Source organism: Panicum virgatum, chromosome 8N, assembly GCF_016808335.1.
Source record: "Panicum virgatum strain AP13 chromosome 8N, P.virgatum_v5, whole genome shotgun sequence".
Lineage (NCBI taxonomy): Eukaryota > Viridiplantae > Streptophyta > Magnoliopsida > Poales > Poaceae > Panicum > Panicum virgatum.
The window spans coordinates 7280986-7353074 of record NC_053152.1 but is presented as its reverse complement, the minus strand read 5'-3'; the positions used below and the strand labels follow the sequence as shown (position 1 = coordinate 7353074).

Genomic DNA, 72089 nt, shown 5'->3' with positions numbered 1-72089 from the left:
GCCCTGCGAGCGCGAGCTGGCAGCCACTCCAGCAACAGAAAACTACACAAGACAGGTTCAGCCAAATACAACAAGATGCAGCCTTGTACTTTCTTGCCCTTGATGGCTTGCTGGATTGCTGCTTGTTGCTGACTGAGAGCAAAATATTTCTTGAGCCCCTAATGACTGCTGCTTCTTGTTGATCGAGAGCCCTGACATGCAAAAGGATAGTTCATATTGCAAATATTAAATCCATGTAAAAGTTAAAGGTAGGCGTAAGTGCCGACGTAGTGATTACAAAGCAGAATAGATCTATGTACATATTTATGAACACTTGGACAATCATAATCAAAGCAGAACAAGAGCCTCATCACAGATAATATACTAGACAAAGTGACATGGAAAAATATCGTGGAGAGTATGTTGACTCGAAAACCCGCCCATAGGATCTCCGCGTTGACGCACTAGTTCATGTTATGTTATGATTTATTTAATTCAAATTTAATCATGCAATTACCTAATACTTCAACGCAGCTATGGAGAGAGATCTTACAAAACTGCTGCTATGGAAAACGTGGGTAGTCCACAATAATATCACCCACCAATACGGCCCACACTACTTAAAAAAAAATTTTAGGAACACCCTGTTTTATATTTAGGGGCGGAGAAAATAATTTGCTCCTACAAAGGGCGTGAAGTTATTGTAGCAAGAGACCCGTCTCTAATATTATATTTTTCAGGGAGGTTGACGGCATCACCCATTCCTACAAATAAACTCTGTTTTTAGGGGCGGGTGATGGGATGACCCGCTCATAAAATGGTATTTTTAGATGCGCCGGCGGAGGTGGCTTGCGCCGCACAGATGGCCTGCCTCAGCACCGGCGATGGCGTGCGGCCCTGCGAGCGCGAGCTGGCCGGCACACCATCATCAAGCTCGTGGCGGTGCGGCCCTAATTTTTTTGTTTTTAAATCGATTACTAGGGGCAGGTGACAGGGTGACCCGCCCTTGAAAATTATTTTTTTAACAGCAAAAAAGTAGGGGTGGGTGCGGTACCCACTCCTATAAATGCAAATTTATTACCCGCTCCTAGAAACCATTTATGTAGTAGTGTGCAGTTTGGTCGGGTCGATCGCCTGCATGCGTGATGACAAAGAATGATTGTAATCTCTTTTTTAGTAGTAAGAGATAAAGCTCTCCTTTGCCCCAAAAAAAACTTAGCTTCTTAACCAAAAGACGACCTAATCGGCAACTATGTTTTATAATATGATTAGGAACGTTCCGAATAACAGACATGGCTCTAATAAAGCACTCATTCATCAGATAGCGCTTCCTTTTTTTTTCGCTGCTTTTCAGGTAGCGCTTTTCTTGAAGCTGAGAGGTATAACTGCTTTTCTGTCTGGCTCATCCCCCCGCTCGTTCGCTCGCCTGCACGTCCCCGCTCCCGTGCCGGCGCTTGTCCCGTCCCACCCAACTGCCCGCCGGCCGGCCGTACGTCGTCACCTGCCAACGTGCGCTCTTCCCCAACTTCTCACGGAAGAGATGCCTCACGATGGCCGGAGGAGGGGTGGGGGTGAGTGCTGCAGGTAGCAGTGATGCTGGATCTGAGATTGACGTATGGCTGAGAGGAAAGCCAATTGGAATGCGAAATCTCAGGAGTCCAATACATATTATAGCATTTCCCTAATTTGTTTTCATCCTGGCCCGAAGGAATCACTGCAGGCGACATGCCCAGCCAATAAACCGCGGTGCAGATCGATCGCCGAGTTGGCCTGGTGAACATCTTTTTTTTTTTGAAGGAAGTGAACATCCGATTTTCTCTAGTCGAAGTCCGCTTCTCGTGACCAGCAGATCAACCACAGCATGCGCGTAGTTGTTGGTTGGTGAGATCTGTGGTCATTGGAACCGAACGCATGTTCTCCACATGGCCGGGAACGCGGAGCTTGCCACTCCATGTGCATATGTCAAGATTGCTCAGCGAATTCGTGTGCTGAGCTCGAACATAGTTCACCAACATCTCTTCTTGTTTTCCACCCTCGAACAAATGATTTATCTAATCTGAGTTTTAAGACAGCAGCGCCTTGATTTCCACGCCCCCTTATGGTGGAGAGCAGTTGTTGACTTCATTCCTCTCCGCGGGAAGGCGATTTGCACCATTCAGGCCTGCTTTGTCCCCTGAAGAGTGAAGAGATGTGGCCCAACTAAACGAGGGTGTGAACAATGAACTTTGCAAAACCAGCTGCTCCCATGGTCTACTTATAGTTCTAGTAAACTAGATTACGTGTGACTTATAGTTGATCTTGACCCTTTTTTCCTTACATTATGCCAATGTGCTCCATAAAGTGAAACATGTACTACGATGGCTCTTTTTTGTTGGGATGGGCCTTAACTTTCTTAACTCAAAGACATGACCTAACCAGCCACTAAGCTAATTAGAATTAATAAAAATAAATCTTATAGCTGCAAAAAATAAATATTTTTTGTAGTAGTTTTCATTTTGCATCACACCTCCATGTGAGTTTAATATATATTTAATTGAACTGTTTGTTTATAAATTGTATCCTTATATCTTCTATCTATTGACACCAGATTTTGGCACGTGTCAAGGAAGAGTGTTGCAAAGAAGAAAATATTCTGCATCGTATGATCGGTGGATTTGAGGAGCAGATCGGGTGCCACGGTCAAAGATCTTGCTGACCGAAGAGGAGAAAGTTGACCAGATATTTTGGCTTCGGTTTGACAAGAGTTATCTTATTTTTAGAATATTTTTTATTTTTTAAGATAGAATCGTACTTTGCTGTAATCGGATAGGATTGTGTTAGCGTGGGGTATAAATATGAGCCCCCGACTATTGTAAAGATTGATACACATCCAACAAACACAAATTTACTCTACTTGCAATTTACTTTCTCATCGGCGACTTCGCCATATTTTTCTTTTTGTGAGTTCTTTCGAGCTGATCAAGAACGCCTCACATTCGAGCGACTTGGTTTGCTGGTAAGTTTTCATCTACCGAGTAAATCTGAGCTTTAGCTTCCGGGCGCATCCCTGCGGCTTCGTTCAGGTATATTCAAAATTTATCGAATTTATCTAAGCTTTGATCTCGGGCGCATCGATGTTTTCTCATTTAGATTCATTCACAAACTACCCGGCTTAGTGATCTGTTTAATCGGCTGTAAGCTCCCTATTTATCACGACAAACCTTAAAAAGCCGATTAGATTGAATCATAAGCTTAGCTTTGTTCAGATCCATACATTCGTGGGTTTGTACATAGGTACCCGGTACGTGTTGGCTTTAGATCTAGCCGTCTAGTTGCTTATCGGCATCGGCAACTCATTGCCGATCCCTTGTAGATCGTTTTTATTATACGCTTATCATACTCGATCTTTTGTCGTCTTCTGTATCGGCAGGGCCTTGCCGATACCTCGCGAAAGAGTGATTCGGAAATCCAGCCGATACACTCTTGAATTTCACGGTTTGCTGTTTCCTCATCAATTTACAGGTCAAATTGACTGGCACACCTTGGTTCAAATCAGTGCAGCCCGGACTTGGCGTACGGGGCTTCTGGGCTTGGTGTGTGATCATCCCGCGTCAACACATCTTTTGGCACGTTCGGTGGGACAAGAAACATCAAGATGTCAGCGGACGGAAAAGCAGAGGTGTCGGGTACCATGATTAGGGGCACCCTAATCAGGGGACTAAAACCGCCCTAAAACGCAAACACATGCTGGGCAACCGGGCCCACGAAGCCCTACAGCCTCCTTCCAAGCTGGAAGAAAGGAAAGGACTCAAAGAAGCCCAACACGCAGCCCACGTACTCAGTGCGGCCCGTCCGCACCCCCCTCGAACCCGCGGGGTGATCTCCGCCTCGCTCGAGGGCTCCCTACCGAAGCCCTCGATCGCGCCCCGCGCCTCCGCCTCGCTCGAGGGTAGCGAGCTTGCCCTCGAGAAAGCGGATCGTCTACGCCCTAAGGAGCTGAGCAGCCGGACCCCTGGGGTCCGTCTCCATCTCACCGGACCAACGGTCCCGGACTCGCTTCCCGCTCGGGGACGGGTCCGGTGTCACCACGTGTCCCAGAGGTGGAAATGCTCAGCACCTGTGGCCGCGGACCCGGACCCCCGCAGATGGGTCCGGGACCTCCACGTGCCTATCCGGACCCCGTGAGCTCTCGGCTCAGCTAGCTGCTCGGGAGGGATCCGGAGCCGCCACGTGTCACGCGGACGCGAGCGCGGGCACAAGCCTTCCACTGGAAGCTCCCTCACCCACCCGTATTAAGTGCGAGTGGTTGAGGCGTGCTCTTATGACGCCAGGCAAAGCCACCCCTCGACAGAAAGGACAAACGGTCCTTCCACTCACCCGCCCGCTGTACGGAGGCATTAATGCCAACCACTCCTCCAAAGCACCTGGGTCTGACGGCGCCAGGCCACCATCCCCCACAGTGGCTATGAGCGCAGTCTTGTCCGCCAACTCCGGTCACTGCTCTGCCATTCCGGATGCTGTGACGACACTGTGGGAACCTGCGACACAGTACAAGATGTGCTCGGCACTTCTCCAGCTACTATGCTACCAACTCCCCATGCCTCTTTCGTACTTTCCCTTCCGCGGAGCCCCCGAACGGCAAGGGCACGACTCTCGGAAGCGACTCCGGCCTTGACCAGGACAAGACCCTGGCCTGCTGGACCTTCGGAACGCCGCCACGCCGCCCGCTGGAGCCTCCAGGACGCCGGCACTATCCTCGCAAGACCAAGGACGAAGCCCAGGACAACTGCCACGCCCGGCGCCATACCCCACAGTGTAATTCCCACAGTGCTCGACCACTGCGCTCCCGCGATTCCGGGAAAAGCGACGACTTTCATGACCCCCTGTGCATGTACACCGTCCTTCCTTGTGTCTATAAAAGGAGGAGGCGGGCGTTCCCTTAGGGGGGGGGTCGGCCCATTCGGTAGGACATAACGCTTCGCACTATTAGTAGAGCACATACACTCCTGTGAATCCCGATATTGGCACTCGTCTCAATCAACTCCTCCTCTAGCGGAGACTTGGGAGCCTCCCTCCCTCTCTCGCCTCGCTTGTACCCCATACTACAAGCACCCCCGGTGCAAGATAGTACAGTGCTCTCGCACACCCCTTTGCTGGACGTACGGCCCCATGGCCGGAACCAGGATAAACCCTTGCATTACTGTATTGCCTCTTGCATCAACATCTGGGATGAGTAACACACAGGATCATCATTGTTTGGGTCCAAACCGCCGGGTTGGGACACCGACAGTTGGCGCGCCAGGTAGGGGCCGCTGCGTGTCATTTTCTCTTTTGTTCCCATTTGATCTCTAGGGATGGCGAGCAGATCCAACCCATTCCCTATGGGCGCCTCGGATCCGCTCCCAATGGGATACGTGATTTGGTTCGGGAGTCTTGAGTTCAGAGCAACCGGCAATGATTACCTCATGGAGCTCCTCTCGCCCAGACGCAACCCTAACACTCTGACTTCACTAGCCCGGTGCAACAGGCGCTCGGGCCAGCACTCGCGACCAGCGCGCATGGAGCGGCGCCGGGCGGCACGCCTCAGCTCCCCCACGAGGGTTGAGGTTGCCATGTCGCAACTCAGCGTCGCGGCCGACGGAGCCACCACTTCGTCATCATGTGCCTCGGCATCACCTACGCCAGCACCATCATGACTGCAGCCCTAGTGCCTCCCGGGGGGGTGTGACTGCGCCGTCACCATTCCCCTTTAGGATGCGCAACGCTGCCACCTACGCCTCTTCGTCCAGCACCAACTTTGCCGAGTACGAGGATCTGCCGGGTCATCACCTCCTGTCGATCCGCAACCTCATCGCATCGTCTCTTGATGACTCCTACCCCGATACGGTGAGCTCGATCGCCGAAGACATCAGCTTCTTCATGGACAACTTCACGCCCGAGGAGGCCGAGGACTACTCCGGGGTCCGCTACCCCGACGCTTTCCGCTCGTTCCAGCTCGCGGTGGCTTACTGCCTCACCTACTCCGAGGACTCTAGCGAGGGGCATTACGATCCCACCCGGGAGTGCTTCATGGTCCAGCTCGCGGACGGGCAAGAGGACAACACTCCGGGCGATGACGGGAACGGCGGGCAGACGCGCAGGCAAACCAACCGGTGGTGCCGGCTGCGGCCCCTTCTTCTTCGTCAAGCTCGGCGGCGTGGCAGGCACAGCTGGCGTAGCTCAGGGAGCTTCAAGCCAAGCTTGACGAGCAGTGTCGGCAGACTCAGGAGCTGCACACTGTACTCGAGCAGCAGTGCACCGCGCGTGGCACACAGGCCCAGGAGGTGGCACGCGTCTCTCGGGAGCGGATCCTAGCTGATGACATCGTCGACAAACCTCCGGAACTGAAAACGGCCGGTGAAAAACTCGTCGCTGCGGCCTACCAACTCCAAGAGATGCTCGAGCTGTCGACAACTTCGGGTTGCAACCTGCGTCGCGAGGCACGGGCTCTCATCGAGCAAGCTGCTGTGCAACAGGCCGAGAGCTCTGCATCTCGCATGCGCTCGATTGTCCCGAAGCAGCCTAGTGGCACTGCACGGAAGGACCACGAGGTCTCGGTGCACACTCCCCAAGGGGGAAGGGGAAGGTAGCCGCAGCGCACGATGCGAAGGCACCCTTGGTGCACGACCGCATCGCAAAGACTCCCGCAAGGGAGCGACTCCATGACATGCGCGGAAATGACGGCGACGGCGACACCCGTAACATCATCAACGGCAGGAAGTACACCCCTCGACGGGGTGGACGTTTCGACCCCGAGCACAATAGGGGCGAGTCACCGGAGCCTCCGGGCACCCGTGTGTTCAGCCGGGAGATTCGCACCGCTCCTTTTCCCCCGCGCTTTCGACAGCCCACCACCCTCGTCAAGTACTCGGGCGAGACCGATCCCGCAGTCTGGCTCAACTACTACTGTCTAGCATGCCAGCTGGGCGGTGCGACGGAAGACGCGGTCATCATCCGCAACCTTCCCCTTCAACTTGCTGACACCACACGAACGTGGCTCGAGCACTTGCCCGCGGACCAGATCCACAACTGGGCCGACTTAGTCCAGATCTTCGTGGTCAACTTCCAGGGCACGTACGTGCGCCCTGGGAACTCCTGGGACCTCAAAGGGTGCCGGCAGAAGCCCAACGAGTCCCTGCGCGACTACGTGCGGCGCTTCTCCAAGCAATTCTCCGAGCTCCCCAACGTCACCCACGTCGAGGTCATCAACGCCTTCCTCGAGGGCACGACGTGCGGGAACCTGGTGCACGAGCTTGCGCGAAGCCGTCCCGCCAACACCAACGAGTTGTTCGACGCTGCCACCAACTACGCCGCAGGCGAGGAGGCAGTTGGTGCCATTTTCGACGACAAGCCGAACAAGCGCAAGGAAGATGCGCCCGCAGAGGGCAGCAATGCCAAGACTAACGCCCCCGCCAAGAAACAAAAGCGGGGGAGGAAAGGGAAGAAGCCGGCCCCACCAAACCAGCGTGGACTGCGGCAGGTGGAAGACTCCGACGAGGCCTTTGTCGCTGCCCCAGACCGCAAAGGACCTCGAGGCCTCCCTCGAGGCGGTGGCGGCCTGTTCGACGACACGCTCAAGAAGTCGTGCCCATACCACAAGGGCTCGGTCAACCACACCCTCGAGTAGTGCGAGATGCTCCAGAAGTACTACAATCATGTCACGCATCGCGACGAGGACAAGAAGAAGGATGCTGGCGACAAAGATGGAGACGACGAGTTCCCCCCGGTGGAGAATGCCTTCTTCATCTTCGGAGGGCCGACGATGAACATGACCTCTCGGCAGCGCAAGCGTGAGCGCCAGGAAGTCTTCTCCGTCACCAAGGCCACGCCATCCTACCTCGACTGGTCGGAGGACACCATTTCCTTTGGCCGCGAGGACCACCCCGACTACGTCCCACACCCGGGACGGTACCCGCTCGTTGTCGACCCCATCATCGGCAGCACTCGCTTCTCCAAGGTGCTCATGGACAGAGGCAGCAGCCTCAACATCATGTACGCCCACACCTTGGAGCTCATGGGGATCGGATTGAACAAGCTCCGCCCCAGCAAGTCGCCATTCCATGGCGTTGCACCGGGGAAGCGAGTCCAACCACTCGGCCAGATCGTCCTACCCGTCTGTTTCGGCACGGCAGCTAACTTCCGCAAGGAAGTGCTCACCTTTGAGGTGGTGGGGTTTCGGGGAGCCTACCACGCCATCCTTGGCCGTCCCTGCTACGCCAAGTTCATGTCCATCCCCAACTACACCTACCTCAAGCTGAAGATGCCGGGTCCAAGGGGCGTCATCACCGTCGGCTCCCCGTTCGAGCACACCTACGAGTGCGACGTCGAGTGTGTTGAGCACGCGGAGGCTCAAGCGGAGGATGAGGCCCTCGCAACCACCCTCGACAAGATGGCAAGCGAGGCCTTTGACTCCACACACCGACACGCGGGCAGCTTCGAACCCGCAGAGGGTATCAAGAAGGTGCCCCTCGACCCGAATCACCCCGATGGCAAGGCGTTGCAGGTCAGCGCCACCCTCGACAGCAAAAAGGAAGTGGTGCTCGTCGACTTTCTCCGCGCCAACGCAGACATCTTTGCGTGGAGCCCCTCGAACATGCCTGGCATACCGAGGGAGGTCGCCGAGCAGTCCCTTGATATCCGACCCAACTCCAAGCCGGTGAAGCAGCGCCTGCGACGCTTTGACGAGCTCAAGCTGCTGGGCGATCGGCGAGGAGCTGCAGAAACTTCTGGCGGCCGGATTCATCAAGGAGGTATTCCATCCCGAGTGGTTAGGTAATCCTGTATTAGTGAAGAATAAGAATGGATGTTGGAGGATGTGCGTAGACTACAGTACTTTAAATAAAGCATGTCCGAAGGTTCCCTTTCATTTGCCACGTATTGATCAAATCGTAGATTCAACTGCGGGATGTGAACTTTTATCCTTTCTTGATGCTTATTCCAGTTACCACCAAATCAAGATGAAAGAGTCCAACCAGCTCGCGACTTCTTTTATCACACCTTTCAGCATGTACTGCTACGTCACGATGCCTTTTGGCCTCCGAAACGCCGGAGCTACATATCAGCGGTGTATGCTCCATGTTTTCGGGGACCATCTTGGGCGGAACGTAGAAGCATATGTCGACGACATCATTGTAAAATCCAGGAAGGCGGACGACCTGGTAGTCGATCTCAGGATCGCATTCGATTGCCTAAGGGTCAAAGGGGTAAAACTCGATCCCGAGAAGTGCGTGTTCGGAGTCCCTCGAGGCATGCTCTTGGGCTTCATTATCTCCCAGCGGGGCATCGAACCCAACCCTGAGAAAGTCTCGGCCATCACTCGGATGGGACCGATCCGAGACCTAAAGGGGGTACAGAGGGTCATGGGATGCCTAGCGTCCCTCAGCCGATTCATCTCGCATCTCGGCGAGAAAGGCTTGCCCATGTATCGACTCCTGAGGAAAATTGAACGCTTCACGTGGACCCCTGAGGCTCAAGAAGCCCTCGACAGGCTAAAGGCATCTCTCACTCACGCCCCCATTCTCACACCACCCATAGACGGTGAGCCCTCTATCTATACGTAGCTGCGACGACCCAAGTGGTCAGCGCGGTGATCGTTGTCGAAAGAAAAGAGGAGGGTCATCGTCTGCCTGTCCAACGGCCAGTGTACTACATCAGCGAAGTATTGTCCGAAACCAAGACACGCTATCCGCAGATCCAGAAGATGCTATACGCGGTGGTCTTGGCTCGGCGCAAGCTGCGCCACTACTTCGAGGCTCATCCCGTCATCGTGGTTTCGTCTTTCCCTCTGGGAGAGATAGTCCGCAACAGGGAAGCCGAGGGTTGAATTGCCAAGTGGTCCGTAGAGCTGATGGGAGAAACTCTCACCTACACCCCCCGCAAAGCGATCAAGTCCCAAGTCTTGGCTGACTTCGTTGCTGAGTGGACGGACACTCAGCTACCCCCTTCACAAATCCAAGCTGAATGCTGGACCATGTACTTCGACGGGTCGGTGATGAAAACTGGCGCTGGCGCTGGCCTCCTCTTTATCTCACCCCTCAGAGATCACATGCGCTACGTAATACGCCTGCACTTCCCTGCGTCTAACAACATGGCGGAGTACGAGGCCCTCCTTAGTGGCCTCCACATCACCATCGAGCTTGGCGTCAAGCGCCTCGATGTACGCAGTGACTCTCAGCTCATCATCGACCAGGTGATGAAGGAGTCTAGCTGTCACGACCCGAAGATAGAGGCATACTGCAACGCAGTACGCCCCCTCGAAGACAAGTTTGACGGCCTAGAGCTCAACCATGTCCCGCGCAAGTACAACGAGGATGCCGATGAATTAGTCAAGATCGCGTCCGGGCGGACCACAGTCCCCCCGAACATCTTCGCTCGCGATATCACCAAGCCCTCCGTCGAATTCAAGGATCCGGCGGAACCGGGCCCCTCGAATGCCGAGCCCTCAGGCGGGAACCCCTCGGCGGACGAGGCCGTGCCCATGGACATTGATTTCGAGACCTCCTCTATGGACGACGCCGAAGTAATGGAGATCAACGGGGCCCCGTCTCCGCAAGATTGGCGCACCCAGTACCTCGACTGGATGATCCGAGGGATTCTACCCTCGGACCGCGCTCAGGCTCGGCACCTCGCTAGGCGGGCCAAGTCCTTCGTCCTAATCAACGATGGCCTCTAAAAACGCAGTCCCTCAGGCGTCTTGCAACACTGCATCCCGATCCCCGAGGGCAAGGAGCTAATCCACGACATCCACATTGGTATCTGCGGTCACCATGCCGTGCCACGTACCCTCGTGGGTAACGCGTTTTGACAAGGCTTTTACTGGCCCACCGCGGTCGCCGACGCCACTGATGTCGTGCGAACCTATGAGGGTAGCCAGTTCTATGCTCGAAAGACGCACCTCCCGGCCCATGCTCTGTAGATCATCCCCATCATGTGGCCGTTCGCCGTGTGGGGATTGGACCTCGTTGGCCCGCTGCAGAAGGCGCCCGGGGGCTACACCCACATGTTGGTGGCAGTCGACAAATTCTCCAAGTGGATCGAGGCTCGACCCATCGGCAAGATTAGATCTGAGCAAGCCGTTCTGTTCTTTACTGACATTGTCTTCAGGTTCGGGGTCCCGAACTCGATCATCACCGACAACGGCACCTAGTTCATAGGCAAAAATTCTTGTCATTCTACGACAGCTACCACATACGTGTGGACTGGTCGGCTGTGGTGCATCCACAGACGAACGGGCAAGTGGAGTGTGCCAATGGCATGATCCTCCAAGGACTGAAGCCAAGGATCTTCAACAAGCTGAACAAGTTTGGCCGGAGGTGGCTCACAGAGCTACCCTCGGTTATTTCGAGCCTGAGGACGACCCCAAGTAGAGCCACGGGCTTTACCCCGTTCTTCCTCATCTATGGCGCCGAGGCCTTACTCCCCACAGACCTGGAGTACGGGTCACCGAGGCTCAAGGCCTATCAAGAGCAGCAGAACCAGCAAGCCCGCGAGGACTCGCTGGATCAAGTGGACGAGGCTCAAGACGTGTCGCTCCTACACTCTGTGCATTATCAGCAGTCCCTGCGAAGATATCAAGCGCAGAGAGTTCGGTGCCGAGACCTCAATAAAGGGGACTTGGTACTGAGGCTTCGACAGCACAACAGGGGCTGCCACAAGCTCTCACCACCATGGGAAGGCCCGTACATCATCGCCGAGGTGCTCAAGCCTGGCACGTACAAGCTGGCGAACGAGAACGGCGAAATCCTCACCAATGCTTGGAACATACAACAGCTATGTCGCTTCTATCCTTAGAGTTCCAAGCTATTCGTACATCGTTTGTACCCGCATTTACAATTTCCCAAAACAATAAAGGAGTATGTTTTACTTGTTTATTTTTTGGGAACCTTCCAAACCCTCGGGGGCTCGGATGCGCACGAACACTGAGGTACGCCTGGCTTTACCCTCGGCAAAGCCAAGCCTCCCTCGGGGGCTACTACGGGGGGAACCCCCGAACGTCCCCAAAAAATCGCCAACCTTTTTTCGAAAAATTTCCGTATCTAAGTTTCTCGTATACTTGGGAAAAACGGACGCGAGGCATAAGCAACTACGGTATGGGGCCGGCCGAGTCGTGGGGCCGCCTATGCCTCCGGGATACGGTACCCCCTCACCACCTCACGCCTAAGTCGCTTATGAACGTGAAATTCCTCGCAGAAGTTTACCAAAGTCGCATACGAGAACACAGAAATTGAGTAGAGAAAACGAGGGCTCGAACGCACAAGGCCTCGATGGGCTACACTGTCGATTCATAAGTACGAATTACTTAATCCAGAAGTACTATTACAATGAGTACTAACTTATTACATGGGCTCCGAGGCCCAAACTTCCTACAGGTTATCATCCCCCCCCCTTGCGGGTCTTCAGCGGCATCGAATTCAGCTATGGGGGGATGTCGACTTCCAGCTTCGCGGCCAGGACAGCGGCGAACTCCTCAGCGGCAGCATCGGCGTCATCCATGATGGCCGATGCAGCATCCGCATCGGCGTCGGTTGGGACGACGTACCCCGACGACACCCTCTGCAGGTCCATGATGTAGTGCGTCGAGGCCACGGCGAGGGCTCGTAGGACACCAAGGCGGAAGGTGCTCTTGGCATGCTCGGCGATCCGACCACCTAGCGCTCGCAGGGGGCTGATCACCGAGCTACCAGACACAGCGCCCTCCCCCTCGAGCTCCTGGCACACGCTCACAACAGTCCGCTCCATGTCCGTATATTCAGCCTGAGCCGCCATGAGCGCAGTGTTGACTACCTCCTTTGCCGCAGTCTCGTCCGCCACTCTCTGCCTCAGCTCTGGTCAAAGGAAACAAGATAAGCTGCGATAAACTAGGATCCAACAACAGCGAAATCTTGAGCACTCACCCGCGACATTGTGCTGCCCAAGCCAGCGCATTTGGGAGTACAGCCGGTTCAGCTCGTCACTCTTTTTGCGCGAGATGCCCCTCAGCCGCTGCAAGTGGAAGAGCGTGAATGAAACAAACAAAATCAAGGCCAAATACAAATGATTCCGGGGAGAGAGCCACCTACCTGGCTGATCTGGAAATCCGTCGTTCTATGGATCTCCAAGGCGCGGTCGAGGTGGCCCAAAATCTGAGAGCCGGCCTCAAACTGCGCCATCCAGACAACTTCCTCCTCTAGCTCGTCGTGGAGAAACTCCAGAGGAACCCCGGACTGGACGATTGCCCTGTGACGGGGCCCCTCGGACGTCCCCGCATTGAGTACCTCCCCGGAGGCCGACGTGAACTCAGCAATCCGGTCGGCGGCGCTGGCCGCAGCAGCAGGGTCGATGTCCCTTGAGTCCCCGTACTCCTCGCTGCTCTCTGGCAGCTGCACCACCGGCACCACGTTCTCCGGCGCTGTTTGCGCCGTCACCATTGCAACAACACCGTCATCCTGGGCCCCCGCAGGCTCCGAGACGCGGGTTTCCTCCACTGCCGGCGCCCTTGGCGCCGACTCCTCTTCCACGACACCCTCGACCTCAGCCCTCGGGGGCTCGAGGACGAGGGTCTCCACCCCTATTTGACTGGCGGGGCGTTCCTGCGTGCCCCCACCAGTTTCTCCTTCTTCAGCGACCGGGCGGGCGGCGCTATCCGCGTCGCCCCGACCGGCCTCGACTTCGACGTCCGGCCGGGTGGCGTCATTTGCGTCGCCCGATCGACCTCCCCGTCGGCGTCAGCCTGGGCAGCTGTTACAGCGCCGCCCTAGCCGGCGTCGCCCCTGCTCTCCGGCGCTCGAGCCTGTTGGACCTTCTGGGCCCCTCGAGCCATCGCCTCCTGGAGCTTCGCAGCCTCCTCCACAATGTCCTCGACGGGCAGGGGCTACATCCCTGGCGATGGCCCCGGAGCTGGTAATCGGGGAAGAAACGCTGAAGTCAGCAGGATTAGGGGAGTCGATTGAACGAACACAAACAATAATATCAAAATCACTTACCCGGACCGTGCGCTCATGCTGCGCATGCCCGAGCCGCTCCATCGAGCCCGCAGCACACTGACACCTCTCGACGACTGACCCGAGGGCGTCGTCCTCGGATCGGCCTGGAGCCTCGAAGTCGTCTGCACGGGCGTCTCTGCACTCGCTACGGACCCGCTGCCACCTGTCGACACCGCGGATGCGGGAGTCCCCCTACCCATCGCCGGTAGAGATGACCTCTGTCCTGTCGTGGGCGCAGACGATCTCCCGCCCACCCTCTGGCGGATCCACCAACGACCCCAGCGCGAGCCTCGCCTCGCCCAGCGTCACGGGTGCATCCTCGTCGCCAGCCCCTCGATAGACCAGTGAGGAACTCGTGCCAGTTGCCACCTCATCGTCGTCCGAGAAGTTGATCTCGGTGTCCGAGGAGCCCGCCTCCTCCTCGGTGGACTCGGGCGTAACGGGCCTCGGCTTCCCCTCCGCGTGTGCAATTTTGCACGCCTTATCATGCTTTTCGTTCCTCTTCCTCTTCCTGGCGGCGGCTGCCTCCGCCGCGTCCTTCTACTTCTTCACCGCCTCTGCATGCAGGCGGTTGACTTCGCGTTCCTCCGGGACCGGAGGCCTCGAGGTGTAGCCCCTGCCGCTCACCCCCTGTGAAACGCAACCAAGTCAGAATCAGGGAGTGGGGAGAGGAGAAGCACAAATCGGCAACGAATTGAAACTGGAACTCACCACAGAAAGGTACCCCGCCTTGGGGCGCATCTTGATCTTCCAAAGATCCTCAGGGTTGTCAGGGAACTCCGCCACCGCGTTCCTCGCCCTCCGGGCAGCGACGTCACAGGGGAGCAGCACGAGCGACGTCCTCGAGCCCGAGGCCCGGACCTCGGGGGTGAGGTCGAAGATTGGCAGGCTCCTCTCCGTGAGAGGAATCACCCTCTGCCGGTGAAAGTTTGCGATGACGGCTGCCGCCGTCAACCCCCTCCTCGCCAGATGCCACAATGCGTCGGTGAGCACCTCGAGCCTAGCCTGATGCGCTGGGGGCGATACCCCCAGTCCCACTTCTCCGGCCTCTCCCGGAGCACCTTGTTGGTGAACGCCGGGAGCCGGTTGCCGAAGTTGCGCAGGTAAAACCACCCTCGGGTCCACTCGGCGTTGTTCGTCATCATCTTGTTGGGGATGTACAAATTCCTCTGGGATGGTCGCAAGTGGAGCATCAGACCGCCGGCGCAGGCAAACTTCTTCGGCTGGCCGCGCACGTTCTCAATGAAGAGTTCGCCGCAGAACAAGTGGATCCACAGATCCTAGTGCGCCTCGATCCCCAGATACCCCTCGCAGACAGCAACGAAGACCGCCGCCTGCGAGATGGAGTTGGGGCCGAAGTTGTGCAGCCCCACGTCGTATTACTCGCATAGTGCCCGCATGAATCTGCCGACGGGGACGCCGAATCCCCACTCGTGGAGTCGCACGAGGCTCACGACATAGCCCTCGGGGGGATTCGGCTCGGTCTCCTCCGGCCGCGAGGGATTCCACGCTGACCACTTCGAGTTGGTGTTCACCGGCAGCAGCCTGTCGGCGACCAGCTGCTCTAATACCGCCGCGGTGGCGGTGGACTTTCCCCACAGCAACGGCTCCTGGACATCCGACATCTCCTAGAACTGCTGGGGGATGCGGGAAGGCAAGCTCTACGGTGGCTAAGGTGCGCTCTCGCTCTCTCCTTCTTCCTCCTCTTGCTCTCAGCTCTGGGCTCAGGATGCAGGGGAGGCGGAGAAGGCAGGGGAGACGAAGGCAAAGTAGCCAGATGAGCCCAAATAATCCCCTCTTCCCCGCTTTTATCCATCAAGACGGGCGAATTCGCCGCCGTGGCCCGAATCCACCACATTTGATGCGGTAGATTTTGCTGTCGCTGATGGCTGGGCCCCACGACCGCGGATTCTCCCACGCACACACTTTGCCATAATTACGGTGCGGTAACCGACAAGCGCGACGCAACTGTAGCACTGTTCCACCCGTCAACCGCCGCCCATGCCTCTTCGCCTACCCGAGGCAGCCGCCTGAAAAGGCGCCCCCGCACTGCACCGCACGTACCGGGCCACGTCGCCCACGATCAGCAGAAGACCCGCGCGCACGACCTACGACTCCGCGCCATTTGTGAACTGTGACGGAATATTCCTTTCGAGGTCTCTTCACCCTCGAAGAAACCTTATTCCGAGGCCTTACTGATCAGGGGTTCGAAGCCTGGCCCGTCGAGGGTTCGACAGGCGCCCAGATCGCCAGAGTCGGGGACTGCATGGATGTGCCGTACTAGCTACCCTCGAACGCGGAGTTCGAGACATCCTATGCAGTGTTCAAGGCCAGTCGAGGGTGCCTAGCGGGGGGATCCCATCGAGGGAGAGCATCGAGCCCTCGGACCCTATCGAACGGGTCCGAGCCCCGCCTAGCGAACCTTTGCAAGCGCTTTATGTGACGTGTCCACGGACCATGAGCCGACCCTTATCAAACGGGGCACGGGCGTCCACTTGAACTACCCGATAACAGCTCACTGAAGTAACCATAGCTCGCGGCCCGGGCATGGGTAGCATGGTGCGCTTCACCCCTCCTCCCTGCGGAAGGGCGACGAGGGTTGTAATAAAAGTCGAGGGTCCCCTGGACGCCTTCACGCAGGCCGGGGCTCGGGGGCTCCTCGCACACCGCGGCTCAGACCACACCCTCGAATGGGTCGGCAACCGTCGATTACGAAGTTCCACGTGTTCAACCAAAACCCCCACTCTTAATGCGCGCCTGCCAGATAGTTCAGCAGGACCCCGAGTCGTTGCGTCAGCACAAAGAACGCCGAGGCCGGCTGAAAGGAATGTTGATGCCGGCTGAAAAAGACACTGGACGGCCACCCCAGTAAAGCAACCAGGTAGGGCGATGTTTATAGCCCTTGGACGAGTGCAAACACTCCTCCAAGGCCTCGGAGGCTACACCCGTGGGTGCGCTGCCGCGCCCCCACGAAGGAAACTTCACACATTCGAGGACCAAAAGCCTCTACAGGGCTGACGCACACCGTACACCCTTGGTCATCCTCTCCGCGAAGGAGAAGTAGACTTCATTGCTCTTTACAAACAAAGATTACAAGGGGTTACCGGCTCGATGCCATCGAAAAGTACAAACACATTGCCACCTGTGTGGCAATTTTCCCTGTCTTGGGGAGGAGCGAGCACCGATGAAGAGCACCAAGTCCTTGGCCGACATCATGACCAGGCTGCTCGGGCTTGCGAGGAGTAGCCTCCAGACCGCACGGGTCTGGCGGGATGCCCTCCTCACAAGCTTTCTTCTAGTGTCTCCTCCACCGAAGACCTTGCGGGGGGTTGAGCTGGCGGACAGCACCCTCTGCACCATCTCCCCGAGAGCGACGTTGTCGCTAAGAGGGACGATGCGAAGAACGGCCACCAAACCTGGCACCGATGCCATGGTCAGGCGTCTCAACGCCCCCTCAGGCTGAGGGACATCGCAGAGGCAGGGCCCCACAGGCCCAATGATCTTCTGCTAATCCCACTGAAGCCGAGGAATGGTGAGCACGCCCTCTACATCTTTCCCCCGCCGCTCGCAAGCATTCTTCTAGCATCAAAGCCTAAAGAAGCCAGGCCACCCCTGTGGGGGACGACCGTGAAAGGCAAAGGGAAACATTACTAGACTTAAGCGATGCTAGAAGTAAGAGCAGGGAAGTTGGAGAGGAAAAGAAGTCCCACACCCCTATTTATAGCTTCGTCGGGTGCCAAGCCTTAAGCCTGTCACAAGGGGAAGGCTTGGACCACCCGTGACGGTGCAGCACCCCACGAGTAAAAGATGCCCACGGTTACCGAGCCGAGACGTGACCAAACAACGCAAAGCAGAGCCCCTGGACGCTGAGCAGCCCAGCATCGGCCCTCACCGACAACCCTCGAACGGCGCGATGCAAGGCAACCAGGGAAAGCAGGGTTGAGACCTTGAACGCAGGACAGCACAGCGCCATCATGCCCTGGCCCGCTCAGCGCGCTGACGCGTCTCGTCACCGAAACAAGACAAGAAGGCGCGCGCGCCTCGGAGTACTCTTTCCGCAGGCGCACTACTCCGACTGACGTGTTGTCACGTCCGCCAAACCAGCACCCGGATGCGCCAAGCGGGAACGTAACGCCGATCGATCAAATCAAGGGGTAAAATCGCCGAAGTACCCTTTGGCCGAATCCCCTGACTCGACCAAAGGCTCGGCGGCTACTATTGGGTACCATGATTAGGGGCACCCTAATCAGGGGACTAAAACCACTCTAAAACACAAACACATGCTGAGCAACTGGGCCCACGAAGCCCTACAGCCTCCTTCCAAGCTGGAAGAAAGGAAAGGACTCAAAGAAGCCCAACTCGCGGCCCACGTACTCAGTGCGGCCCATCCGCACCCCCCCCCCTCGAACACGCGGGGTGATCTCCGTCTCGCTCGAGGGCTCCCAGCCGAAGCCCTTGACCGCGCCCCGCGCCTCTGCCTCGCTCGAGGGTAGCGAGCCTGCCCTCGAGAAAGCGGATCGTCTACACCCTAAGGAGCTGAGCAGCCGGACCCCTGGGGTCCGACTCCATCTCACCTTACCAACGGTCCCGGACCCGCTTCCCGCTCGGGGACGGGCCCTGTTTCACCACGTGTCCTAGAGGTGGAAATCCTTAGCACCAGTGGCCGCGGACCCGGACCCCCGCAGATGGGTCAGGGACCTCCACGTGCCTATCCGGACCCCCGTGAGCTCTCGGCTCAGCTAGCTGCTCGGGAGGGGTCCGGAGCTGCCACATGTGACGCGGACGCGGGCGCGGGAACAAGCCTTCCACTGGAAGCTCCCTCACCCACCCGTATTAAGTGCGAGTGGTTGAGGCATGCTCTTCTGACGCCGGGCAAAGCCACCCCTCGACATAAAGGACAAACGGTCCTTCCACTCACCCGCCCACCGTACGGAGGCATTAATGCCAACCACTCCTCTACAGCATCTGGGTCTGACGGTGCCAGGCCGCCATCCCCCATAGTGGCTGTGACCGGAGTCTTGTCCGCCAACTTCGGTCACTACTCTGCCATTCCGGACGCTGTGACGACACTGTGGGAACCTGCGACGTAGTACAAGACATGCTCGGCACTGCTCCAACTACTATGCTGCCAACTCAACATGCCTCTTTCGTACTTTCCCTTCCGCAGAGCCCCCGAACGGCATTGGCACGACTCTCGGAAGCGACTCCGGCCTTGACCAGGACAAGACCCTAGCCTGCAGGACCTTCGGAACGCCGCCACGCCGCCCGCTGGAGCCGCCAGGACGCCGGCGCGATCCTCGCAAGACCAAGGACGAAGCCCAGGTTGACTGCCACGCCCGGTGCCATACCCCATAGTGTAATTCCCACAGTGCTCGACCACTGCACCCCCGCGATTCGGCCCATTCGATAGGACATAACGCTTCGCACTACTAGCAGAGCACATACGCTTCTCTGAACCCCGATATTGGCACTCGCCTCAATCAACTCCTCAAGCGGAGACTTGTGAGCTTCCCTCCCTCTCTCACCTTGCTTGTACACTCTACTACAAGCTCCCCCGGTGCAAGATTGTACAGTACTCTCGCAAACCCCTTTGCTGGACGTACGGCCCCACGGCCAGAACTAGGATAAACCCGTGCATTACTGTATTGCCCTCTCCACTGGTTGGGTCCGGACCGCTGGGTCGGGACACCGACAAGAGGTTTCTAAGCGAAACCAGATCCCGATCGACAAGGACAAGCTGAAGGAAGAACAAAAGGCAGAACTTCAAGCGGTCGTGGAACCTTTTGTGTGACAGTGCCTCTTATCTTACAACACCAACAGGAGTGGAGAGGTAATCAAAAAGTATGATTTTCGTACTCTTCCACCCTACAATGAGTCACAGAAGGAGGGCAAGATGATACATCAGAGGAATCAGGCGATCGGACACGCTTTTGTGAATCATGCTCCGATCATGGCTAACTATGTCCACAATGCTGTGCTCAAGACGCTGCAAGACAGGAGAACACCTTGCTTTGTGGGACCGGCTTATCATCAGGCCAGTCAGATGGTCTTTTCTCCTACTGGATCGGCTACCGGGACGTCACAGATTCATCCTCAAGCTCAGGCAGATGAGGGTGTTATAGATGCACAGCCGATTAGTATTGTTGCATCAACTCAGTTTCCTCCTGTGTATACTAATTCCATGCCAATGGCTACATATGCACAGGAAAATTTTTTGTCAGAATACCCAACTGGTTGGGATCCTACTACTAGACTTGGTATGCCTCTAGAATACATGATTCCATGTCCAACAGGGTAACCAAGTACATCGGCTTCTCAGCCGATGAATCAGCAAGTCAATGCGTCGGCTCCACAGCCGACCAAGCCTCAAGATACCGCACCAGTTTCACAACCAGCAGTTACACCTACGTCAGTACCTTCGCCAGCAAGCCCAAGCAACATGTCAGCCCCATGGCCGACACCTCAACAACAGAATCTGGCGATGATACTACAGCCCAAGTCTGCTACAGAAGTTCTAGCAAATAGATTTCCTCATGCCAATGGAGTCACATGGGTTTTTCATGATCTTGCGACTGGGTTTGTGCGTCACGTGGATGTGCCCAATATACCTGCTATTGCACAACGACAGCCTAATCAGAGGACAACGCAGAGTAGTCATGGTAATAAGATGGTGCTCTATCAATCACCATCCAATCAATCCCCTCAGCAAGTCACACAGACCGCATCGGCTGCTCAGCCGATGACCACACCGAATGTCCAGCCAGCATCAGCAGCCTTGCCGATGACTCCACCAGCACCACAGGCAGCATCAGCTGGTGGTCAACAGATTGACTGGGCATCCAAAATTGCTGAGGTGATGAGAGATCAGTTTGGTTTGATGCCAAAGCAGCAGAATCTGAGGTACAGAACTCCATATCCGGCTGCTTATGATCAACTGCCATTGCCCCACAAGTACAAACTTCTAGATTTCGCCAAATTTTTTGGACAGGGGGAAGTCTCCACAGTTGAACACATCAACATATTCATCATACAGTGTGGAAAAGCAGCTCAGCAAGACGCATTAAAAGTGCGTTTGTTTTATATGTCTTTGTCTGGATCGGCCTTCACGTGGTTCACGACGTTGCCAGCCAACTCCATTATATACTGGGCCGATCTGGAGAAACAGTTCCACTAGTTCTTCTACTCTAGTATAGAAGAGATGAAACTGACCGATTTGACCAACTTAAGGCAAAGGAATGATGAATCAGTTACTGCCTTCATTCAGAGGTTCAGAGATGTCAAGAACCGGTGCTTTAGTCTGGTTCTATCTGATCAGCAGCTTGCAGAGGTTGCTTTCCAAGGACTCTTGCCGCACATCAAGGAGAAGTATGCTTCCCAAGATTTCTACAACATTAGTCAAATGGCTAACATGATGACAGGGGAGGCTAGACCGTATGAACAGAAGAGAAGCAACTTGTAGAAGAAAGTCAATTTCGTTGACTGCTCAGATACTTTTGATTCAGATGATGACCAGAGGGTCGGATCGGCTGAATGGGTTCAGAACAACAAAAAGCCAATCTCATGTCCTTTTGGTAACAAAGAACCCGAGAAATATGAGTTTGATATTACCAAGGCTGACAAGATCTTCGACCTGTTACTGTCAGAGAGGCAGATTAAACTGAAGCCATATCATAATATCCCGACAGATCAAGAGTTGAAGAATATCAAGTACTGTAAGTAGCACAATGCAATGTCTCATGACACCAATGAGTGCAAAGTATTTCATCAGCAGATATAATCGGCTGTATAATAGGGTAGGCTCAAGTTTGATACACCCAAAAAGCCATTGAAGATCGATGGGCATCTGTTTCCAGCGAACATGGTGGATGTTGGAAAGAAAGGGAATGCATTACAAACGAAGATGCTCACATCACAATCGGCCAAGGACTCTGGGGCTGTTGATCCCAAAGCACAAATAACGGCCGATGAAGCCAAGGGTAAAGAGCCACAACAGAAAGAAGAATCAGCGGTTCCAAAGAAGAAGGTCACATTTCAGATGTTGTTGAACAAATTCAAGCATGATCAAGAGAGGAGACAGTACAGAGAAGAGTCTGCACGACGATATGAAGGGCACTGGAGATGTCATTTCTTTGTGTATTGTTGGGAGGAAGGCTTGACTCTGCCGATAGTGGATAACTATCCAAAGTGCAACGGTTACTACCGTGAAGACCGATCGCGCAAGAAGCCACGTTTCGACTAGAGGCCTCGAGGGCCGATTATCAAATAGAGAGAGAGAGGTAACGATAGACACACCTCTGTATATGATCGGCTGGGGGGCAGGGTTTCAATGTATGATCAGCTGGGGGGCAGGACCATGCTACTTGATCCTGCATGAGGAAGGATTTCTGCCGATGAGCGAGTTGAACGGGCTGCTGCTGTTCAAGTTTCAGATGAAAACCCACATCGCAGAGATCCAGAAAGAGAGCCTATTCATGATAACATTGATCGGCCTCGATGGTGCCCAGGAGGTTTGACCAGATCACAGAAGAGACGAGTTCAGAGATTGCGTCAGACAGAGGCACTAGAGGAAGAAAGAAAGGAAGCTCCCAGGAAAGGGGTTAGATCAGAAGTATGGCGTGTCAAGACAAGGGCCGATGATGGACAACAATCAGGATCATCGGCCACGTCTGTTAACATAGCTTCCATGCTTCTACTGATCCAAGCAGTCGGTTCTCCTAACCGTTCCTAATGGATGAGTTCCTAGAAGATGAAGATGAAGGGAAGTCGGCCGATGCATTGGAAGAAGTAGACATTGGAGATGGAGATAGACCAAGGCCGACATTTATTAGTACTAAGTTAGATCCCGAGTATAAGCAAGAATTGGTAAAGCTGCTGAAAGAGTATAAAGATTGTTTTGCTTGGGAGTATTATGAGATGCCAGGTTTGGATCGGTCTATTGTTGAACATTGGTTACCTATTAAACCTGGATATCGGCTAATCAGCAAGGTTCAAGGCGATGTAATCCTAAAATCTTACCAGATATAAAGGCTGAGATCACAAAGTTAATAGAAGCAAAGTTTATCAGGCAATGTAGATATGCTGAGTGGATATCCAATGTGATTCCTGTATACAAGATTGGGAAGCTATGTGTATGCATTGACTTCAGAAATCTCAACAAAGCTACGCCGATGGATGGTTACCCAATGCCAGTTACCGATATGTTGGTGGATGCTGCTGCAGGACATAAAGTGATTAGTTTCATGGACGAGAATGCTGAATATAATCTGATTTTCATGGTTGAAGAAGACATCAGAAAACTACATTCAGATGTCCAGGGCATGCCGGTTTGTTCGAATGGATTGTCATGACTTTTGGATTGAAGAACGCTGGAGCAACATACCAGAGGGCCATGAATTACATCTTCCATGAGATCATCGGCAAGATTGTTGAAATTTATATTGATGATGTTGTAGTGAAATCCCAGGGGTATTAAGAACATTTGGCCGACCTACGCAAAGCCTTGGAGTGTACCAGAAGACATGGATTGAAGATGAATCCTAACAAATGTGCATTTGGTGTGTCGGCTGGTGAGTTCCTTAGATTTATGGTTCATGAAAAGGGAATTAAAATTAGCCAGAAGACCATTGCAGCCATTAACAAAGTAGTGGCTCCAGAGACAAAAGTTGAACTTCAATCATTGATCGGCAAGATTAATTTTATTCGGAGATTTATTGCTAATCTATCTGATAAAATACAGCCGTTCAGTCCTCTATTGGAGTTGAAGGCCAATCAGAAATTTGTATGGGGAGCAGCACAACAAAAGGCTTTGGATGAAATCAAGCAGTATCTAACATCGCCTCCTGTGTTGGTTCCACCACAAAAGCACAAGCCGTGTAAGTTATATTTATCGGCTGATGAGCGTGCTATCGGATCGGCCCATATTCAAGAGTTCGAGGGAAAAGAGCGTGTGATATATTTCGTCAGTAGAAGACTCTTGGATGCCGAAACCAGGTATTCTCCTATGGAAAGATTATGTCTTTGCTTATACTTTTCCTGCACCAAGCTTAGACATTATCTGTTATCGGCTGAGTGTGTTGTGGTGAGCAAAGATGATGTTATTAAATACATGCTCTCGTTGCCGATTTTGAGTGGGAGAATTGGAAAGTGGATTCTGGCCTTGTTTGAGTTTGATCTGAGATATGAATCGGCTAAAGCAGTTAAGGGGCAAGTCATGGCCGATTTTGTTGTTCAGCATTGTGGGCCAGAATTAGGAGTTGTTGATCTAGTTCCATGGATATTATTCTTTGATAGTTCATCATGTGGAGTTGGATCTGGTATTGGCATTGTCTTGGTGTCGCCTCGGGGGGCAACGTTTGAGTTGTCTTTTCCAATAAAAGCTACTGCTACCAATAATCAGGCTGAGTACCAGGCTTTGCTTAAAGGAATTCGGCTGTTGCAAGAAATCGGAGCTGATGCAGTTGAAATATTTGGGGATTCCATATTGGTGGTTAATCAGTTGATCGGCATATATGAATATAAAGATGATATCCTGCGGGTCTATCATGACGAGTGTTGCCAATTACTGAAAGAATTCAAAAAGGTAACCATAGAATATGTACCCAAGCTTTATAATGGTGATGCTAATCGGCTGGCACAACATGCTTCTGGTTATCGTCCGATGGAGGGTGTGATGACATTGGATTTGCCTGTCGATGATTGGAGGAAAGAATTTGTGGAGTATTTGGAAAATCCCTCCAAGAAAGTAAGCCAAAGGATCAGATTTCAGGCGACTAAGTATGTGTTGCTTGAAGGAGAATTGTATTATCTGACGATTGATGGAGTTCTACTCAGACGTCTTGACAAAGAGGAAGCTAAGGTCTTGATGGGGGAGATACATGAGTGTGTCTGTGGTTCACATCAATCGGCATACAAAATGAAATGGGTAATCAGGAAAAATGGATACTTTTGGCCAACCATGTTAGAAAATTGCTTCACTTATTATAAAGGTTGTCAAGGGTGTCAGAAATTTTAAAATGTGCAGAGAGCACCGGCATCGGCCATGAATCCTATCATGAAGCCGTGGCCATTCAGAGGATGGGAAATTAATTGAATTGGACAAATTTATCCACCATCCAGCAAGAATCACAAGTTCATAATAGTAGCAACAGATTATTTCACTAAATGGGTTGAAGTGATTCCTTTGAAGACTGTGACATCCAAAGAGATGATTGAATTTGTGAAGAAACATATTATTTATCGGTTTGGCACTCCGCAGACTATTACGACCGATCAAGGCAGTATGTTTATTTCAGAGGAATTTGGAGAGTTTGCTGCAAGTATGGGAATTAAACTGTTAAATTCTTCTTCGTATTACGCTCAAGCCAATGGTCAGACAGAAGCTTCCAATAAAGGGATCATTAAGTTAATTAAGAGGAAAAATAAAGAACAGCCAAAGAGGTGGCATATGACTCTTAATGAAGTTTTGTGGGCCTACAGAATGTCTTGTCATGGAGCTACCAAAGTATCTCCATATCAGTTGGTCTATGGGCATGAAGCTATACTTCCATGGGAGACTCGGCTTGGTTCTAGATGGGTTACATTCCAAGATCAGTTAACGGCCGAAGATTATGCCACATTAATGAAGGATGAGTTAGAAGATTTGGCTGGGCATCGGCTGAACGCTCTCATCAATATCGAGGCTAATAAAGCTAGAGTGGGCCGGTGGTATGATAAGAAAGTCAAAGCCAAATCTTTTGACCAAGAAGACTTGGTGTGGAAACTGGTCTTGCCGATAGGAACAAAGGACCCTAAATTCGGCAAATGGTCTCCAACATGGGAAGGGCCATACAAGATTAGCAAATGGTCTCCTGGGAACGCATACATTCTGGAGACTTTGGAAAGAGAAGAATTTTTCAGAGCACTTAATGGCAAATATTTGAACAAATATTACCCAAGTGTGTGGGTAGATGCATAGCCGATTACACGAGGAGATCGTTTGGATTTGAAATAGCCGATACAGAAAGTGTATCGCCTTTAGCGCAAAAATGAGAGAAGACCTGATCGTATCGTAATACGTTCGAGTGTTTTCGTGGCCGATAGGACATATATCGCCCTTAGATCAAAAATACAATCCAGACATATGGTTCAAATTTGATTCGGATTTTCCGTTCGATTTTGAGTCATGGAGGTTTGTTGATTCGTTCGGTGCGATGGTCGTGGATTGAAAGATAGAAAATTAAATCGCAGCGAAGTGGAAACGAAAGACAGAAACAAAGGGAGGAAGCCAGTCCATTAATTATATTTACAAAAGAGCCAAATAGGCTACTACATACTACAACCTAATCTGACTCTGCTCCGGAGAGGTTGCTGACGACACCCTCCATGCTCACGTTGGCGACGAAGGCGTCGACAGGAAGGTTGAGATCGTCAACCAGTTCATCGAAGGCTTCCCTCGCTGCTCCCCACTCGTGGAAAACCAGTTCCCACTGCCAATAGTCCACCCTGGACATGGTGGAGACGACGGCGATGGACCTGGCGGTGCCCGCATGAACGCCGTGCTCAGCGACCTCCGTGACGCGGGCCGGGATGTTCCATAGGCGTGCGGCGGCGGTGCTCCCCCTCGCGTTCACCGAGTCGATGGCGACTCGAGCGGCGTCCAGGAGGGTCTGGACTTGCGACTCCAAGTCTGGGAAAAGAAAAGATTAGAGCAAAAAACTTGGAGAAGATCATCAAAAAGGACATGGCTAGAAAACTTACTTGCGGCCTTGGTGTCGGCGTTGGAGAGTTGGCCACGGATGATGACCTGATCCGTCTGTGCCCTGTCAAGGTCACGGCAGGCCTCGGCGAGTTGGCGGAGGAGGTCACGGATGTAGCCTTGGGTACCCTCGTCTAGGGTCTGGAAGTTGGCAGGAAGCTCAACGGCGGCATCTCTGCAGAGATGAGGAAATTGTTAGATGGAGATCTAAGATGCAGCATTGACAGAAAAGGTGAATGTCTTACCCGAGGCGGGGCCGGAGCGACGGAGGAGCGCCGGAAGATCCTTCGCCAGCGCGCTTGTTGCTGGCCATTTGGTCGGAGGAGGGAGAAGAGGCTAGGGTTTTTGGAGCTTGAGGAAGAGGAAGGCAAAGGGAGCTCTGGCCGATGGAGAGACTACAGTGCCGATGGATCGGTTGCGTGCGCCGGTGCAGCCTTTACTCCTGGGTCTAATCGAGGGACATATGGGTAAAAAGACGGAAGGTAAATCGGTAGATTCCCATTGTGTGGACGAGAAGGTGAAGGGTTGAGGGCAAAGAAGAGATTTTCATTCGCCACCCGCACAGGAAGCGAGACGGCAGTAAGTGAAGAGACCGTTCGGCAGCGTAATCATGACAAGGCTTAATTTCAAAGTAAAAATGACGTTTCTACTCCGAAATTGTTGACACCAGATTTTGGCACGTGTCAAGGAAGAGTGTTGCAAAGAAGAAAAGGTTCTGCGTCGTACGATCGGTTGATTTGAGGAGCTGATCGTGTGCCACGGTCAAAGATCTTGCTGACCGAAGAGGAGGAAGTTGACCAGATATTTTGGTTTCGGTTTGGCAAGAGTTATCTTATTTTTAGAATAGTTTTTATTTCTTAAGATAGAATCATACTTTGCCATAATCGGCTAGGATTATGTTAGCGTGGGGTATAAATATGAGCCCCCCGACTATTGTAAAGATTGATACACATCCAACAAACACAAATTTACTCTACTTGCAATTTACTTTCTCGTCGGCGGCTTCGCCATCTTTTTCTTTCTGCGAGTTCTTTCGAGCTGATCAAGGATGCCTCACATTCGAGCGACTTGGTTTGCTGGTAAGTTTTCGTTTACCGAGTAAATCTGAGTTTTAGCTTTCGGGCATCCCTGCGGCTTCGTTCAGATATATTCAAAATTTATCGAATTTATCTAAGCTTTGATTTCGGGCGCATCGTTGTTTTCTCGTTTAGGTTCATTCACAAACTACCCGGCTTAGTGATCTGTTTAATCGGCTGTAAGCTCCCTGTTTATCACGATAAACCTTGAAAAGCCGATTAGATTGAATCATAAGCTTAGCTTTGTTCATATCCATACATTCGTGGGTTTGTACATTGTTACCCGACACGTGTCATCTTTAGATCTAGCCGTCTAGTTGCTTATCGGCATCGGCAACTCATTGCCGATCCCTTGTAGATCGCTTTTATTACACGCTTATCATACTCGATCTTTTGTCGTCTTCTGTATCGGCACGGCCTTGCCGATACCTCGCGAAAGAGTGATTCGAAAATCCAGCCGATACACTCTTGAATTTGACGGTTTGCTGTTTCTATGTCAATTTACAAGTCAAATTGACTGGCACGCCTTGGTTCAAATCAGTGCAGTGGGCTTGGCGCACGGGGCTCCTGGGCTTGGTGTGTGATCATCTCGCGTCAACACCATCATACATGAATATACGGTGACACATCTCGTGAGTAGTATAAATAATATATTAATAATAGAAATAATATTTTAAAATTTATATTGGTGCACTTTAATATTTTGTTACAATTATATAATTTAGACCCATATTTAGGGTCATTTTAAATTTTAATAATGATATAATTTGATGCAAATTTAGTGGGTTATTTGTATTATTTTTATAATGGCATATGTGGGTAATTTATACAAATATTATGAGATTATTTTAAATTTTTTATAATGGCATAGATGAGTAATTTATCAGAAAAGATAACAAATCCAACGATATTATAATTATAGTCGTAATCAGATTGATGGCCTGATGTTTCTAATTTTTGTGAACATTTCCACGATTTTTTTAATTTTTTTAGAGTATCCACCTAGGATCCTAGGTGGCTTCATATGGAGGTTTCAAAGGAGCTCACAATTAATAATGGTAAGATAAAGCACTCATCAGCACGTACACGATACTCCCTACCTTGCGGAAGCCTAACCAAATTGGAGGTAGCATGCTAATAATTCTTCAATAAAATCAATATGAAAAATAAGGGCCGCTTGTTAAACAGGCTAAATATCAAGCATACAATACAACCACACGCGTTATCATTCCGCAAAGTTTAAGATGCGGCTCCAACCTATATATACAGTATGTTAATATAATTAACTTGCACATGTATGCATACTAGCTAGCTTCTTTTCGCACATGTTTGGTGCCATGTGTTGGTTGCAGTTGCCACGAAGTACCCTGCAATGTCTTCCTCCTTCGTTACGTCCTTCGCCAGCAGCATGTGATCGAATAGAGGAAGTCGGCAAGGAACTCTGGCAGTCAGTGGCGAGATTAGAGAGAAGTCGTTTATGGAGTACTAATATTGTCTTGGTCTCTACTGATATCTAGTGGGCTTAGACGATTGTCGGTGAGTGTTTGGCATGCGTCGGGAGCGCTAGCTACGACAGATCCGTTAGGTGATGCTGGATCTGATATGGATGGCCAATTGGAAAATGAAATCTCAGGCGTCTCATACATAGAGCCTTGAGCCCCCATTTTATTTTGTATCCAGGACGAAGGAATCATTGCACGCGGCATGCCCAACCAATAAACCGCGGCGTCAAGCAGGTCGCCTCCGAGTTTGTGGACATCTCGAGACCGACCAGCTACAGATCAACAACGCTTACCCAAGTAGTCAATTAAGCGCAGCTGGGTAGTGGCATGCATGTGAGTGGTTTGTGAGATCTGTCGTCATGCAGCTTCCTTCCATATATCTATTGCCTTCATGTCCTCAGCTCGATCGCACAGTTCATCAAGCGTAGCACAATGGCAGCAACTAGCTAGCTAGCTAGCTGGAGAGCGCAGCAGCTCATCAGGTGTGCGTGCGTGTCCTGCTGCAGTTGCTAATAAGGCCACACACTTTGTAGTAGCCTACAATGTCGCAAACCTCTGCAGCAGCTGTGCTAATACCAGTGGCGCTGATGTTGGTGATGGCGGCGTTGCAGCTCCCGGCCGCAGCCACGCCGCCGCCAGCGCAGCAGGCACCAAGGATGATAGGGCAGCCCAACTGCAGCACCACCTGCGGGAACGTGAGCGTGCCGTACCCTTTCGGCTTCGGGCCCTCGCGCTGCTACTGGCCGGGGCTCAACCTCACCTGCGACACCAGCCACGGGCCACCGCAGCTGCTCCTCGGCGACGGCACCCTCCGGGTCACCGACATCTTCCTCCGCAACGCAACCGTGCGCGTCATGCGCGCCGGCCTCATCCTAAACGCAACCGGCAACCTCACCTCCAACGGCTGGAACGTCCCGTTCGGCCGCGGCTTCACGGAGCACGCTTATTACCTTTCGAGAGCCAACGAGCTCGTTGTCTCCGGCTGCAGCGTGGTGGCGACGCTCCTCGCCGACATCGGGGAGAAGATCCCCAGCAGAATCATCGCCGGCTGCGCAAGCTGCAGCACCATAAATGATAGCGGGGACGGTTCCACCGTAGTGCGCGGCTTGAGGATGGTGGACAATCTGGAGAACAAGTACTGCACCGGCACCATCGGCTGCTGCCAGGCTCCCTTCACCGTCGGCGGTGTGCCCAACAGCGTGCAGGCCGGGTTGCTTTATAGTAGCCATGCCGCGGAGCAGCGACTGCTGCCGGCGACTGTGTTCGTCGCGGAGGAAGGGTGGTGCGACGAGAACATATTGCTGCTGCGCGCCAACGGGCTCGAGGAGGCCCCCATCCTCCTCGATTGGAGCGTCACGCGGGGCCTGCCGCAACACAAAGGCTGCGACGATGGCATAGGCCGCATGCCCTGCAAGAGCGAACGCAGCAGTTGCTTGTACGACGGACAAGTTGGTGGCTTTACATGCCAATGCGACGATGGTTACGACGGCAACCCTTACCTAGCCGGCGGATGTCAAGGTTAGTGGCTACTTCCTACTTAACTAGTTGGTTTGCAAGCGACCCGATTGCCATTATTGGGTTTGGCTGCAGATATCGATGAGTGCAAGCTCCCGCATGAAGAGAGTAGGTGCTTCGGTGAATGTATCAACTCGATCGGGTCAATGGACTGCCGGTGCCCGCATGGAACTTATGGCAACCCTGTCATAAAGGGTGGCTGCTTCAAGATTTGTAGGACCGAGTAACGCGACCAGAGAGGGGTGAATGGGAGCCGATCAAAATTATCGCGATCGAAAACTTTGGCTCAAGTTCCAAGTGCGCACCCCAACCCTAGAGTCCTAGGCGAGGTGTGAAGTAGCTACGGAGGAGCTACACCAACACAAGAGAGCCCCAGGAACAAACGTGAACAAGTGCGGAAGCAACGCACGGTATATACACCGGTTGAACCGACGTACACAAAGACAATGCGTCGGTCTAACCGGTGTACAGAGCCTGCAGCAGTAAACAATCGAACATCGGTTGATCCGACGCTCACGTTTGAAAGGCGTCGGTTCAACCGACGATATGCACCGGATAAACCGACAAAATCAAGGCCCCATCATCGGTGCAGTTGTCCAGAGGAGCAACAAAACGGGTTCAACACTGCACCGGTTGAACCGACGATCACAAAATTCTATATGCCGGTCAAACGGGCTGAACAGCAGCAAAAATGCACTCGTCGGTTGATCCGATGCTCATGAGTGAAAGGGCACCGGTGCAATCAGAAAACCAGCAGAAAACCCTAAACCCCGAGGCTCCTACTCATCGGTTGAAACGATGCGTCATGTTTGTGACGTCGGTTTAACCGGTGATAGAGAAACTTTCAGCCGGAGTCCAGAAACTCTGTTTTTCTCGACTCAATCCAAAATTCGATGATTCGCGGATCAAAACGAGTTCAAATCACACCAAACTTCGCAGGGAGGATCACAAGGGTCTTGAGAACAACCCCACGGAAGGAATCGATGAATCAATCCATGGTTTGGAAGGAATCGACGATTTGGCAATCAAGAGCGGGGTTTTCTCTAGAGACCGAAAAACTCAAGAACTTGGTTTTCAAGGAGCTCGTGATTCCTAGAGGTTTTGCGCTAGGCAATAGGGACTAGAATCAAGTCAAAGAGCTCAAGAACCCATGCCAATCCCAGACTTCATGATCAAACAAACGAATTCGAAAATCGTTGTCAAACAAAGCACGAAGTATATGAGATTGAAACAATTTCAACTCCCCGGAGGGCACAAGGAGGGAAGGGCCTCCTTTCCCACGAAAATCTCCTTACAAGACTCAAGAATTCATCCCTAGAACCTTACCTTGAGAAGGAGAGGGAGAAGAACACAGAGAGACAGAGAGGAGAAAGAAGAGGTGGCGCCTGGCTTGCTGCCCGTTCTATCCAGCGCACGAGCCAGGGGAGGGCACCTACCCTTTTGTGGCCTCCAGGTCACGCCCCCCACTCCCAACCCAACTGCCTCCCTCTCTTTCTTCTCCTCCAAGCCTTCCTCTAATGACTCAATTACCCCTAAGTGCTGAAATTAAACTACAAGGCCCTTAGGGGCAAAACCCGAAAAGATACATTGAAGACCATCCGACGGCTGCGACGACTTGGAGTAGTTTGCTTCGACCCGACGCAACCTTCCCGATGTCGCCACGCGTCCTTCTGGAATCTTCGCGGGGGCAGTTTTGGGAAAACTGCCGAAACCGAGTTCGGGTGCGGTTTTGGAGGAACCGCGAAACCTTCCCGCGCGATGTTTCCGGCACACCCGCCAAGCCCGATGTCGCCACGTGTCCGACCTCCCGCCGGACCTTCTCCGACTTGGCCGACGTCGACGCATCACAGCCGTTGGTTTTTCCCGAGCTACCAACAAACTCCACGCCGTCTCGCCTTGGCGCCACGAATGGATCGCAACGCGGCCCAAGCATCTGGGCCGCCCTTCTCCACCGCACGGTCATCCGGTCGGGCCTCCAACACCACCGCAAGGTCTCCCGCCTCCTCATGGTCGTCGAGCTTCCAGCCACCGCAACGCCGCCGCATGGTCCATCGGCACGCGCCTCGCTCTTGTCCAAACCATCTCGCTGCCACCGCGCCATCCGTGTACCTGCACACCACAGACCAAGAACTGGCGCAATCTCCATAGAGTCGCGACTACACACAGTTAGTCCACTCCACGTGTTGGCAATCACTCATCACACCAAGGAGCAGGCCTCCACTGCCTCTCAATCTCCCCCTTGATGAGTGCATTGTCAACACCACACCCCACACGGGCACTGGTGATAGAAAAAGATAACAAAAAAGAAATAGAAAACAAAGTGAGCTAACTCAAGTGATCAAAAGCGAATGAAAGCCAGAAAGGATCACTTGAAGATAGCAAAGCCAAAAAGAGTCAGCCCCCAAGACAAGGGCAACGGCTCGACGCACTGACTCCAAAACATTCTTGACCCCTCAAGAAAGAGGCAAGGCTCAACACAGCCAAGCATGTGCAAAGCTGGTCCCTCCAGAAAGAGGCAAAGCTCAACGCAACCAGCAAAGAGCATGAGAAAGTTCAAAAACTCCCCCTGAAATGCAGCTCCCCCTCACTATGCAACTCTCCCCCGATGTGTGCAAACTCAAAGTCTGAATCTCTCCCTGAGATCAAACAACCAATCTCTCCCCCTTAGGACAAGGATCAAGAAATTCTCCCCCTAACCCCTAAGGTGAGACACCAACCAACAACCTAAGGTGAGACACCAAAACAACAATCTCTCCCCCTTGTTGACAAGGCACACGTCAAGGAAACTCCCCCTGCCTAGATGCTCCCCCTGGAAATATGCCATGAAGTGCAGTGCATGCGTGCCTAAAAGCTTCCAGGTACAGAACAAAAGCATTTGCAAGGGTCGAAACAGCACAGCATATGAGGGTGCATATACAAAGACAATGCATGAAGAAGCTCATAAGAATATATCTATACAGATCATGAGCAAGCATTTGTCATTTGTAAAAGAAAAAGCATCACCAGAAAGGACCTAGCATACTAGAAGGTAAACAAGCATGCTAGTGCTCGCAAGAACACACAGGTGAGCTATCCAATGCATATCACAGCAACTGCCTCACAACCAACCTTGATACCAATTGAAAAATTCTCAAATTCTCAAACACAAAGAATTGGTGCCAGGGGTTGAAAGCTTGCAAGTGCTTAACTCAGCGAATGTGCCAAGCCTAGGTCAAGGACCATCAGAAGCTTAAGACAACACTCTCAGTCATCCACCGCCTTGTCCAAGTTCTCCAGAGGAGCAGTCTCGATACAAGATCAGTGGTGCAAGCAATCCCACCTGGATCTTTCCACTTAAAGCAAAGCATGATATACCAAAAGTTGGGTTTTTGAAATTTGATACCAATTATAACATACCAACCATGAAGCAAAAGAGGGCCTCTTGTTGCATGTGAGATCAAAAGACCTAGCCACTAAGCATGAACGAGATAGCAAAAGCATACAAACCTACACATGCTAGTAGCAGATCCTGAAGGTGACCATGTTTTATGATTTTCAAAGAATAAAATAGCTAAGCTCATAACCAATATACAACATATTCAGAGGAGCTAGCTACACATGGTCAAAGCATATATACAACTCATAGCATAGCACGAGGCACAAGCAAATGCAGATGTCATACAAGAGAAGCTTAGTGCAAGTGTAATGCATATGAGCAAATGCAATGCAAGATGGTATGTACACAAAATGCAAGAAAAAGCAAAAAGAAGGAAAAACAAATCCTAAACTACAAAAACAACTACCCAACTCAAAATGGGTAGCACACGCCAAGCTCTCCCCGCAAGCGAGCATAGGTGGCTTGTTCTAGGGGCTTGGTCAGGATGTCGGCTACTTGATTATCAGTGGAAACATGGGTCAGCTCGACATCACCCTTCTCATAATGATCTCTCAGGAAGTGGAACCTCACGTCTATATGCTTGGAGCGAGAGTGTAGGACGGGGTTCTTGGCTAAGCTTATGGCTGAAGTGCTGTCAATGAAAATGGGAACTCTGCCATAGGTTAGGCCATAATCACTGAGAGTGTGTCTCATCCAAAGGATCTGGGAGCAGCAACTAGCAGCAGCAATGTATTCGGCTTCTGTGGTGGAAAGAGCTACACTAGTTTGCTTGCGGGCAGACCAAGACACAAGAGAAGTTCCAAGAAACTGACAGGTGCTTGAAGTCGACTTGCGATCAATCCGACACCCACCATGATCAGCATCAGAAAAGCCAACCAACGCAAGAGAAGAGGAAGCAGAGTACCATAAGCCAAACTCTGGAGTGTATCGAAGGTACCTGAAGATCCTCTTCACAGCGTTCCTGTGAGACATGCGCGGAGAAGCCTAGAACCTCGCGCAGAGACAGACCGCAAACTGGATGTCAGGTCTGGTGGCCGTCAAGTACAGGAGCGAACCGATCATGCTCCTATACTCCTTCTGGTCCACAGCAACACCTTCAATGTCCTCATCCAGCGCCGTAGAAGTGCTCATAGGAGTCGGCATGGGACTGAGGTCCCCAAAGTCGAACTTCTTGAGCATGTCCTTGGTGTACTTGGCCTGGTGGACGAAGGTGCCATCCCGGGTTTGCTTGATGTGCAACCTGAGGAAGAACTGAAGCTCGCCCATCATCGACATCTCAAACTCCCTGCTCATATCATCAGAAAAGCTAGAAACAAGAGAGTGAGAGGAGCCACCAAAGATGATATCATCCACGTAAATCTGAACCAACAGAAAATCAGTACCACGCCTGAGGAGAAACAGTGTCTTATCTACCGATCCCATGACAAACCCCTGTTTAAGCAAAAAGGCTCTCAACCTCGCATACCAGGCTCTAGGGGCTTGCTTCAGACCATACAAAGCCTTCTGAAGCTTAAAGACTCGGTCTGGAAACTTGGGACTCTCAAAACCAGGAGGTTGCTTCACATAGACCTCCTCCTCTATGAACCCGTTCAAAAAGGCACTCTTCACATCCATCTGATACAGCTTGAACCCCTTCGAAGCTGCAAAAGCTAAAAAGATCCGGATGGCCTCTAAACGAGCTACAGGTGCAAAGGTCTCCTCGTAATCTATTCCCTCCTGCTGGCTGTAACCCTGAGCTACTAACCTAGCCTTATTCCTCACAACCATCCCATCCTCACCCTGTTTGTTCTTGAAAACCCATTTGGTACCTATAGGGTGGCAATCTGGTGGAGGCTCTACAAGGACCCAGACTTGGTTTCGCTCAAAGTTTTCTAGCTCCTCATGCATGGCATTGACCCAGTTAGAATCAGATAAAGCATGTCCAATATCTTTGGGCTCAAAGGAGGCAACAAACGCTGAATGAGCAAAGCCAGCGATACTTGTTACCTTGGACCTCGTGGTTCGCTCGTTGAGGTCACCTAACATTTGTTGAGGTGGATGACGACGCTGAATGTGTCGTGGTGCTTCTCTTGACGAAGTTGCCTCGCCACCGCCCTCAACATGGGTCCCGGAGGAAGAACCTTGAGCTGGACGTGGATCGGCCGTAGTCGAAGCTGTGGGGAGCGGGCCACCATCGTCGTCAGAACTCGAATCTCCAGGAAGTGGGCCTGCAGCAGGCGCAGGGACACCACCATCACCCTCAAAGGCCTCAGGCTCATCCTCATCCTCAAAGATGTCCTGGCCAAACTCATCATCACCTGCACACTCCAAAGAAGCAGACAAAGAAGGAGTGGACTCATCGAAGGTTACATTACAAGTTTCGACGATCCGGTTAGTCTCAAGAATAAGAACACGATAGCCTCTGGATTGAAGAGCATAGCCAAGAAGAATGCCATCAGAGCTCCTAGACTCGAACTTATCAAGATTTCCCTCCTTCAGAACAAAGCATCTGCAACCAAAAGCATGCAGGTGGGACACTCTGGGCTGTCGACCAAACCGCAACTCATACGAAGTCTTTTTCATGAATGAGCGAAGGAAGATGCGGTTGGCAACATAGCATGCGGTGTTGATTGCCTCGGCCCAAAAACGCCTAGGAGTCCTATGCTCATCAAGCATCGTCCTGGCCATCTCCACTAGGGTCCGATTTTTGCGTTCAACCACGCCATTCTGTGGAGGAACATAAGGAGAGGAGTACTGGTGATCAAGACCAAAGCCACGACAGAAATCATCAAAATGAGCGTTCTTAAATTCAGAGCCATTATCACTGCGGATAGCCCTCATGGCATGTGGAAGCTCATTCTGTAACCTCAAGGCAAGGTCTCGAAAGTACTGAAAAGCCTCATCCTTAGTCTCCAAGAAGAAAACCCAAGAGTATCGAGAGAAGTCGTCAACGATCACAAGAATGTACCACTTCCCACCGACAGAGCGCACACGAGCAGGACCAACGGTGTCCATGTGAAGAATCTCGCCTGGGTGTGATGTCATCACCTGATTCACAGGTGGGTGCGGAAGGGAAACCATCTTCCCGTGATGACACGGGTGACAAACAAGGTCCTTGTCCAACTTGAGCTTGGGCAATCCTCGGATCAAATCAAGTGAGCTGAGCCTAACTAGTAGGTCAAAACTCAAGTGACCAAGCCTCCTATGCCACTTCCAGAGCTCAGAAGACTGACCAGTCACCAGACAGTGAGAGGTTCTAGAAGAAGATCCAGAAAAGTCAATGTGAAACACACGGCCAAAAGGAACAATGCCGCACACAAACTCTCCTCTGGAATCAAGAACACGCGAGCAACCTCTCTTGAAACTCACTTCAAACCCATCATCAAGAAGTTGCGAAACAGAGAGCAGATTAAAACCCATCTTATCAACAAGAGCAACCTCTCTCAGGGTGAAGTCGTCAGAAATCCGAATAGCGCCAACTCCACGTACCTTTCCTTTGCTGTTATCCCCGAAAGTGATGTACTCTTTGTCCTTCATCGGGGTGAGGCTGGAGAACCATCTGTGACTTCCGGTCATGTGGCGCGAACAACCGGAGTCCATGAGCCATATGTCCTCCAGGCCTCGAGTGTCCTGCTCAGTAAGAAGAGAAAGAGCGGGCAAATGGCCCGACACTGGGGTTAGCACAGAAAGAAGCAAACCAGTGTCGTGCCATCTGCTCGAAAGCAGGGTAAGTATCCTCAAACGAAAACTGTGGCTGGCGACCACCACGCTGAGGAAAACGTGGTGCGCCTCCGCCACCAAAGCTTCGGCCACGCTGACCACCACCGAAAGCGCGGTGTGGAACAGGGCCGGCGAAACCACCAACAGGAGCGCGGTAACCACCACCGCCTCCCCCTCCTCCACCTACACGACGTGGCATGGCATCCCGCCTCTGCCCACGTCGAGCTGGAGTGTGTCCACCTGTAGGCTGGTGGAACACCTCCGGAGTGCGCCTCTCAGACTGCCTGTGCTCAAACCTCAACCTCCGGAAGCAAAACTCTGCCAAGTGACCCTCCCTTTCACACCACTCACACTAGTAAGGCTCTCTCTTGTGTGTAGGCTGTGGTGTAGGTGCTGGGGCTCTCTGAGGTACTCTGAGGGGCTGAGTCCTCACCTTGGGCTTAGGAATTGGCTTACCACTAGGAGGGAGTGTATCCAGTCGGTTCTTGAGATGGTTAGGCTTGGGAACCCACACTGGATTCTTAGGTGGAGCTTTGGGTGGCTCAGTGAGGATTCCATCCTTAACTGGTGCTGGCTTAGGAATTTATGGAGCTGTGGAAGAAGAAAGTGCACTCACACTCGGCTCAAGCATCTCACCAATCTTACCATAGGGTTGGACAAAATCAGCAGGAGTAAAAGCAAAACCAACCCCAACACCATCAGGACGCTTAAACTGCTGAACCATCATGCCCAACTGAGGCTCGCGGGCGGACACCCAACTGAGAATCTCCCGAAGATGGGAATTCTCCTCCTCCATCCGGGTCTTGTCCTTCCGTGCCTCCTCAAGCTCAGAGATCAGGCTTGGGCACACAGTACAATCAGCAGAGCAAGAGCTAGGGACTGCGGATTTCTCCAACTTCCTCAAAGCAGCATTCTTCTCCTTAAGCTCTTCTCTAAGTGCTGGGCACTCCTTACAAGCACCCAAGAGGGTAGGCCGGGACTTGAGCTCGTCCAAGGCCTTCTTGCCCTCCTCGAGCTTGAGCAAGTTCTCATCATACTTGCTTCTGAGCTCAGAAAGGTCAGACATCAAACCGATGCACTGACTGCACTCATCCTCCTCCTTACAATCCTCCACAATAGGGGCAGATTGATCAATCTCTAAAGCTAGTTTAACTTCCTTCAGCTCATGTCTCAAAGCCCTAAACTGCCTCTTAGCATCCTTAATGATCAAGTCCTGATTATCTAGAGGAGTGTAAAGATCTTCCAACTCCTCAGAAGTGGGGTGCTCAGGACGTACCTCAGAGCTTGGCTCTGGCTGAAGTACAGGCTCTGCCGTGGTGGAAGGAGTCCCATCGGCGTCGGAGTCGATGGCCATGGTGCAGAGTCCGGCCTCCTTCCCAGCGTGGAGGCAAAGGCCAGTGAAGCCTTCTGTGGCCTTCTTCTTGGAGCTCCACTTCTTCTCGCCGCGGTGGTGTGAGTCGGAGTCGCTGGAGCTGGATGAAGACGAAGATGTCGAGCTCTGACTGATGGAGGAGTGATCCTCACTTTGGGCGACGAACGCCTGCTTGCTCTTATACTTGCCGACATTCTTCTTCTTCCGCTCGTGGTGCCGCTTGGAGCGTCCGCCCTTCTTCTTGTGGGAGTCCCCACTCTTGTGCTTGTGGCGGTGCTCGCGGTACTCCTCGTGCCTGGAGCGGTCGTCCTCATCCCTGGAACTCTTCTTCTTGGGGCACTCGGCGGTGAAGTGGCCGGTCTTGCCGCAGTTGAAGCAGGTCTTCGCTCGTGCTTGTCTGTTATTGAAGGCGCGCTAGAACTTGTGAATGATCAGTGCAAGCTCCTCGTTTCCCAGCACCTCCAACTGCTCATCTGTAACAGACACAAGAGAAGACAAGCAAAAGCCTCCAAGAGAAGGGTCAGAGTTAGCTCCAGAGGTGCCTACCAGGGCCATAGACTTGGAGGCGGAGGCATCAGTATGATTGCCTTCCATCTTAGCTCGAGAGAGCTTCTCCACCTCCGAAGCCTTGAGCTTACTGAACAGCTCATCCACGGTGAGGGTCTCATAGCTAGCAGACTCTATGATAGTCTGGACCTTCACCTCCCAGACCTTGCGATCAAGAGCATAGAGAAGCTTCATAGCCTTCTCATGATCGGAGTAGGCCTGGGTGCCCTGTGGCTGGTTCGCACGCACCTTGTTCACAATCGACTGAAAACGACTGAACATGGTGTCGATGCTCTCACCCGGCAACTGAGAAAAGTTCTCGTACTCCCGCCGGTGAGTCTCATACAGCCTCGACTTGACATGGTTGGTTCCTTCATGGAAATTGGCCAACCGTGTCCAGATCTCCCGGGCTGTGAGAAGGTCGCTGACACGATCGAACTCAGGACGAGAGAGACAGGCTATGAGAGCGTTGTACGCCTTGCTATTGACCTCATGTCTCCTAACCTGAAGCTCGGTCGTGCAGACCGCAAGGTTCACATAATCAGGGTCCATGCAAATCTCCCAGACCTCGGAACCTAGACTCAAAAGATAGGCACGTATGCGCACCTTCCAATAGTCATAATCGGATCCATCGAAGATCAGGGGCTTGCCCGGTGAACCCATGGTCGCACAACGGTTTCGAACTGGAGAGGGCTATGGAGAAATCATCCCGGCTCTGATACCAATTGTAGGACCGAGTAACGCGATCAGAGGGGGGGTGAATGGGAGCCGATCAAAATTATCGCGATCGAAAACTTTGGCTCAAGTTCCAAGTGCGCACCCCAACCCTAGAGTCCTAGGCGAGGTGTGAAGTAGCTACGGAGGAGCTACACCAACACAAGAGAGCCCCAGGAACAAACGTGAACAAGTGCGGAAGCAACGCACGGTATATACACCGGTTGAACCGACGTACACAAAGACAATGCGTCGGTCTAACCGGTGTACAGAGCCTGCGGCAGTAAACAATCGAACATCGGTTGATCCGACGCTCATGTTTGAAAGGCGTCGGTTCAACCGACGATATGCACCGGATAAACCGACAAAATCAAGGCCCCATCATCGGTGCAGTTGTCCAGAGGAGCAACAAAACGGGTTCAACACTGCACCGGTTGAACCGACGATCACAAAATTCTATATGCCGGTCAAACGGGCTGAACAGCAGCAAAAATGCACTCGTCGGTTGATCCGATGCTCATGAGTGAAAGGGCACCGGTGCAATCAGAAAACTAGCAGAAAACCCTAAACCCCGAGGCTCCTACTCATCGGTTGAAACGATGCGTCATGTTTGTGACGTCGGTTTAACCGGTGATAGAGAAACTTTCAGCCGGAGTCCAGAAACTCTGTTTTTCTCGACTCAATCCAAAATTCGATGATTCGCGGATCAAAACGAGTTCAAATCACACCAAACTTCGCAGGGAGGATCACAAGGGTCTTGAGAACAACCCCACGGAAGGAATCGATGAATCAATCCATGGTTTGGAAGGAATCGACGATTTGGCAATCAAGAGCGGGGTTTTCTCTAGAGACCGAAAAACTCAAGAACTTGGTTTTCAAGGAGCTCGTGATTCCTAGAGGTTTTGCGCTAGGCAATAGGGACTAGAATCAAGTCAAAGAGCTCAAGAACCCATGCCAATCCCAGACTTCATGATCAAACAAACGAATTCGAAAATCGTTGTCAAACAAAGCACGAAGTATATGAGATTGAAACAATTTCAACTCCCCGGAGGGCACAAGGAGGGAAGGGCCTCCTTTCCCACGAAAATCTCCTTACAAGACTCAAGAATTCATCCCTAGAACCTTACCTTGAGAAGGAGAGGGAGAAGAACACAGAGAGACAGAGAGGAGAAAGAAGAGGTGGCGCCTGGCTTGCTGCCCGTTCTATCCAGTGCACGAGCCAGGGGAGGGCACCTACCCTTTTGTGGCCTCCAGGTCACGCCCCCCACTCCCAACCCAACTGCCTCCCTCTCTTTCTTCTCCTCCAAGCCTTCCTCTAATGACTCAATTACCCCTAAGTGCTGAAATTAAACTACAAGGCCCTTAGGGGCAAAACCCGAAAAGATACATTGAAGACCATCCGATGGCTGGGACGACTTGGAGTAGTTTGCTTCGACCCGACGCAACCTTCCCGATGTCGCCACGCGTTCTTCTGGAATCTTCGCGGGGGCAGTTTTGGGAAAACTGCCGAAACCAAGTTCGGGTGCGGTTTTGGAGGAACCGCGAAACCTTCCCGCGCGATGTTTCCGGCACACCCGCCAAGCCCGATGTCGCCACGTGTCCGACCTCCCGCCGGACCTTCTCCGACTTGGCCGACGTCGACGCATCCCAGCCGTTGGTTTTTCCCGAGCTACCAACAAACTCCACGCCGTCTCGCCTTGGTGCCAGGAATGGATCGCAACGCGGCCCAACCATCTGGGCCGCCCTTCTCCACCGCACGGTCATCCGGTCGGGCCTCCAACGCCACCGCAAGGTCTCCCGCCTCCGCATGGTCGTCGAGCTTCCAGCCACCGCAACGCCGCCGCATGGTCCATCGACACGCGCCTCGCTCTTGTCCAAACCATCTCGCTGCCACCGCGCCATCCGTGTACCTGCACACCACAGACCAAGAACTGGCGCGATCTCCACAGAGTCGCGACTACACACAGTTAGTCCACTCCACGTGTTGGCAATCACTCATCACACCAAGGAGCAGGCCTCCACTGGCTCTCAAGATTATTAGCTCCAGTGCAAGAGGTCAGTACGTAATGCTGTATTACTAATAACCGACCTGGCTGTAGCGACTAGCGACGCACTTCCTCTCGATCAATCAAATAATGTCGTTGCTGTCACTTCACATGCCGCAGATGCATTGCCAACGGTGGCTCCGGCGCCGGTAGGGAAGCCCAACTGCAGCACCACCTGCGGTAGCGTGAGAGTGCCGTACCCCTTCGGCATCAGCCCTGGGTGCCTCTTGCCCGGTTTCAAACTCACCTGCAACAGGAGCTATGATCCCCCGCGGCTGCTTCTCGACAAGAACGGCACCCTCGAGATCATCGAGATCTTCTTATCCAACTCCACAGGGCGTGTCATCCATCACACCAGCAACACCTTCGACCACGATTACGAATATTCTGATGAGCATTTCTGGACTGTTTACTTTGACCTCCCCGACGACATTGGCGACCCCTACATGCTGTCGACGAAGAACGAGCTCATCATCTTCGGGTGTGACCTGCAGGCGACCCTGTACAAAACGAAAGGCAGCAACAAGACCACTGACAGCATCAGCCACTGCACCTCCACCTGCAGCTCCAGCAGCCTACAAATCAGTAGTGATGATAGACTGTATCATAGTGCTTGGCCGCTGGTCTCAACGCAGCATACCCATGGCGAGTACTGCTCGGGGCACGATGACTGATGCCATGCGCCTATCTCCCTGGGTAGCAGGCCCAAGGAACTTCAAGGGGCCCAAACGGACTGCTGGTAAAAGGTTGTTCGCAGTCGCGCTTGTCTCGGAGGACGGACTGACTGATGAGTGGGGTGTGATCCTTAATAGGACTGATCTTTTAGGGCTATCTTACATGGCATCTCCCCTTGTTCTGCGATGGGCGGTTAAGCAAGGCGTCACCGCTCCTGCCGGCAAGTCATTGGGGCCGTGCATTGGGGATGTAGTGGGTGGCCTTTGCAAGAGCAAGGACAGAGTCTGCCAGCAAGACGAAGGAGGCTTCACGTGCCACTGCAATACCGGCTGCCAGGGGAACCCTTACCTCGACGGTGGATGCCAAGGTCACTACTGATCATTTTACTCGAGTACTTACTTTGCATTTGTTTTACGGGCATGTTTAATTTCTCAATGTCTGTTTATTGGGGTCTTTAACTACTACTCATTCTGGATGGAAATGTACAGTTATCGATTGGTGCAACATCATGGCATTATCAAGGAATCCATGCTTCGGCAAGTGCATTAATTTTCCTGGTGGAGACGAGTGCCGGTGCCCCAGAGGATCCTATGGCAACCCCTCCAAGCCCAGTGGCTGCTTCCCCGCAGGTGATAGCCACTAGACGACCCTCGTAATATTTCAGTGATGCTTTGGCATTTATACGCGTGTATATATTCTGCACGGTTTGAGAAATTGGTAACATTATGGTATTGTTGTATATAAATTTTCAGGTTTAATCATTGGTGTGTCTGTTGCTAGTGTCCCGACCCTCCTGCTTTTGGTTCTAGGTATAATATTTGTAGTCCGTAAAATTAAGCGGCATAGAGTAGAAGTCTTGAAACAAAAGTACTTCAAGCAAAATCGTGGGCAGTTGTTGCAGCAAATGGTGCCCCAAAAGGCAGACATTGCAGAAAGGATGATCATACCAGTCAATGAGCTTGCAAAGGCCACAAACAATTTCGATAGAGCTCGTGAGCTTGGTGGAGGAGGCCACGGTACTGTCTACAAAGGTATCTTATCAGATCTACATGTTGTAGCAATTAAGAAGTCAAAAATTACCGTCCAGAAAGAAATAGATGAGTTCATAAATGAGGTGGCAATCCTGTCACAGATTAACCATAGGAATGTGGTAAAACTCTTTGGATGTTGCCTGGAGACTGAGGTCCCATTGTTAGTTTATGAGTTTATTTCCAATGGAACCCTTTACCACCATCTTCATGTTGAAGGACCAAGGTCACTATCATGGAGCAACAGGTTGAGGATCGCAACTGAAGTAGCTACTTCGATTGCCTATCTTCACTCGGCAGTTTCAATACCAATAATTCATAGGGACATAAAGTCTAGTAACATACTTCTTGACGACACATTAACAGCAAAAGTATCAGATTTTGGAGCTTCAAGGTACATTCCAGTTGAGAAAACAAGATTGACAACAAGGGTTCGGGGAACAATAGGATACTTGGATCCTATGTACTTTTACACCGGCCGCCTCACCGAGAAAAGTGATGTCTACAGTTTTGGTGTAATTCTCGTGGAGTTGCTCACTAGGAAGAAACCATTTTCATATTTGACCACCGATGGTGACGGCCTTATTGCCCATTTTGTTGGTCTAATTGCTGAGGGAAACATTGTCCAGATAATAGACCCACAAGTTATAGAGGAGGGAGGCGAAGAAGTAGAAGAAGTTGCTGCACTTGCAGCATCTTTTGTAAACCTGAGAGGTGAAGAAAGGCCAACGATGCGACAGGTGGAACATACACTAGAGGGCATCCGTGGTTCCAAAAAGAATAAGAAAGATGATACGGAAGCAGCAGAATTTGAGAATGATAACATTGGGATTAACCATCCATCATCAAACAGAGAAGGAAAAAATTTTGAAACATCAAGCCGAAGATATAGTTTGGAGCAGTCCATGATGATGTCTGCAAGGTACCCTCGGTAGTATGGAGCTAAAGCTTTGTCCTTTATTTTTTAGATAATGAAAGATTTGTCCTTTATGCATTAGCATAATAGATTAGCTAACTTCTCCTATCTGTAATTTGGTGTGTGATGATAATATTTGCGGGATCCTCTGATTCTTGCCATTGTTTTTGTTTTGTTATTTGTATGATTCAGCTTTACACTTGAAAAGAAAAATGGATACCAGAATCAAATCAGGGTTGGTATGCATTACTAGATTTTCTTTGTCTTTGCCGTAGGGCAGTAGGAAACCTTTTCCCTGAAGAGAATGGGGAAGGCGGAAACGATGCACTTGGGTCACGGTTAATAGATCGATAGGCGCCATGTGTTGTTTGTGAGCTTTTGAAAATGAAATCTAGTTCTCCCTGCTTCCCCTTTGCCTATGTTTATTTCCTTGGCGGTAGGTGCAGCTCCCTGCTCCCGCTCCTTGGCGAGCACTGCAGGTCCTTGCGACGCGCTAGTATTCTTGCGGTTGCATGCTGCTGCGGAAGAGCCACCACAAAGCAAAAGCATCTCAGCCACGTTGAGATCGCTCGCGTCCGTGTGTTGAGCCAGCATGCCAGCATGCTTGGAGTGTTGGGTAGAATTAATGAGTGTCATACGTTGGTTAATTAGAAGGTAACATCTCTTGTAGTGTCATTTTCCCTTCCAAATAATATGCCATTGTGCTCCATAAAGCGGAGTATTCATATGTTTTTATATTTATTAAGTACCTAATCGGCTTGTTGTTGGGGTGGGTGTGTGTGTGTGTGTGTGTATAGGACTCGTCTATTTAGCATGTGGGTTGCTGAATAACTATTCAACACCCACGGCGGAGCAAGGCTGACTCCGGCGAGTTCAGCAAAATTGGAGAAAATTACGGTGCCTTGTTTACATGGTAGTAAAATCTCATTACAGAGTATATTGAATGGATTAAATGGGGACCGCGGCCCTTGATTGACGCGGATGGTCTCTATTATTGTATTATAGCAGTTTTGAATGGTTAGTACCTCAAAAAAATTCCGTTTGACCATTGAAAATGAAAAGTGAGGTGTTATCACGTAATGAGGTATGGCATAGTAAGAAATCGTTGGAAGTAAAATGTGAACAGTAGGAAGTAAAAACTTACTGGTTTATTATTCTTTTATTTGAATGATTGAAGGGAAATACGTTATTTTGGTATGGGCACGTATTTCGGTATCCATCTGTCCGTAGTCACGGTAAGTATATATTCAAACATGGAAGAGTATATAGAAGTAGGTGTCGTTGGGGTTTAAAGTTTTTTTTTCCTTTATGTGAGTGATTGAAAGGGAAAAAGTATTTTGGTATATGCAAGTATTTTGGGCTTCCCCTTGTCCGTGTTCCCGGGAGGTATAAAATGTATCATGAAAGAGTAAACAGTAGTATGTTTCAGGTTCCGCAAAGGGTATTGTTTAATAATCTAGAATAATGTCGCCATCAACAGGAGTCAGGTTACTGAAGAGGGCTGGGAGTTCGACTGTTGTATGTCTGTAAGCCAATGGTTCCATTTTGGTTTTTTGGTATTTCAAATAATATTAATTCAGAAGTGACTTTTAAAGCGTATACAAGTAATTTTCTTACAAATCTGGTGGTAGTAAAGACAAATAAGATTACGATTGGCAAGCATCCATAGATTACGGGTAGTAAAGAAATAAATGTCTGTTCATTTGAGACCAATTTCTAAGGCAACAGCAGGAGTCAGGTAAGTGTCGAGGGGTGGGAGTTTTACTGTTGTAGTATGTCTGTAAGGCAATGATTCCATTTTGGTTTTATGTTATTCCAAATAATATTAATTCAGAAGTAATTTGTAAAGCTTAGAGAAGTAATTTTGTTACAAAAATTAAGCTCACAACGATACAGGTCCACGAAGTATACACAACAAAAAAAAGAAGAATTGAACAAGTAAGTTATTTGGGTAATTGTTCAAAAGTCGAGAAGTAAAAAGCTCACAACTATGTGGGTTTACGCATGGGTTTATATATAAACAAAGAGATAATAATCAGCCACATTTAAAAGAAATAATCTTTTAGAAGGAAGAGGGGTAATATTGTAGAACATGGAATAATTTTTCATATTTGGGTTTATAAGTATGAACAAAATAACAATCTTTTATTAAAGTAATCTCGTGAAACTAGGAGGAGTAAATTCGAACTGATATTTGAGTATTTTACTACTCTGTTGTAGAAGTATTATTCAAAACCCACGAAGGAGTAAATTTGAACCACTATGTGGAAAATCAACTCCTTGTCCTAGGCGATATTACTGTTTGTCCATGTTAATTTTTTTAATAATTACAAGTGGAAATGTTATTCCTTTATTCCCATGTGTAAGTATTTTCATATTCACATTAATATTTTGGCAGACTAGGTAGTAATTTTCCAATTTATATGAGTACAGTTAGGAGTAATATATACACACAAAGGAGTATACATAGCACACAAAGAGTAAACATAGTGCACACATGTGGTAAACATAGTGCACACAAAGGAGTAAATTTCATCATTGGCAGGCTGAGTAATTATCATTTGAAATATTACTTCTTGATAATTTGGAAATTCCATTGTCGTGTTCAAAACAACTTGACTTTCACGGTGATATGAAAACAATAGCATAACCATGATAAGATGGATTAAAAATTTTGTGTATAAGGAGTAAATATCTTAGAACCGTAGATAGAAGACTTAGACACGGATCAAAGCATAACATGGAGTAATAATTGATTGTTTGGAATAGTAGCAAGTGATAAGAAATCAAGAACCAAATATATGGCAAAATCTGAATCTGCACACAAGTACACAACTGCACAAGTCTTGAATCCTTTACGAAAGCCAGATCATGTTCTTTGTACTTAATTGACCTTAGCACGGACAAAAACTTGTTCTTCTAATAATATGGCAAGCAGCGATGCTAAAAATAAAAGAATAAGGCCTATCTAATTGCCTTTAGTCGTAGATGCGCCCTCCAGGATCAGACTAGAACCGAAAGCACCTCTTCATTTTGCAGCTCCATCTTCCAATGGGAACCCGATGATTTTGTCATTGTTAAGTCACAATCGGAAGGCTCCGTCACTAGGAAGCACCTCTTCGTCACAGCTTCACATCTTCAATTGGGAACCGATCACCGCACTCCACGCTCAGCGGGCGTGGGGCTGAGAGCACGCCAGGCACAATCCCGCGAGGGACGATATGCGCTGGCAGCCCGACGACTCTGCACACGGGCATGCAGCACATGATCATGCCCAAAAGAGCTGCCATCGAGGTTCTCCAGGACGGCACCATGGAGTGTGTTGGTGCGGAGGTCGAGCACCTCAAGCACGGTGAAGACGGCGAGATGCTATGGGGATGGGGCTGTCGATGGTTGATGATGATAATGATAATGGGTGGCCTCCGCCGAACGACGGATTCTAGTGGAATTTGCATATATATAAAGGGATTCCAGCCAATTAATCCCCGTCTATAATTAATTAGGCCACCTAGACGTGAACTCAAGACTCAAGCAGGAAGGTGATATTTCTGTCGCCCATTGATTTTGGCTAATTTATTTCACGCGTTATCTCCTTATTTTGTGGTCCGGTTGGACCAATGACTTTTCCTCTGCAAGCTTGCTTTTACGGTTACTACGATTAAAACACGAGACATGCAGCAGATGATCTGGATCGGTGGCGCTCCGGCCGGCGTGTTGAATATTATTATAGGCCGGTGCACTTTTAATTGCATTTATGTTATGGAACGCATGCTGGTGGGTGGAAGTAATAACTGGGATGACTTTTACTCGTCGGAGTTGGGCAGCGCCCGGCGGGGGGTGTTGAAACCATTTGGTTCCTTAATTAACAAATTAAACTAAGGGAAGCACTCAGCGTGTACATAGCAATAGCGTGTACATAACAATTAGTCGTATAACCCGCGCATTTGTGCAGTTAGTATTGAAAATTTAAAAATTTGCATGTTGTTATATCCTTACTTAAAGATTATATTATTTTCTACCATACATCATTCTATTTATTATCGTAAATTATGTCTTATTGTTGGTTAAAACAATTCAAATATGATCTACCTATAATAACAATTTGATTTGTGAGCTTTAATAATATTATGCATATAATTATTTTTATTTTCATTTTATTTTGATTGATTGTTGTTAGTTTTAGTTTTTATTAATATTATATGTTTGTAACTGACACATATCTAAATGGTATTTTATATTTAATTTTTTATAATGGTATAGTGGGTGATTTTTAATTAGGCACATGGGTATTTTAGACTAATTTTTATTATAATGGCAGTGGTGGTTAATTTATATTTTCTATTTCTCCAATTAATGTGGGAATTTCTAGTCCTTGAGAGTGAACGTGGAGGCTCCATTTGTTGGTCAAATAATAAAGCTTTAGTTTTTATTAATAGTATGTGTTTGTAACTAATAAATAGCTAAATGGTATTTTATATTTAATTTTTCATAGTGGCATTGGTGGGTAATTTTAATTTAAGCATAGGGATATTTTAGTCTATTTTTTATTATAATGGCAGTAGTGGGTAATTTTTTTCTAGTTTCCTCCGATTAACGTGGAAATTTCTAAGCCTTAGAACGTTGAGGCTCCGTTTGTTGGTCAAATAATAAGATAATAGATCTCCGGTTATGGAAAGCTAATCCAAAGCGGCAGGCTAATCCATCCTTAAGAAAATATAAAAAGGCATCTTGCTAATATGGCCAACTGTGATCGTTTACGGAGATGTACGGCGTATGAGCATTTCCGTCCCTAGCTTTTTTTGTCATCCCGGCCGGAAAGGGATAACTGCACGCGCCATGCATGCCCAGCCAATAAACCACCGCGAGTTGTAGGCAGGGTTTCCAAATCCGACGGGTCCGGTCAAACCGCCACCCTCCGGCGGTTTATCGGACCGGTTTGACCGGAAACCGGTAGAAATCGGTTGAATTCAAATCCAAATTCAAAATCGCATGTGCAACCGGTTCTGACCGGTATAACGACTGGTTTACCGGCCGGTATGACCGGTATGAGAATTTTTTATTTTTTTGAATTCAAAATTGAATTTTGAATTGGGCCTGTAGACCGGTTTAACCGATTTACCGTCCGGTTTGACCAGTTTACCGGTCGGTATGACCAGTTTGAGAATTTTTATTTTTTTGAATTCAAATTTGAATTTTGAATTAGGGCCGGTTTGATACCGGCCCAAACCGAAACCGGGCCGGACCGATTTGACCGGTAACTAGTCAAACCGGATCGGTTCCCACCAGTTTCGCAAACCGTGGTAGGTAAAGCTGATCGAAATGATGCTCCAGCTGCCGAATAGGACACTCGATTTGTTTAGTCAAACTGCGCCCCCGCCTCCGGGCGCGTGTGTATTTGGTGAGATTTGTCATCGATCGGAACACGGTTCGCCCACGGCCGGTTCTTGCTCAGTTTAGTTGCTTTTTTATCACAGCTGCTTTGTTTGCTTTGTTCGTCAGGTTAAGTGGTTATTTTCATGTTTTGCCCAGATACTTGGTAGGAATTAGGATGTGCTTAGTTGCATGCGCTCGTTGCTGTAGTCTCGTGCTAGTCGCTTTTTAAGTTGTTTTTTTTTGTATGTAGTTACCAGTTATCACCACCCATAAATGTTCTTTCTTTTGAACGAGAAATCTCTGCTTATATTGAAAGCAATAAAGTGTTTTGGCCTTTTGGGTACAACCATGTAACTGGGGCTGCCAGTTTACCAAACAGCACAGAAACCAAACGAACAAGAGACTACAAAGGATGTGCAGTTAAATTTCCATGACGTCCGTAGCTAGCTCGCTAGTAGGTTTGAAGTTCTCTGGCCAGTGTAGAATGGACTCAGCACCCTCCCAGTCTTCCTCCTTCAAGAACTTCTTCCACTTCTCCAAGAATGATACGCCAGTGTATGGTATCATCAAGATTAGAAGGGAATTTCTTTTCAATTGCCATCTTATTTTGCATCCTCCAGGTCGCCCACGCTCCTGCAAACATAAAAAGGGCCAACTTCTGAGCGCCCCCCCCCCCCCCCCCCCCCCTCGCCTCAAATATATGGTTAAGCCAACCCACGCCCCAGACGAAGCGGGCAAGAGACCATTGGAAGAAGATGTGCTCTATGGTTTCTTGCTCCAGACGAAGTGGGCAAGAGACCACCTGGCCCGGAGTATTCGGAACAAAACCCGAACTATTCGGGTAACCCTTGAGCAACGACTAGTGTTCTAGGTGTGGGGTATAAATACCCTTCATACCCCTTCACTCTCTCTCTCTCTTGCCTCCATTTCGAATTGACCAGGGACAAACCCTAAAAAGAGCTCTCTCACTCCCTCCCCTTTGATTTTTGAGTGATTCCTTGAGGGATTCAAGTGAGAGACTTGCAAGAGAAGTGATTTGAGCTAGTGAGCATCCATTCCAACCTTTGAGCACTAGTTCCTCGTTAAGCCGGCAGATTCAAGTCTTTTACTCTTGGAACTTTGAGCTCCTAGACGGCTAGGCGTGCTTGTGAGTGCTCAAGATGATTTGTGAGCCCCACGAGAAGTCTGTAAACTTCATTCCTCTCCGAGGAATCCATAGTAAGTGACCTCAGACTTGAGCGTTGGTCTCGCCCTGGGTGAGGAGCATAGGGGTTCTTAAGCACCGTCTTTTGAACTCTTCCTCAACGGAGACGTAGCACCTTCGGGTGTGAACTTCGGTAAACAATTGATGTCACCTTGTCCTTGCTTTACTTGAAGTTTTGCTTGTGAAGACTAATTTGTTAGAGTTTGTGGTCGATCTACTTGAATACAAGCTTCTAGTGAAGTTTATCTGGTTGAATAGTGCTAGAAGCAACTCCTGATACCCAAATTTACTTGATCTAAATTTCATTCACACTTATTCAGTTTATTGCACATTAGATCTCTGACTCGGATAGTCCGGACACATACACTACTGGAATTCAACGGTTTCTCCTAGAGGAATCTGAAGTGTTCTAGGGAAATTTAGTTTCCCTATGGTGGTATTTGAGAACCGTAGGGAACTCCAGCTTTCCCTAGGAATCTGATACTTTCGTCGGGGCAAATCAAAATACCAGTGCTGTGGTGGCATGTATCCCTAGGAACTGCTATGAAACGGTAGGGAACTTGAGTAAAAAATTACTTCCACCGAAAGCCTAGCGTGTTCAGCTACCCCATTTCCTTTTTTTTATTGCCCTGTCGTGCCTTATCCTCATTCTTCCCCATCCAAGCCGTGTTTAGTTACAAAAATCAAAATTCCAAAAAAAAAAATTCGGTATCTGCATGGAAACTTAAATCTAGACGAAATAAAAAACGCATTGCGACTGCTGTCTATAAATAGCGAGACGAATCTAATGAACCTAAGTAGGATGTAATTAGATGCTAAATTGCTACAGTAATGATACAGTAAATAACCTTTAATGACAGATTAATTAGTCTCATTAGATTCGTCTCGCGATTTACAAACGAGTTCTGTAATTATTTTTGTGATTAATTTATATTTAGTACTTCAAAAATAAAAAAATATTTTTTCAAAAAACTTTACAACACGCAACCAAACAACCCCAGTCCAGGGTTTAAAAAACCGGTGGTACTGTTCAAAACCGGAACAATAACACAAAAAAATTACTTTTGTATTTTTAGATTTAGAAGCCTAAAATATAAAAAACCGGATCCGGTTTTTCATCTCGGACCGGACCGGAAACGGGAAAAAATCCCGAAAACCGGCGGTTACCGGACGGGAAGTGAAACCCTGCCCCAGTCTCCCTATTCCTCCCGTCAGATCCCAAGCAATGGTGGAGCGCTGCAGCGAGTTCGCACGGCTCCGGCGTCCCGGTAGCGGCGGCTCTGGTGCGTGAGCGCTTGGCGGCGTGGATCCCAGCTGCAGCGAGAGCTCGCGCGGCTCCGGCATCCCGGCAGCGGCGGCTTCGACGCGGATCCCGGCGGCGGGGCGACGGAGCGAGCAGCGCTGCGTGCGGGGGCGGCGGATCCAGGCTCCTCCCGAGCTTGGACGACTCTTCTGCAGTTGGCTTCCTTCTCCTTCCTGCGAAGACCCGCTTTCTCAGATGGCTGCCACTCCCGGCGAGGACCGGCGCCGCCGGACGCTTGCTCCATCTCCAACCGGCGCCACGCACTTCCCACGCTAACGAAGTGCATCAACTTGCTAGCGTCGGCGCCGCCCCTCCCACGGTAGGAACATCTCCTCTGCACGACTGCACAACTATATGAATGGATCTAGGAACACGTGATGTCTTTCGTAAATTTTTTGTTAGTTCTGATCTAAAGTGTCCTTCGTCCACCTCATACAATCTATTCTGATGTGATTTTTTTTTCTGTCGTTGCAATATTGCAGGTTGAATGGATATCTTCGATCTGATTTTTCTCTGGTCTGAATGACAGGCATTGCAGGCTAAAGGTCAAACAGAATATGTGCAACCCAACTTTGCTAATTACTGGGTAGTGTAGCTCTTTTGTACTATGTAATAGCAAAGAGTTAGCTATGTATTCCTATTTGTTCTTGAGCTATTGTTGAGACATGAAAAATATATGCGATGAGATATCTTAATCAAAGGAAATTTTCTTTTGATAATATTCCTTTGAAAATTTGAACTACAATGGATATATGAGAAATAATATTGTATCCAATTAAAATAATCATAAATAAGCACCGTTCAAATAAAATTGAAATATGCTTTCCCTAGTAGTTTAAATCCTAGGGATGAAGCTTTCCACGTAGGACACTACGCGCACGCGAGCATGATCCCCAGGAGCTGCGAATCCTAGGGATATGATATTTCCCTAGAGTTTCTGTCAGAAACCATAGGGCAAGATCCATTTCCCGTCGAAATACTCCCTAGAAACCTTTCCCTACCAAAATTCCTAGGGAAGTTTTTTTTAGCTTTTCTCTAGGATTTTGGCCCTAGGAAAACTAGCGATTTCCAGTAGTGATAGTCCGGAGTATCCAGACCTAAACTCGAGAGTCCGGGTCATTTGTTACTAATTAATTTTTAAGTGTTAAATTTTCAAATTAGCATATTCACCCCCTTTAGGCATCTTTAGATCCTCTCACTTAATTCAAAATATATCATCAAAATAAAGTCTAGAGCCAAGCTAAAAGCTAATGCGGAGTTTCTAAAGTCTTGCTTTGCAACATCACTTGTTGGATTTTCTCCCATTGACTCCCCTTATCTTATGGCTCAGACTCATATCAATTAATCCACCAAACTTAGGGGGGGGGGATTTAACTTAAGAGAACTAACAAGACAATTTTATTACCCTTATTTTCAGTCCATTCCTTAAACTCAAGGCATGGATTCTGGACGTGATCAGGTGACTTGCATAACTTGCAATTTAGTGGAGCATGAACTGTTTGAGCTTTCACCTCTGCAGCCATATCATATATGCTACCGTTTTGCCCATGATAATGTGAGGTCCACAACTTATTTATGAGGAAATTGGCATAATCATCAACTTTATAATTTTCCTCAATGGAGTTTCGAAACTCCTTAACACTTAGTTCCTTATCATCCTTTATACAAAGAAGTACTCCTAAGTTTTTCAAAGTAGGAGTTTTCAAATTGAGATCGATTGCTTTATAATCATTTTTTCAAACTTATTGGACTTTTCCCGTTTCTCCAAGTAGGAGTTATACTTACTTATTTGCTCATCATAATTCCCAGTATTTGCTGTAGGAGCAACCGGTTTGTCCTTACAAAGTGCGTAGTCAAGGTCCAGAACCTTGGTAACAGCACGCACCTCTTTATTCCACATAGGAAAATTGGTGCCATTACAAGGCTCAATGATGCTTAGCAAGCCCGTAACTCACTCAAAAATTATAAAATGAAGTCTCAGTAATTCTATATAGTAAGATGGACATAAAAGCACAAGATTAACCTTTCGATGATCTGATTAAAATTATGCCATAAGTAGATTATGGCATGATTTGCGAATTACATAGATTATGAAATATCGACCGTAAATAGTTAGAGCATTAAACTTATTTGCGAATCACATATAGATTATGAAATATTTATTAAATAACTTAATGTTCATGTAAACTAATGCTTATTGGAATCAATAAACATAAACCACAAATAAATGGCAGAACCCGTAAAAAGACGAAGCCTAAACATTAAACCGCCTGGTACAAAATTGCCCATTGAAGAGCAGAACTTGAAATAGTATTAAAGTTGGCAAAAACCCGTAAAAGGCCCAAGAAGGAAATCGGCCTCAAGGCCACGACCTGCAGTCGCTCGACCTCGGCCCGTTGAACAGCCCAGCCAGAATTAGATCAGCCCACAGCACACGTTTGTTTGGTGCGTCTCTTTCCGTGTAGATCATTGCTTCCGTGATTACGTATTATTTATACGTATTCGCGCGCGTTTTGTCTGTTGTTATGAATTATTGTTACTAGTATATATGATTAAGTATAGCTTGGGTGGCTTCGGGCTCCCGGATGCAGATCTGACGTCGGCTTGGCCTCCAGTGGTGACTCCTCTCCAACAGATGCGCCTTCGGCTTTGGTGTCGGAAGGACTAGCTCCGGACTTTGCAACTACTTCTGGTGATGACATCTTCAATTTCGCCTTTGTTTTTCATATAGACCAAGAGACATGAGTCACCTTGGCTTCATTCGCGGATTCTCTTACTCGAAGACGGATTTCATGTGCACTTTGTTCAGGTGGATTATCCACGGGTACTCAGTGGCTACTTTGCAGCATGGTATCTCATGTTACGAATTCAGATGGTCTGCCGGATTTGGAGTTCGTGGCCGTTTAAAGTAGGTCTGGTCTGGTCTATATGGAAGCATTGGCCTAGTAAGAATGGGGAAGCAACATGGTGTGACTTTGTCGTGGTGGTACTTGTTACTAATTCACCGGTTCCGGGAAGAAATTCCTAGGTCTGACCTTAATTGGTTGAACCTGGCAGTGACCTTGTTGAAGGCATTGTTTGGATTAAGATGAATTACTCTCTCAAGTGAAAGCATTTGATCTGGCCTTAATTGGTTGGGTCACTGCAATGTCGGCACGTGCGCGTGCCGTTTCCTCGTTGGAGGCGTTGTCTCGGGAGCATACTTCATAGTCCAAGAGCTGCTTTGGTTTGCGAAGCGGATGAAGGTGAAGTCGCTTGTGGTAGTTTGCTGCGGCATGATCTTTAGGTCATGGCATTCTCTTTTTTTTTCCCCTTTTTCATAGGCTGTGTACATCTTAGTTATGCAGAGCCCGGGATGGATCTTATATAATTGTATCATTTTGATATAATTATCTAAGATCAATAAAGCTTCCCTTTTCCAAAAAAAAGTATAGCTTGATGTCTTTTATTTTGAGACGAGGTGCATTTGAGAAGAGCATGATCAACACACACTGACACTTGCATTATCACCCCTACACATGCTACAAATTGAAGTCAGAGACGTTCCTCGCAAAAAAATAAAAGTTTTTTTTAAAAAAAATCAGAGGCACACAAAGCTTCACAGAATGAACAAGGGCCGGTGACCTGCTTAGGCTATCTGCACTCGTCATACTCTAAATCCATCATCTAAAAGATATATTCTGTCCTGGTTATCAATATTTTCTTCTTTACATTCAGAATCTCTGCACTCGTTCATACTCTACAGACATCCTCTATACTAACTACCCATGAATGGGGCCCATGCGTCAGCCTCCTTTGTCCTTTTTTTATTCCCAACGCTCTCCCTCTCTTCCCTGTCTCTCTCTCCCTCCCCGACCTCGTCTGCTCCGCCCGCCTCCCTTCTCCTTCGCCCGCCTCCTACCTCGCCGTCGGCCATGTCCCCCGGCGGCTTCTCCTCGAGCACCGACCGAACCCACGCGGGGCCAAGGCGCTCCTCGCCACCGCCCCTGGCCACCGGTTCGCCTCCCCACCGGCCACGCCGCTTGCCATGGAGCTCGCGACCTCCCATGGCAGCGCGGCGAAATCCACCCCTGGCAGGCGGCGGACCTCACGGCGGAGCGCAGTAGCCCCTCCCCCTCCTCGCTCCTCCCTCCGCCGGCGACCCTCCTCCTCCACGACGCATCCTCCCTCCTTCCATGGCGGCGGCGCGGCCGGGCATGCGCAGCGGCCGGATCCGCGCCGGATCCCTCACCCTCCTCCACCGCTCGCATCCGGTGCGTGGCGGCGAGGCCCGCGAGCGGCGAAGCGGCCCGTGCTCGACAGCGGGGCCTGCGTGGCGTTGCGGCGGCGGGGCCTGTGCGGAGCTGCGGTGCGGCCGGGTCGCGCGCCATGGCGCCGCTCGGGGTCCGGCGGCGGCCCTTCCAGGCGTCGTTCCGGTCGACCTCCTCCCTCCTCCAGGCACCGCTCGGGGTCCGGCCTCCTCCTTCCTCCTCCCCGGCGGTCATCCAAGCGCCCCTCCAGTTCGGCGCCCCACCTCTCCCTTGCCCATCCGGCGCGGCGCGTCCCCGTCTCCTGCGCGCACCGGCCGCGGTGGCGGACCTCGAGCTCGCGGCGGCGGCGTGCGCGCGGTGGTGAGGGGCGCGCGGGGCGGAGCAGCGGGGCGCGCTGGCGGGAGCGAGGACGAGGCGGCGCGCGGCTGCGGCAGCGGCGATGGCGCACGGCTACGGTGTTCGGCGGTAGCGAGAGCGAGGCTCAGATGTCGCGGTCGAGCACGCCGGCCACCTCCATACCTCCCTCATCTCCGGTGGCCGGCCTTCGTCCCCGGCGCGCATCCGCGCCTCCTCGAGCGGATCTGGCCCAGCGACGGCCGTGGCGGGTCCACACCAACGCCCCCTCCTCCTCCCTTCTCCGAGCGCGGGTGGCAGGGTCGTCGACGGTTGGCCGGCAGTGGGCCCCGCGCGGTACCTCATCCGCTACCACGGGAAATTTGGCGGATGAAAAAGCATCCGAGGAGGTAGCGGACAGCATTCCGTCCCCCGCTGTAGCGAAATTTACGCTATTTCCTTCCTCCATGATGGCGTAGCGGACCGTTTCCCGTTCCCACTGCGGGCAGTCTTAGGCCCAACCTCACGTCTGGGCCGCTCATCTCCTCTCCACTGGGCCAACGGACAATTCGCACGTGGGCTGATCGAGCGGCTACATTGTTGGAATGTTTTTCTTCACTTAAATGATACTCGCTCACCTTTTGACTCCTTATGTTAACGAAATTTTTACTCAGGTAAACTAAATTTGATTGAATACATTTTGTCTCAACTGATTAGTTTTTGACATCTGTCTACTTAGTTTTTTACATAAACATTTAATGGATTTTAACCATTTTTCAAACAATAGGAAAGAGAAAACTGCCCTATTTTCACCAAATAAAACTCAATTTTCTCAGTGAAAAGAAAAGAACACTGAAGTGAAAAAAAATAGAGAAAAAAAAGAGAAACGCAATTCAACTTTTATAAGCCTCCTACGAGAACGCTGAAGCAAATCACCCCTTACTCAAAAACCTCCGTGTGTTTTTTTTGTGCAGCACTTGATCAAAGGTCCCTATCAAAATAAAAGTTCAATTCTAATCGTGAAAGGATAAAAAAAATCTCTTCTGACAGGCGGTGTGACAGGCAAAGGTGTGTTAAATTTGCCTTCAACTCTTTCTTTTGGCAAACCCCAAAAATCAAAGATGGATTCAGAAAATTTCAAAAAAGATATAACAGAAGCTGATTTACCAAATTCCCCACGGCATCATCCATGTTACCGAAAAGGCGAAAATCCACAGCAATCTAGAAAACTCAACCACACATTGTGGTCCGCGATCGATATCCCCACAACTCTCGAACCTCACCCATTCAGCAAGCCTCCAAGAACGTCAATTTCAGGAAAAAGAAGAAAACCCCTCTTCTCATCTCATGGCTCCATTTTTCCTCTTTTCCTCCTGCAAATTCGCCACCACATTTTTTTGTTCCCGATTTTCTCTGCATCCTTGCGCTCCATCTGGCAGCGTCAGGAGGAACAAGTGTGCACACAATCGCAGTGGCGCACCTGCCGCCGCCGTTGCCGTCGTCTTCACCCCTTGTTTTCGAAGATTCCACTGCTGCTCCCTCAAAAAACCACGGTTTTTACACGAACCAACCGCGAGAATCCAGTCAATTCTGATCTCTAGTTTCCGCCTGTGGATGCCATCGGGGCGCTCGCCGGGAGAACATCCGCCTCGTCGGCGACGCCGCGGCGCGTGCTTCCCTTCGTCGCGGAGAGCTGGTAGCTCCCGCCGCGCAAAGCTCCGGCTTTTCTTGGCCCCGTCCCATCCCCGCCGCCGGCGCCGAGTGGCGCGCCGCGCTTGGCTTGATGCTCGACGTCTGCGCGCCCCACGGGCCTGTAAAGCTCCCGGCCGCGTCTGTCGCCGGGGCGCGGGTCGCCTGGGTCGCCGCCGGAAGGTGGTGGTGGCGCCCCGCGGCGGGTGCGGCCGCGGCGCGCCATGGCGTCGCCGCGCGGGCGTCGTCCTTCGGTTCCCGGATCGGGCTGGACTCCCAGGTTCGCTGGGTTCTGCCTTCTTTCTTGAGCATTTCGTCGAACAGTTGGGGAGCGGCTCCGGAGGCGCTCACTGCTGGGTTCTTGGCGGCGCCTAGTTCTGCAGACTTCTTGACTGAATTCCGTCGGTCTATTGGACGGACAGCTGCTGTCCTGTGTTGCTCACCCATTAGTTCATTCTTGGCGGCGCCTAGTTCTGCAGACTTCTTGACTGTATTGTCGGGCAGTGTGATATGATGTTAGAGATGAGCTTGGATTTTCTTTCTTGTTCGCTTGCATCGATAGCTCCATGTCAATTATGTATTGGGTATTTTTAGTTCCATTTGTCATAGATGGGATGATGCTCCATTGATGTATCAAATGGCTTCTTGCAGAATTTTCACACAAGGGACCTGTCCCAGTTGTTGTGGGTCGGTCCGGTGCCTGGCGACATTGCAGAGATTGAGGCCTACTGCCGCATATTCCGTGCTGCCGAGCAGCTCCACACTGCGGTCATGTCGGCGCTCTGTGACCCAGAGACAGGCGAGTGCCCTGTGCGCTATGATGTGGAATCAGAGGACCTGCCAGTGCTGGAAGACAAGGTTGCTGCCTTCCTCGGCTGCATGCTGGCATTGCTGAACCGGGGAAGGAATGAAGTGTTGTCAGGGCGGTCGAGCGTTGCAAGTGCGTTCCAGGGATCTGAGGACAGCGCCTCAGATAGGATCCCGCCGCTCGCCTTGTTCCGTGGAGACATGAAGCGGTGCTGTGAGAGTATGCAGGTTGCGCTTGCTAGCTACCTTGGACCAAGTGAGCCCAGGGGTTTGGACGTATGGAGGAAGCTGCAGAGATTGAAGAATGCTTGTTATGATGCCGGTTTCCCGAGGGCTGATGGTTGCCCCTGTCCAACATTGTTTGCGAATTGGTTTCCTGTGTACTATTCGACTGCATCAGATGATTCAGGGACAGAAGAGTTAGAGGTTGCATTTTGGAGGGGAGGACAAGTCAGTGAGGAAGGACTGGCATGGCTACTAGAAAAGGGATTCAAAACTATTGTCGACCTCCGGGAAGAAGATGTGAAAGATGATTTGTACCTCTCAGCGGTTCAGGAAGCTGCCACATCTGGGAAGATAGATGTGGTAAATATGCCGGTTGAGATTGGAACTGCACCCTCAGCTGAACAGATTCAGCAATTTGCAGCACTTGTGTCAGATGGCGCAAAGAAGCCCATTTATCTTCATAGCCAAGAAGGTGTTTCTAGGACCTCTGCAATGGTCTCAAGATGGAAACAGTATGTTACTCGTTCAGAGAGATTGGCCATCCAAAATCGCTCTCTAAATGGGAATGGTAAACTCCTGATAAATGACAAGACAGAGCAGCACACAGGCAGCCCAAGTTCCTCCACAAATGGAACTAAAAATGGTACACCAGTGGAATCTGATAGGACCATGGACAATGGCCAATCATGTGAGATAGTAGACATTGAAACAGCTCGTCATAATCTGGAGGTCACTAATGCCCTTCCTAATGATCAAAGCACTGAGCAAAGTGAAATGCCTAGCACTAGATCAGAACTCCTGTCAAACTTCACGCTGGAGAGTAACCCCCCTCAAAGCACAATTTCCTACTTGCGATGTTTTCTCTAGAAAAGAGATGACCAACTTTTTTAGAAGCAAAAAGGTTTATCCAAAATCTGTCCTGAACTCTAGGAGACGATCAAGTAGCTCGCTGGTCTCAAGGAGAAGACAAAATCTCAGTGTAGAGCATAATGGAGCCATTGGCTATGAAGCAGCAGAGTTTACAGTTTCGAAAAGTTCAAATGGGACATCTTGTGACAATGATTATATTCGATCAGTTGCTTCAGGTATTACTAATGGAAAGCCATCCAACAATGGAGCCTCCACATTAGTTGAGGAAAAGGAAAGGGAAGTCTCAGTTGTTACTGTTGATACTAGAGCATCTGCCAGCAGTTCTAATGGGAATGCTCATGTTGCATCACAAAAGTCCGCTGAAAAGAACGGTGCCCCTTATCTGGAGAGAAACAAATCAGATCCTGTTGATGGAAATATGTGTGCCTCTGCAACTGGTGTTGTTAGACTTCAGTCGAGAAGAAAAGCAGAGATGTTTCTAGTACGTACTGATGGATTTTCTTGCACTAGAGAAAAAGTAACAGAATCATCTTTGGCTTTTACGCATCCTAGCACCCAGCAACAGATGCTTATGTGGAAATCTCCTCCAAGGACTGTCTTACTTTTGAAGAAATTAGGTGACGAACTCATGGAAGAGGCTAAAGAGGTGCATACCAACTTTTTTTTTTTTTTGAAAGCTGGTTCATACCAACTTTCCTTTGAGAGCATGCATATTGCTAAATGCTAATCATTCAGATACATACATAGGTGTTTTAGTTTTGTCTTATGTCAAACTTCTCCAACTTTTGGCCAAATTTAGTAAAAATATATACCAACATCGAACAACATGAAATTAGTTTTATCAAATCCCATGCAATATGTCTTACTAGTGCATTTGTTTGCTATTGTAGCTGTTAATATGTTCTCCCTTATGTTCAAGAAAAAATATATTCTTCTACAAACTCTGTCAAAGTTAAAAAGAAGTTTGACTAGGACAAAACTAAAACACATCACATTTTGGAATGGAGTATCTGGTACAGTGTTTTAAAAAACGTTTTTAAACATCGTTTAATCTTGATTAAATGCTGAACGGTGGCCAAGCATTGCGTTTAATCACAGTTTCGTTTAATCACAACACACGTTTAATCATGTTCAATCTACGTTTAATCACAAAAAACTCTAAACCATAGGCAAGCGTTCGCCTAGCGTCTAGAGTTTTTTAAAACCTTGATCTGGTAGCAGTTGATTAGTGTTAGTCATCTCAAAGAAGATTAGGGTTCTTGCATTTGATGTGGCATCTTCGACTGATATATAGAATTTAGTGCTAGCAAAAGTTTTTTCTTCAAAATGTTTTTCATGTTCCGGAGGTACCTACCTGATTTCTGCTACTGATACATAGCTAATTTATAGTCAGCTATAGGAAAATATAATGCATAGAGAGATCTAAGGACTGTATGAGAGAGGTAATTATATGGTGAATATGTGTAATCATTTCTATCATAGTTTAAGGTTCTTCTTTGGCATTAGGTTGTAGAAAGATTTGATGGATCAACAAATGCCAATTAAGGGCTTTGCTTTAAAGCTTAAATGAACTGTATTGCCCTGGGATCCACAATTGGAGATATTTGGCTGTTTATTGCATTGTTGGAGACCATAGCCTGTTCTCATGTGAGCTGGATTAATTGGTGAACTTTATCTCGTGTTAGGGATAATATTTACTCTTTAGTGTGATTTTGGAACTTTTTGGCTTAACTGTTAAAGGTCTCAGTGTGTGCTTTTTGGCAGTATATCTTCGGGAATGTCAAAGATGGTCTTAATTTAGATATCTTCTGAGCTCTCAAGTAGTCTTAATTAGTTTCTTTGTTCAGCAGTATACATAGCATTTGGCAAGCTATAAGATTCCAATCACTTCCTTTTCAGGTTGCTTCATTTCTGCATCATCAAGAAAAGATGAATGTTCTTGTGGAACCTGATGTTCACGATATATTTGCTAGAATTCCTGGTTATGGTTTTGTGCAAACCTTCTATACTCAAGATACCAGGTACAAATTAAACGTATTTAAGTTTGTGACAACTGACAAGTGCTAAGATGCACATTAATTTCCATAGTATTATTCACTAACGATGCTTTGTGTTAAAATCAGTGACCTGCACGAGAGAGTTGATTTTGTCACGTGCTTGGGTGGTGATGGAGTCATTTTGCATGCATCAAACTTATTTAGAACTTCTGTACCACCTGTTGTCTCATTCAATCTCGGATCTCTTGGATTCTTGACTTCACACAATGTACATTTTAATATCCTCCCTGAGAGAATTTCATGTTAACCTATTTCTGCGTCAAAATTAAGCATGTTCTCATTTTATTTACCTCAGTTCGAAGGTTTCAGACAAGACTTGAGAGCTGTCATCCATGGGAACAATACACTTGGAGTTTATATAACCCTTAGAATGCGTCTAAGATGTGAGATCTTTCGCAATGGAAAAGCAATGCCCGGAAAAGTGTTTGATGTGCTAAATGAAGTCGTCGTTGATCGGGGTTCTAATCCATACCTGTCAAAAATTGAATGTTACGAGCATAACCACCTTATCACTAAGGTATGGTTCAGAAAGTCCTAGAGCAGATGTATATATTTGCATCTTGTGGCTTGGTGGCTCTGGGTAACTGTGCGTCATAATGTTTTCTTATGTTTCCTCTTTGAAACTTAATGGAAAGATAGTTATGCCTTTTTTTTCTCAACGTTACTATGCTTGATAAAGTTCAGGTAGCAGCTGCATTGAACCAGTGAAGCCATAGTCACCTTCTTTTGTTACTGTTTATATGATTGTTTCACAAATACAGTCTATATGATAAAATATTTATGTATTAACACTCAGTAGCACTCCTCAGGTCCTGAGTTCGACTTCCGGTGGGAGCGAATTTCAGGCTGAGGTTAAAAAAATCCCCTCGCCTGCCTACATGCCAAAGCACATGGAAATAGGTCCCGGCTCACCCCGGCCCGCTCTCACACGGGTTACGGTATGGGTTACGGCGTCTCTGTGTAAGGGTGGGGCAGGGGTTCGGGGGTTTTCTCGACCTGCGTGAGAGGTCTTCTTACGTTAATGCCCGGGGGGCGGCTTGCCCCTCGCAGGTCGAGTTTTTTTTTTATTAACATATTTATCCTTTGTTACTATCCTTTGTTACTGGATACTTCCTTGCATATAATCAGTTTAAAATACATAAATATTTTGTTTCTCCAAGCTGAACTATCCTTTGTTACTGGATACTTCCTTGCATCACTAACTGTTTAATGCATACTAATTTAAATAAACTTTGAGCCAGCCTGCTAAACTTGACCTTACCCCAGAAGATTATATTTAATAATATTTATGCGCAAAATTCAATATTGTTGTTTAACATACTCCATATCTACTCTAACTAAAATTTATATCTAGGTGCAAGGAGATGGTGTGATAGTAGCAACACCAACTGGCAGTACGGCATACTCTACTGCAGCAGGGGGGTCAATGGTAGGTTAATTCTTACAAGCTATAGTCATTTAACTGTATCGATGACATGGAAAAAACATATTTATCAGTACTATGACATGACACCTGTTTTTTCAAATGCTGTTCACTCCATGTAAGAAATGGATATTTTCAATATATGAAGCACATGGCTGTTACTTCTATTATATTTATCGTGTCATGTGTCTTGTGCATGTTTTACTTTTTTTAAGAAAAAAGGATGCGAATTCCACTGCCTACTGGTCAAGTGGTTCCCAGAGGCTGGCACCTTTTACCTTGTCTTCAGAAAAACTAGGCTCATTCTGCATTTACTTTAGGAATGATAGAAACAGTACGTCTCCAACTCTCCATCACCTATGAGGAAATATTTTGGTTTCATAACTTTTTTTTCTGAAGAATAACTGAAGATCTTTTGGTTTTGGAGCTCTGTAATTCTAAGGGTGAAGCATTTCAAAGCTCAATAATGAGAAACAATATTATGCTTTGTTTGTTTGCTTTTATAGGTAGTGTTGTGTTCATGTGTGTTACGCTCTAGTAAACTGTTTCTTCTCCAGTCCATGCTTACATTATCGATCAATTGAACAGTAATTGAATATGATCATTGTGGTTTTTCCTGTCTAGGTCCATCCAAATGTCCCATGCATGTTGTTTACTCCAATCTGCCCTCACTCGCTGTCATTTAGACCTGTCATCCTTCCGGATTCCGCACGTCTCGAATTAAAGGTACTGAGCAACAGCTGAAGTGTATTGTTTCCGTGCGATATCATTTAACTCTGTTAACGATGACCATTTTGTTCTATTTAAGTCTTACCTAGCTTTAGCTTATCAGATTTTATCCTACAATATCAAACCATGGTTTGCTGACTGGTAAATTTTGCTCTGTTGTGGGACTGTCCATTGCACTTGCAACTTTACCAGATACCGGATGATGCCAGAAGTAATGCCTGGGTATCGTTTGATGGCAAGAGAAGGCAGCAATTGTCAAGAGGAGACTCTGTTCATATATCCATGAGCCAGCACCCGCTCCCAACTGTTAATAAATCTGACCAAACTGGTGACTGGTTCCGCAGCCTGATCAGGTGTCTCAACTGGAACGAGAGATTAGACCAGAAGGCGCTATAGACACTAGGTTTTTCTTAAAAAAAATGTTTGTTGTTGTACATATATAGCTTTACACACGTATAGTTTTTTCCCCTGCTAACATGTACAATGCGTGTAACATCGACCTAGCCCACAAGCAGCAGTGGCAGCACGCATTACGACTTACGACCCTTTAGTCCGTGTACGAATCTGCTCTGTAAATCAACAGTATATATCCAAGTATTTCTGGTCCTATGATTCATTGGAAGCACCTGAGCTGATTCCACTTTATTTTCTCCAACATTGTTCTTGTTCATGTTCGCATTTGCTTTGACTCATGGCCCCATCTAAAACTTCGAGGCACAATTTTTTTTTTGAAATGTCAAGCTTACATATTTTGACTGATAATTAGTCAACATACAAATGTACTTATAGCGTACACAAATTCTGCAACTACATCGACATTTTAAGCTGTACAATCTCAATAAAGATGAATCCTGCGTTGTTTCCAAAAAAAAAAAATCTGCGTCCAAGTTCGGGCTGGGCCGGCCCATCCTGACCTCGCTGTGGACTTGCTGCTGCTCCCAGCGGCGGAGCAGCGAGCACAACCGCGCCTGGCGTCCGCATCAGCGTCGGTGCTGGAGGACTTCTGGCCGTGGCTCGCCCCCCACGGAACCGGCGAGAGAAAGACCTCCCAGCCCCAGGTCGCCGCGCAGGACCTCAGCCTGTGGCAGTGCGGGCGCGCTTGGCCACGGCGCATGGTGGCGTCACCCGTCGCCGCCGCGGACGACGAGTATAGTTGGCTAAATGGGCAGCACGGTATGACCCGGGCCGGGCACGTCTGGGCACGGCACGGCATGGCTGGGCATGAAAAGATTTTCGTGCCGTGCTGCCCAGCGTACCGTATCTAAGATCCAGTCACGACACTAAACCTTCGGGTCACTAAACCTCCGGGTCGAGCTGTGTCGTGCCGCCCGACGTGCCCGTGCCGCCCAGTTGGCCCAGGCACGCTAAGCACTAAAACAGACACACATGACAGAGATTGGAACAAGGCTTATTCAACAAAGTATTTCATAATGAATATCAAAACATGACAGAAATCAACAAAATATAACAAGTTCCAGGCTCACAGCAACATACACAATCCACAGCACAGCAAGAGATAAGGTTCAAATTATTAAAGGATGAGCTGTTTTGTGCAATGCCTGCCTCATTAAAAATCTATCTAGGTAAAAACTCACCTGGTGAAAAAACCCTAAATAGGAAAAAAGAGTACAACCCAACTCATTAAGTTCAAGTTCAAGTCTTAAGTTCACCTCATACAGTCATACAGTGTAAATAAACTACCCTATTACACAACAACTTGTGCTGAATTATCATCAAGGTAGTGATCTTCATAAGCTGCCTCCAGGTCTCCATCCTCCATCATGTGCTGAGTTTTTTCATCTGCAACCTCCCAGTCTTTGATGCATGTGAGCATTTCTACCATCTCTGGCTTCAACTAACGCCTCCTCTCCTCTATGATCCTGCCAGTTAGACTAAAGATAGATTCCGAAGAGATGGTAGAAACAGGCATAGTTAAAACATCCCTAGCTAAGATAGAAAGTATTGGATAAGACTGTTTGTGCTCATGCCACCAGGTCAAGATGTTGAAATCATCATCAAACTGGCTGACAGTGTCACTATCTAGGTAGGCAGTAAGTTCAGAAGAAATACCATATGCACCACCAGTGCTTGCTGCTTGTAGCAAAGCACTTGCAGATGTCCTTCTACTAAGAGAAGTACTAAAAGAGCCACCAGTACCAACACTGCCAAGACCAGATCCAAGAGAAGTAGAAGTAGAACCATCACCAAAGATCTTACCCATTGAGATTTTTTCTTACCAGTAGAAGGTTTATGTGTAGGCCTAGCCAATCTAACAGAACCAAACTTGCTTTCATATTTGGCAAACATGTCAGACAGTGCAGCTCTCACAGAGATAAAATAAACAGCATAGTCAGTACCAGTTAAACTAGAGAGCAGTCTTAGAGCATTGCTAAAACCTTTTATTTTACCTCTAGGATCCATGATGAATGCAATGGAATAAAGCAAAGGTATATCATTCCAGTACTTAAGGTATTTAGATTTCATAGGACCTACCACATCTCTAAGCATTCTGTCATTTTCATAATTTTTTAGTTATCCAGCAATTTCAATGAGATTATGCAACATAAGTGGAGCAGTGGGATAGTAAACACCAAATAATACAATAGTAGAATCATAAAATAGTTCAAGGAACTCTAATTTTTTTCAGCAACATACCAATGTCCATCAGTTAAGAGATAAGGATTACCTTCTTCCCTGGGGTACTGGGTTTGGATGAACACACCAAAATTTTCTAGGTATCACACCCACAGCAATACAGTAGGACTTATATGTAGCAATGCGCTGGTTAGAAGAGTTCACAAATGAAATAGCAATCCTAAATGCTTCCAAGTAAGGTTTAAGCCTTTTCAAGCTAGACTTAACAATCAAATTAATTATATGGCATGCACATCTCTGATGTAAGTATTCATCACCAATATAACATCTAATTAAAGGTGTCAGTGCTTCCATAGCAGAGGCATTAGCAGAAGCATTATCTAGAGTGATAGAGAACACCTTATTGGTCAAGCCAAAGTCTTGGATCACAGAGTGCACACGCTCAGCAATGTTCTCACCACTGTGACTGACATCAATAATTCTGAGACCCTAAGCTCTCTTCTCCAGTTGCCAATCAGTATTAACATAATGACAAACCACACTAAGGTAATCTTCTTTAGCATTACCAGACCATATATCAGAGGTAAGACCAACAAAGCTAACAGAATTAGATCTCAAGTACTTAACAAGACCATCACGGCATTCACTAAAGTACTTGGCAATATCTCTAGTAGTGGTCTGCCTACTAACAGAAGTAAATTTAGGGTTATGAGCAATCTGAATGTACTCTTTAAATTCATCAGTTTCACCAAACCCTAGAGGCAGATCAAACTTTGTAATCAAACGGCACAATTGAGTACGAGAAACATCAGGACTATACTCCCAGGAATGCACACTACCGTCAGCATCAAAACTAAGGATTGACTGAGCACCAGACTTACGTTTATTACAGCAAGTTAGAAGATGCCAACTAAGATGTCCAGTGCCGCTACTGGAAAAGCAAGAAAGAATGTTTTTGCAGTGAAGGCACTGTGGCAGAACCACCCAAAAATACTGGGCTCGGGTGCACTGATCTTCGTTGCTAAGCAACTCTGACCCAATTCGGCACGCACCGGTGGTTCCTCAAGTGAAGCGTCAATAAAAGCCACACTCTTCCAGGATCGCACATACAACACCCACACGAAGGTGAGTCCAGAGATTACAACACAGAACATTTCATACATCATTAGAGTTTGCAGCGGAAAAGTAAATTTATTACAAAACCATGTTCAGAGTAGCGAAGTACTACAAAGTCCAAACTACACAAATTATTCATTTGCCATTGTCTCAGCGGAAGTAGTAAAAGACATCTAGCGAGAACATGTGACATATAGATAAAGCCCGTACGAAGCGTCATTCAGTGGGAGGGTGATCAGCCCTAGCTGAAGGGCCATCCCACTCGACAAACTAGCCCGGAGGCAAAGTACACGGCCAAGTCAGACTCGCAATCATATCCTCAAAGTTAGTACCTGAAAACAGTACCACAAGCAAGGCCGAGTATACTAATACTCAGCAAGGCTTACTCGTCACCGAATATACCTTAGTCCGATAACTAGACATGCAAGGCTTTTTAGTTTGTGGGGTTTATTTTGCCAAAAATGCCTCTAAGAGTTGATCCTTATTTTCAGATTTTAACTTTGCCATATTCTAGTTGGTTTAACCGTTCTAAGTTTGCATCTAACTCTACACAAATATGGTAGAGCAACCATTTAATCAACCAATAGTATTATCATCATCATGTTCCACTTGTTACTCTATGTGACCGAAATTGTTAAGCAGTCTCATGCCGTGAGAGGTGGACGATTCCGAATCGAATTTCAACCTGGCCACGGAAACCTAACGCACACGCATGGGGATCGACTTCGCTTTTGCCCACGTTACCTTTTCCCTTTCTTTTCAGTCCATGGATCCGGGTCACCCTCCCCGACTACAGAGTCCGACCACTCTACACCCGTACGTCGCGACATAAATTAAATCCTACTTCTACAAAGAGGGTGAATGATCGTTCCACTCGCCGGTCTAATCAAGTACTTAAGCTTACCGATTATCATATTTCTCGGCATGTGGCTAGTACTTTCAAATGCTTAACAAAATGAGCCACACCGCGATCTTAATCAATTTCGAATACACCTGCGGGGTATCACAACTGCACAACCCTGCGCGTTGTCCTTATATTTCAGCAGTAATTAAAGTCAGTCAAATCCTATATTCTCGAAAAATGCAGGAAACCTCTCGACTTCTACCATTCCTAGTTAGCGGGGCAACTAGTCGATAAAAGATCCGGATAACAAACATAGGTACCTAGGGATCATGCATCTAAGAATTTCGATCAACGCCTACGAAAAATGTAAATGTGCAAATAAAATTATTACAGCATATACGAATAGTTAGATGATTATGATGCAGAAAACAATGGGATTATGCACCGGGGCTTGCCTTCTTGGGCACTGACAAACTAAGAGTCCTCTGGGGCTTGGCCCAGGTCTTGGTTCAAGTTATCACAGTTAAGATTAATATCCATCGCAGGAAGAGAGTCCGATGGAACCAACTCGTAATTGTAGGAATATGGGGTGGCAAGAACAAAAATTTCTACCACATAAACCAGGATTACTGCAGTTATAGATCACGGGATTACCACTAGACGCGCGGTTACGGAACTTCTGTAGCTCGTCGGTGTAGTGTAGTTGCGTGAACCTCCTCACATGCGGCTCGTCCTTGTGCAGCAGATGCGGCACCTCCAAGGTATCCACACATACGGGAAGAAGCGTCACGATCCGGACTGCTAGGTCCGCGAAGGCAACCTCGGGCTTGGCGCATAGGAGGGGCGGCACTATTCACCTGCGGCTACTGTTTTAGGCGCCCCCTCCCTCTGTTTATATAGCCCCTTAGGTGGGCTGCCTTGGGCCCCACCTTGGGCGCCCCCTTTTGGGCCGAAAAGGCCCATTAGTGCATCTAAGCCTAGTATAATTCAGATCTCATCCTTATCAGGCTTCTTTCCCTTAAGTGTGTGACCCTATGGGCTCACATGCGAATAGACATGGTCCGAGTACTCTTACTCGGCCCAATAGTAGATAGTGGCCTCTAGCAAGACATGTCAACTCCTATACGTACACAAAGATCATATCAGACGAGCCGCCACAATATCATATACATGCCATTCCCTTTGCCTCACGATATTTGGTCTAGCTTAAAGCCGACCACTCTTTCTCGATCCAGTGATTTGGAATCCTTGGTTAACTCTTAACCCTAGCATGTCCATGCATTTCCTGATCCGAATCACTCGAGGGGTCCAGAGATATCTCTCTCTTGTAGAGAGGGGCAAATCCCGTCTTGACCGACCATGTCTCACATCATGCTTCTTGACAGACCCGAAAGCCACCTTTATAACTATCCAGTTACGGTGCAGCGTTTGATGGCTCCTAAGTAAGTCGGTTCACATCTTGAGTACATACGACGATCTCAGGTCTTAGGACATAGCGTACATATTGTGTAATAAGAAGTCATCATCTCGTATTGGGTCAGTTCAATCTCATGTCTCACATGAGCCCACATTATTAGTTTGACATCCCCATGTCCATGACTTGTGAAACGTAGTCAATCAACTAATACATGTGCTAGTCTAATATTCATGTGTGTCCTCACATGAACTCCGACTAGGAACACTTTAGAATATCCATACAAGTAAAGAGTTTCACAAATAATTCACATAAGCATTAATCAATACAAGTTGTCATCCATGGATATTCAAGGAATACTTTATTAATCATGAATACAAGGAAATATGATTGTCTCTAGGGCATATTTCCAACAGTAATCACCATCAGCGAGATTAACCGTTTCTATATGCAATGCAAAGATTTATTATTACAACATGATATGAAATTTCTTCCCTTCACGATATAGTTGCAGTTCAACAAAATGTTAATTCAGTGATGATATTGTGATTTCATTTCATGGGCAGTCATTTATGGAGTAAAACTTATAATTACTTTACTTCATGAATGGGTGTGTGGGGGTGTGTTCAAATCTAGGCTAGAAACATGAGCATAAGTTCACACTTTCATACCAGAAAATATATTCATGAAATGGCGCTGGAA

General features: G+C 49.0%; 2 protein-coding genes and 1 long non-coding RNA gene across 3 annotated transcripts; all 3 read left to right on the top strand.

Annotated features, from left to right (window-relative positions):
* The first annotated feature begins 29796 nt into the window (after positions 1-29796).
* On the top strand, positions 29797-45300 carry LOC120684726 (wall-associated receptor kinase 2-like). Its single transcript, XM_039966615.1, has 4 exons — positions 29797-30787; positions 30860-30997; positions 38391-38396; positions 43964-45300. The coding sequence occupies exons 1-4, from the start codon at positions 29812-29814 to the stop codon at positions 45172-45174; spliced, it is 2331 nt and encodes a 776-aa protein (XP_039822549.1). The 5' UTR covers positions 29797-29811; the 3' UTR covers positions 45175-45300.
* A 7628-nt stretch (positions 45301-52928) lies between these two features.
* LOC120685702 lies at positions 52929-53756 on the top strand. Its single transcript, XR_005679702.1, has 2 exons — positions 52929-53354; positions 53518-53756. It is a non-coding gene; the product is annotated as an uncharacterized LOC120685702 (long non-coding RNA).
* A 5210-nt stretch (positions 53757-58966) lies between these two features.
* On the top strand, positions 58967-66034 carry LOC120685701 (probable NAD kinase 2, chloroplastic). The gene is given in 9 exon segments (XM_039967769.1): positions 58967-59587; positions 59959-61164; positions 61166-61855; positions 63109-63230; positions 63333-63474; positions 63562-63783; positions 64621-64695; positions 65314-65415; positions 65611-66034. Coding segments are annotated over 9 exon segments (2949 nt in total). The 5' UTR covers positions 58967-59401; the 3' UTR covers positions 65815-66034.
* Positions 66035-72089: the final 6055 nt, after the last annotated feature.

Bases quoted from the DNA above. Each gene is read 5' to 3' on its own strand.
- LOC120684726 (XM_039966615.1), top strand. From the start codon at position 29,812: ATGTCGCAAACCTCTGCAGCAGCTGTGCTAATACCAGTGGCGCTGATG. The intron at 30,788-30,859 runs GTTAGTGGCTAC...GTTTGGCTGCAG, and splicing joins CCTAGCCGGCGGATGTCAAG to ATATCGATGAGTGCAAGCTC.